The sequence below is a fragment of the Triticum urartu genome, chromosome 5 (genome assembly GCF_003073215.2).
Source record: "Triticum urartu cultivar G1812 chromosome 5, Tu2.1, whole genome shotgun sequence".
NCBI lineage: Eukaryota > Viridiplantae > Streptophyta > Magnoliopsida > Poales > Poaceae > Triticum > Triticum urartu.
The window spans coordinates 661,232,533-661,304,621 of NC_053026.1; the positions used below are offsets into that span (position 1 = coordinate 661,232,533).

General features: G+C 46.6%; 5 pseudogenes; all 5 read right to left on the reverse strand.

Moving 5' to 3' along the window:
- Positions 1–117, reverse strand: part of LOC125507693 — an 835-nt pseudogene extending 718 nt beyond the window's left edge.
- Positions 118–20,878: 20,761 nt separating this feature from the next.
- LOC125507694 lies at positions 20,879–25,595 on the reverse strand (annotated as a pseudogene).
- Positions 25,596–26,150: 555 nt separating this feature from the next.
- LOC125506587 lies at positions 26,151–26,973 on the reverse strand (annotated as a pseudogene).
- Positions 26,974–48,917: 21,944 nt separating this feature from the next.
- On the reverse strand, positions 48,918–49,861 carry LOC125507695 (annotated as a pseudogene).
- A 1,625-nt stretch (positions 49,862–51,486) lies between these two features.
- Positions 51,487–59,104, reverse strand: LOC125507696 (annotated as a pseudogene).
- Positions 59,105–72,089: the final 12,985 nt, after the last annotated feature.

Consider the following 72,089-nt stretch of genomic DNA (forward strand, 5'->3'; position numbering starts at 1 on the left):
TCAGAACCTTGGGGACCAAGTAGAAGATGATGATCTCCATGTTCATCGGGTGAAATCTGAACCTGGCGGCAGATTCAGCTGTTATTTCTGCTGCTGAACTTGAAGGTGGCTTGCCATGGTAAAGGCTCTTTTGGGAAATGTGTGCTAGTTTGGAACAGATGTTGGGGGCAACGATAGAGATATGTCTATCTATGGAAGGAATTCAATGATATATAGAGATATAGGAGGGAGATCCATAAATAGGACCGAATGCATGTACTAGCAAGATACTTTCCAGAGAAGTCTTGACGTTTTCTGGGCTTTGTTTAATTTGTTTTTATTGGCATTGGATGGATGTATGCGAGATAGCTAGATAGATAGACCCGGGTCCCTATCGTTTACAACTGTATGATGCTTGTTGAGGGAATCCTAGATTAGGGGGTGTACCGGATGGCCGGACTATACCTTCGGGGACTCCTGGACTATGAAGATACAAGATTGAAGACTTCATCCCGTGTCCGGAAGGGACTTTCCTTGGCGTGGAAGGCAAGCTTGGCGTTACGGATATGTAGATCTCCTGCCATTGTAACCGACTCTGTGTAACCCTAGCCCTCTCCGGTGTCGATATAAACCGGAGAGTTTTAGTCCGTAGGACGAAGGACAATCATACCATAGGCTAGCTTCTAGGGTTTAGCCTCTCTGATCTCGTGGTAGATCTACTCTTGTACTACCCATATCATCAATATTAATCAAGCAAAGACGTAGGGTTTTACCTCCATCGAGAGGGCCCGAACCTGGGTAAAACATCGTGTCCCCTGCCTCCTGTTACCATCCGGCCTAGACGCACAGTTCGGGACCCCCTACCCGAGATCCGCCGGTTTTGACACCGACATTGGTGCTTTCACTGAGAGTTCCTCTGTGTCGTCACTTTTAGGCCCGATGGCTTCTCCGATCATCAACAGTGATGCGATCCAAGGTGAGACTTTTCTCCCCGGACAGATCTTCATATTCGGTGGCTTTGCACATCGGGCCAATTCGCTTGGTCATCTGGAGCAGATCGAAAGCTACTCCCTTGGCCATCAGGTCAGATTTGGAAGTTTGAACTACACGGCCGACATCCGCGGAGACTTGATCTTCGATGGATTCGAGCCACAGCCGAGCACGCCGCACTGTCACGATGGGCATGATTTAGCTCTGCCACCGAACAGTGCCCTGGAGGCCGCACCTGTGTCCGCTCCGACCCCTAGCTCGGAGCCGATCACTCCAATTGAGGATGGGTGGTTAGACACCGCCTCGAGGACTGCAATCTCTATGGCGATCGAGCCGAACACCAGCCCTATTCTCTGTGAAGCCCGTGACTACAAGGAGCCGGACTCCTCTCCAGACTCCGAGCCCTCCGTGCCCCGACCGATCGATTGGGCGCCGATCATGGAGTTCACCGCCGCAGACATCTTTCAGCACTCGCCCTTCGGCGATATTCTGAATTCACTAAAGTCTCTCTCTTTATCAGGAGAGCCCTGGCCGGACTATGGTCAACAAGGTTGGGATGCGGATGATGAAGAAATTCAAAGCCCACCCACCACCCACTTCGTAGCCACTGTCGATAATTTAAACGACGTGCTCGACTTCGACTTCGAAGACATCGACGGTATGAACGACGATGTAGGAGATGAACACGAACCAACGCCTATAAGGCACTGGACAGCCACCTCATCTCATGATGTATACATGGTGCACACACCCAAAGGAAGTGACGACGAGGAACACAGGGATGCAACGAGGGATCGTTGACTCGAAAAGCAATCAAAGCAGCGACATAAGCGCCGCTCCAAGCCTGCCTCGACAGAGACAACAGCCATACAGACCCAGCCATAGAGCAGGACGAGCCGGCGGACGATGAACATGCCTTCGAGCAAGCGTCCGAACAGGGAAACTTCGATAAACAAACTGAACACCCCGTCCCTGGCGAAAACAACAGTCCGGACAACCTTACGCCAGATAAACTCATGGTGCAGAAGAACCTCCACAAAAGGCTCGTCGCCACTGCGCATAGCCTGAAAAAGCATAAGCGAAAGCTCAAAACTGCGGAAGATACACTCAGAATCAGATGGAGCAAAGTACGCAACACCGCAGAAAAATATGCCGGAAGTCGCCGCACAAAAAGCTATCCAAAGCGAAAGCTACTGCCTAAATTTGACGAGGAGGCCTTAGAGCCCCCGCAGTCAAAAAATAGGAAAGTCATCCGGTCGGATGGACGACCGCATGACCAGCATGGAGCGGCAAGCGGTGCCGCACACAAGCCGGCACGCGATCCACCAAAGGATCCACATCAAAAAGACGGCCTAGCCAGATCAATATACGGGCCAAGAAAGCAAGCTCTAGTAAGCAATGCAACACAACAAATATCCGAACATCACGGCACACCCAAATACAGGGGTGCCGCACACCCCCTATGTTTCACCGATGAGGTGCTGGACCATGAATTTCCAGCGGGATTCAAGCCCGTGAACATAGAGAAGTACGATGGAACAACAGACCCTGGGGTCTGGATCGAGGATTATATCCTCCACATACACATGGCCAGAGGAGATGACATCCACGCCATAAAATACTTACCCCTCAAGCTTAAAGGGCCAGCCCGGCATTGCCTCAAAAGCCTTCCCGAAAACACCATTAGAAGTTGGGAAGAGCTTGAGGATGCTATCCGGGCAAATTTTCAAGGGACCTATGTCCGCCCTCCGGATGCAGACGATCCCAGTCACATAACTCAACAGCCCAAAGAGTCAGCCCGGAAATTCTGGAACCGATTTCTTACTAAAAAGAATCATATAGTCGACTATCCGGACGCTGAAGCCCTAGCAGCTTTTAAGCACAACGTTCGAGATGAATGGCTCGCCAGACACCTCGGCCAAGAAAAGAAAAGAACAATGGCCGCATTAACAAGCCTCATGACCCGCTTTTGCGCAGGAGAGGACAGCTGGTTGGCAAGATGTAGCACCAGCGACCCATGTGCATCCGAAGTTAGGGATGGAAACGGAAAACCCCGGCGCAGCAAGGACCAGCGCCGGAATAAGGGAAACAGCCCAAAGAGCACGGCGGTCAACGCCGGATTCAAAAGCTCGCGGCAGAATCAGAGAAAGTCGTCCCTGAAGGATAACAGGGACGAGCTATCCAACTTAAACAAAATCTTGGACAAGATATGTCAAATACACAGTACTCCCGGGAAGCCTGCGAACCATACCCACAGAGATTGTTGGGTTTTCAAGCAAGCCGGCAAACTCAACGGTGAACACAAGGGGCTCGACACACCAAGTGAGGACGACGACGAACCCCACAAGCAGAGCACCAGAAAACAAAAGGATTTCCCACAAGAAGATAAAACAGTACACTTACTTCACGTGACGAACAGAACGGCACCACCACAGATACGCGCCATACAGCCTATATCCCAAAGGAGTCTCGCCAATGGTTCTTAAAACCGATCACCTTCGACAATCAGGATTACTCTAGAAGTATCCGAAACGCAGGCTGGACTGCCTTGGTATTAGATCCAATAAACGGCGGACTCCATTTTACAAATATCCTGATGGACGGCGGCAGTGGTCTAAACCTGTTATACTAGGACACAATCCGCAACATGGGGATAAACCCAACCAAAATTTGCCATAGCAAAACCTCCTTTCAAGGGGTAACGCCAGGCTCGGATGCCCGTTGCATGGGTTCTCTCCGGCTAGAAGTTATGTTCGGCTCCCTCGATAACTTCCGTTGCGAACAGCTAACTTTCCACGTCGCCCCATTCTCAAGTAGCTATCAAGCACTGCTGGGACGCGAAGCTTTCGCCCGCTTTAACGCAATACCGCATTATGCATCTCTTATGCTTAAGATGCCCGGTCCACGAGGCATCATCTCATTAAAGGGAAAACATTGAGTATTCCTCCCACGCGGAAAATAGTGCGGCTGCCTTGTCAGCCCCACAATAAAGAGGTTTCACCAGCCAAAGCATCGAAACAGGTCGTCAAGACCACGGACACGGCTAGATGAGTCCGGCATAAACATACAATAGATAAAGGCTTAATAACCGTATACCCCTGCACTAGGGGCTCCGTGCATATAAAACAAGAGACAATAAAGCCCAATTTTACCCATTTCGATTTATACTTTGTTTATTTAGTATAACTCATGTTCGGCACGATCTTTCTTTAACTAAGTTCCTCTCTTTTACAGATGAACAACGTGCTACACCCGTCCAGGATACGGCACAACGGAGACACAGGCACAGACGTGCAACAGGGACCCGTTCCAAGGATTCTTTTCAGATTAAGACCATGCATAAATATTTTTTACTGTCTCTTGTTGATACACATCCCCTGGTTTCTTGGTATAACCAAGGAGGAGGCTGGCGTTTTGGCATGTGGCTACGTTAGAGTTTTGCGCGTACCTAGACACTAGGGGCTTATTACTAAGGGCGTTACCCCGTCCGCCCTCATAAAGACCGAATACCTTAGGGAGTGTTCGGCGTCGCGAGTTTGGCCTTATATGCATCAGCTCCGAATCATGTCTTTGGTCAAATGTTGGGTTTGCCCGGCTCCTGTGTTTTGCTGCCTTACGTTCCGCTCTATCGGCTAAGGCGGCACCAGGAGAACTACTGCGATTGTGCCCCGGTTCGGCCAGGCGAGCACCTCAGTAGAGAAAGCCGAAAACTGACTGTCATGATATAGCGCGAGACTGGTCAACCACTCAATGACTTACCGGAATCTTTAGGATTCCTCCGCATTAACGAAGGGCCGTTTCCCGGCCAGGCACATACGCGCCCCGAGTTCGGGCGAGCGCAGGCGCCACCAGGGGCTATATAAGTAGCCTCAATGTCAAACTCCTCTAGCTAAGTGAAAGTGATAAAGCATCATAGTCCGATTGCCTAGTTCTCTGCGCTATCACCTCCTTTGTAGGACCAAGACATTGGATCAAGTGTGAAAATGCGCCTTCTGCGAACACCCCCGCATTATGTGCGTGGGGGCTGAAGCCGACGACTGCCATCTTTCAGATTATATACACGTATATGTTAAACGGCCGCACATGAGGTATTCCAATACTTGCAGGCACAAGTATAAAAAGCTTCTACAATTAACAAAATATTGTTTTACAATAATACATGCTATTCGAATATAGTATCCTTCGAGCACTGCGTCTCTATTAAACGAGCGCCTTGTAGAACTTCCTAAAAAGAGCGCTCGGCGGGTACTCGGCTTCCATCCGAGTCTGGGGATGCAACAGTGGTGGCTTCCATTTCTGCCCAGTAAGTCTTGACACGGGCAAGAGCCATCCGCGCACCCTCTATGCACGCTGACCTCTTCATCGCATTGATATGCGGCGCCGCACCAAGGAACTGCTACACCAAGTTGAAATAACTTTTCGGCTCTGGCCTCTCTGGCCACAGATGATTCATCACATACTTCATGGCAAGTCCGGACAACCTATTTAGCTCGGCCCATTCGGCCAAACGATCGGCTAATGACAGTGGACGCTTTGGATTGTGGAACTGCGACCAGAAGAGCTTTTCCACTTCGCGATCTTCTTGATCTTGGAAGTGTTCGACCGCATCTACGGCACTCGATGCTAAATCCAGATAGGTGTCTGCCGTACTCCACATCTGGTCTAACGGAGCATGTTTAGGATCACAGAACTTCCTCCACGGCATAAAGGGCTTTCCAGCCGCGATCTCGCCGGCCTGACGTAGCTCCTCCTTCATAGCTCTCATCGTAGAGCGAGCATCCTTGGCATCGGCAACGGCCTTCTTCAGGTCCGTCCGTTCCGCCCGATCTTCTTTTTCAACAAGCTTGTAACGGTCAGCAGTGTTCTTCAGCCTCACGGCCATCTCGGCCATTTCCTTCTTGCTTCGGCAGTGAGCAGCCTGTTCGGCTTTCAGCTCTTCAATTGCCTTTCCGACAGCCGCATCACTTTTCCTGGCTTGCTCCTTGGCTCGGGCAAGTTCCGCCCGAAGATTCTCCATGGCAGCAGCACCATCTGCATCAAGCACACACATTGTAAGATACTGGCATAAAGCTCCTCTTACCAGGCGCCGCCGACGGAATTACATACCTTGTGCCTCGTCAAGCCGCTTGTGGACAAGCGCGATGTCGGCATCTGCCACGTCAAGTTGCCGCTTTATCTCGGCAAATCCATCAGTCCGGCTGGCCACCGGACACTTCGCCACCTACGTATAAAGGCGGCATATTAGACCTGGGATTATGATCCTCTGTGCGCCGTCACTTTTGACAACACACAGAGTCTCAGGGGCTACTATCTACACATGGCGCATCTTATTTATGCGCAACTGTCCAAAAGGGTACATTATTTCGCGTACCTCAAAACCTGTCAGTAAACTCCTGATGGCCTCGTACAATCCTCTCTCCGCGGATGAAATCCTCTCAATCACCGTACCCATCAATGCACGGTGCTCCTCTGAGATGGATGCTCGCCCTAGCAGATCCTTCAGCTCCTCCGACCACGCACCAGATGGCGTCGGACTCGTCCGATGGCCCTTTTCGAAGGTCGGACGCGGAGGGCTTTGGGGGCCATATGACTACCTTCCGGCCCCGCCGGATTTGGAGAAACCCTCCGCGACGATACCTCAGGGTCGCCCGCCTCGCAAGGCGGTACGGCAGGGGGAGGCTTTCCGCTCTCCATCATCTCCGGAAGAAGTTCCCCGAAAGACGAGCTCTGCTGAGAAGGGCTAAGGTCCGAGCTACAAGGTAAATTTTCCATTACTTTTCTTAGATATAAAGAAGGGATTTCTCTCGTTTCTTAAAAAGAAAACTCCTCTCTACTTACGGCTCGGTGGAGGGCTGATCCCCTTGAGGGCATAATTCGGACGAAGTATCCCCCAGCAAAGGACCCTCTGGCGAAGATTTCTTCCCCCGCTTTAAGGCCATGGTCTCCGGGTCTTCAGAGGCGGTCCTCTTCTTCCCCTGAGGAGAGGAATTTTCGATTCCTCCCTTCCGAACAACCTCCTTTGAGAAGGCTGTAGCTTCCTTGTCCCCTCCCTCGCTTACCTTTGAAGGCACAACCTCTGACATCCTGACTAGCACGGGACCCGGCGTGGTCTCGGGGAGGGTCCGGACACCTGATTAGCTTTGCTTTCGCTACCCACTCCTGTTTAAAGGACAGCTCTTTTAGGGGCAATTTTATGATAAATATACGGATAGCGGGTCTGGGCACAAGGCTACTTACTTGAGTATCCGGACGATTGCAGCTTAGACCTGCGTCCTCCGTAGAATCCGGACACACTACTTGTGGTCCGAAGAACAATTTGTACATCTCCACGGGCGTCATGCCAAGAAAATGTTGGAGAACTCGTGGTCCCTCCCGGTTGAACTCCCACAGGCGGAGGGGGCGACGTTTGCAGGGCAAAACTCGACGAATTAACATAACCTGCGTCACCATCACCAGACGGATGTCTCTTTCCAGGAGATCTCGGATGTGGCCCTGCAACAGGGGCACGTCCTTTGCCGGCCCCCAGTCCAGCCCCGTATTGACCCATGACGCCAGTCGTGGCGGGGGACCCGAGCGAAAGGCAGGTGGCGCCACCCACTTAGGGTCCCTGGGAGCGGTAATATAAAACCACTCTCGTTGCCATAAGCTGGAGTCCTATTGACAAGAGCCCTTGGGCCATGGAGTACCAGCGTTCTTGCTTATAAAAGCACCTCCGCACTTCGCGTGCCGTCCCTCGATCATCTTCGGCTCTACTTTGAAGGTCTTGAGCCATAGTCCGAAGTGAGGAGTGATACGGAGGAAGGCTTCACACACGACGATGAATGAGGAAATATGGAGGATGGACTCCGGGGCTAAGTCGTGAAATCCCTGCCCATAATAATACATGAGCCCCCTCACAAAGGGATCCGTCGGGAAGCCTAGCCCCCGAAGGAAGTGAGACATGAACACCACACTCTCACCGGGCTTGGGAGTGGGAATGACCTACCCTTGAGCAGGCAGCCTATGCGAGATTTCGCCGGTCAAGAACCTGGCCTCTCTCAACTTCAGCACGTCCTCCTCTGTGACGGAGGAGGGCATCCATCGGCCTCGAAGGTCGGAACCGTACATTGTCGAAGGTCCGAAGCACCTGAAATCTGGAACCTTGGGTGTTGGAACTCGAGGCGAAGGGCGAACTCGTTTGAGATTGAAAGAAAGGAGTAAGGCCTTGGTCTCTTTATAAGGGGTTGAATACCAAGGGCCTTCCCCGTGAACGTTTGGGACTCGCCTTTGATCGAGAAAATATACCAACGGGTACGCACTAGTGCAGAACCGGGCAATAGCACCGGTTCGTAAGGCCCTTTAGTGTCGGTTCCATAACTGGCACTAAAGTGTGGTCACTAAAGGCCCCCCCTCTAGTACCGGTTCAGCACGAACCGGTGCTAAAGGGCAACCACGTGGCACGAGCCAGCTCCGGGGGCCGGGAGCCCTTTAGTACCGGTTGGTAACACCAACCGGTACTAAAATGTTTGGGGTTTTTTTGGTTTTATGATTTCTTTTTCATTTAATTTTGTGTTTTCCATTTTAATTCTTTTTCTTTTGCTGGTATTTTACGATACTACACATTGTACACGTTATGCATATACATATATATATATATATATATAAATAGAATTTCTAGTAGAACCAATCATATATATATCATCAATGTCTCACAAACCACCATATTAATTCACACATACACACATGTATAGCTATATACAATTTCTCCTACATATGCATGTTGCCTTCGGAGCCAGTGGCATTAGCCTAATTGGTGCCTTTGGAGCACGATGACAATTAGAAGTGGTTCATGACCTGGTCGATGGGGGCGGTAGCGGGTAATAGTATTCTCCCTTCGGATTTATGACCTGGCCGAGCAAAAATCCGGCTATTTCCTCTTGTAGTGCTTTTATGCGCTCCGTTCCTAGGAGCTTGTCCCGCACCTCTTTGAACTGTTAAGAAGGAGATCAATATGTATGTGTATTAGTTGTGTGACTACATATCGATAATGGTGTAAAAATTGTGAATAGTGTTCTGACAAGCGTACCCATTCCTATCTTTGACATCTGCTCCTTTCGGACGCCATCATGCGAATGTTCTTGCAAACGCAGAATGCACACAGATTAGTCCCCTGTGCCTGCTTCAGGTCCTTTATTACGAGAATGGAATTTAATTTGATCAGATAATAATTAATCAAGCATGATAATTAAAGAGATGGCAGCTAGCTAGCTAGCTAGTACTACTTAATTACTTACCTTGGGTCAAAACCATTTCAGCTGTCGTTTCCATTCGCCTTCCATGACGCTAATGAACCTTGCCCAAGCCCTGCCCGCCAACAAAGAAAATGAATAAAGGGGTTATTAAATAGTTCATATCATGAAATGACGAACTAAATAGGCCGAGATATATAGTTAATAATGATTGAAATTACCTGTTGACTATCCCAAACAAGATGTTATAGTCACTATTTGCTTTGAGTAGTGAGTCTAGTATTTGAACTGTTCTGGCGTCAACTTTAGTGATACACAAGATCTAGTGAAATCTGCATGCACACACGTTTGCATGTCTTAATTAAGCGGGCATATGTAAGCAAAAACATGTAGCTAGCTAGTAGGCAAAAACAGAGAATTTGTAGTACAAGAAAGTGTGACTCACTGGAAGTTGTAAGGAAGTAGTATATCTTCATTGTATTTGAGGTGCTTCAAGAACTCTAGCATGCTGTCCTCTACCTGCTTTTCATGATGCTTGTTTATTGTCCATGTGTATTCATTAACGGTGTTTGGGTCAATGAACCCAATGCCATAGCGTCCACCTTTTCTCATTTCATACATCTTCATCCTGCATAATACCACAGAAAAGAATATAGTGAGGATAATTATAGGTAATGATTGATCAAAAGGATCACTACAGCTAGCTTGAGACTTAAATTACAGAAAGAAATCACTTACAGACAATAGCAACTGACGATAGATTTGTCAAGTGCGTCTTGATTTTATAACTGAAACAGTTCAGAATACTCAACGGTCACAGGTTTCTCATGGTAGTAATGATCCTTCTTGACTTGCACCATGAGGGACTCTCGATCGGATCTCTTGGTAATGTCCATGTACCATTGATGTAATTCATACATTCTTGTTGGGAGCTTCTTGACCTCTTCTGGCTTGACCAAAGGTTGGCCCCGGGCATATTTCCGTTTTATTTCCTCCTCTGTAAGCACAGGCATGTCCTCGATCTCGAGGAGTTGTCCAACAGTGATTTTGAGAGTTTCAGCCTGCATTATATGCTCCTGGGTTATTACCACATCGCCCACCTCGGGAACGTAAACTGTTTGGCCACAATAATATTGGGCGCGCGTACTGTCACGTGTTGTTGGCGGCACAATAAGCGGGGGGATCGATTGCGCCGCCTGTTCTCCCAGCTGGGCAACGGTTTTCCCGCATTTTTTGACAGCTGCTTGTTGTTTGCTCGAGCTCGAGCTCGCCTCCTTCTGTAGACGTTGTCGATGTAACTTCCTGATGTGGCGCTCATAGTCTGTGTCAACAGGCTTAGGAGCTGGTGGTTGAGCCATGCGAATGAAGTGGTCAACTACTTCCACAGGCACTTTCTCCCTTGGCGGCGGTGGCGGTTTCGGTCCAAAATGGGCGTCGACTTCTGCCCGCACTATGGCATTGGTTTGCTCCTCGGTCCTGTCGTAAGCCCTCTCAGGAAGAGGAGTAGTGAGGTTTGGACCATATTTATATCGCTTGCCTCCGCCTGTACTTCCTGTACTATGACCTCGACTCGTACTGCTACGCACCATAGCTGCGGGGTGTCTCTTCTGCGATTGCTGAGGCGGCGGAGACGGCTGGTGGGGCTGAGTTGGACGAGGAGGAGTGGCCTGAAGCTGTGCCGGACTTGCAGTGGCCTGAGGTTGTGCCAGACTTGGAGGAGGAGTGGATGTCTGACGCTGTGTCGGACTTGGAGGAGGAGTGGCCTCACACTTTGCCAGACTTGGAGGAGGAGGAGTGGCCTCACGCGTTGGTGGACTTGGAGGAGCGGGAGTCTGCTGACTCGGTGGCGGACTTTGACGAGGAGTCGGGTGACGCGGTGTCGGTGGCCTTCGAAAGATGATGCAATCCTATCTCCATAGGATGATACGATGTTTGGCATCTCCGAGTGTGTGCTCCTCATCACCTCCAGGAATGTCAAGCTCTAGCCCCGAATATTGGTCCACCACCTCATCAACCACGACACGAGCATAGCCTGCTGGAATCGGGTTGCAATGGAAGGTTGCATCGGGGGAATTTGTATAAGCAACACCGTCCGCCACCTTCAAGGATATGTTCTTAATTTTGAAGTGTAGCTCGCAGTTAGTGTTCTCCGCGATATCATCCACGGGGTATCTATCCAGCATTGCGTCAAACGGGGCGGAACCCATGGTGCTTCTCAGCATGGATGGGGTGGTGGTATCCAATGCTGGATCATCCGCTAGCTGCTGCAGCTGCTGAGACCCCCTTTGCTGGCTAAGTGAGTCGATCTGCTCCTGCTGCCGCTGGAATTTGATTGCCAAGTCCGCGTGCGCTGATTCTAGGCCTTGAAGGAGTGCATAGTCGAGCTTCCTCTGCTCCTCCTCCATCTTCCTCTTCTTCTCCTCCGCAATCTTCTTTCTCGCACGGGTTCTGTAGTCGGCGTTCCAGTCCAAAAACCCCTCATACCACGGAATAGCGCCCATGCCTCGTGTTCTTCCCGGGTGTTTAGGATTTCCCAAGGCATGCGTAAGCTCGTCGTTCTCTCTGTTGGGCTCGAACAACCCGGATCGAGCCTCTTCTATTGCAACAAGTAGCTTATCTTCGGCTCCGTCCAGACATGCCTTCTTGGAAACTTTGCATGTCTTCGGGTCCAACTCCCCCCCCCCCATGCGCATAGAACCAAGTCCTACACCTAGGGGGCCAGCTCAATGTTTCTGGAGTGACACTTGCATCCAGCATCTCTTTCTCAGACTTATCCCACTTAGGCATTCCCACCGCCTAGCCACCTGGCCCCAGCTTATGGAACTTATCCTTTTTTGCGGCATTGGCCTTGTTTATTCTTGACCGTTCCTTACATAATTCTGAATCCTTGAATTTCACGAAATCATCCCAATGAGCACTTTGATTCTCTAGTGTTCCCTTGAATACTGGAGTCTTCCTTCCTCCCTTGACGTACTTGTCCCATTCACGATTCTTGTGGTTCTTGAATGCAACCGCCATCTTCCTAAGAGCAGCATCCTTGACTTTCTGCACATCTGCTTCTATGAAATGATCTGGTAGGGTGAAATGTTCCATGAGAGTATCCCAAAGCAGACTTTTTTGTCTGTCGTCGACAAAAGTAAGATCTGGACGTGGCTTTGCTGGCTTTCTCCATTCTTGAAGGGAGATCGGGAGTTGGTCCTTCACAAGAACTGCGCACTGACGAACGAACTTGTCCGCAATCTTCTTAGGCGCTAATGGTTCGCCATTACGTTTGATTGCCTCGATATTATACTTTACGCCCTCCTTCAACTTTTTGTTCGGGCCTCATTTCGTCCTTTTGCCTGAAGATTTGCTCGATCCGGATGGCTGAAAGAAGAAAGATCGATTCGTTAATATATCTTCAACTCATTTAAAACATGTGATGATCACCAGATGCCTGCTTATATAAATATATATACCTCTCCGGTGTTGTCATAATCGTAGTTCATGACTTCATCAATTCGGTCGTCGCGATCGAATATCATATCACCCTCTCCGGTGTTGTTTAGAAATTCGGAGCCGTCATAATCTTCTTCATTCTGATCATCATCTGGCCCGCGTATTATATCGAACATGGTCTGTTCTCCCTCTCTGTTGGTATTGTCCACCATAGCTTTTATTTAACTATGCCAAAAGAAATATAAAAAAATTTAGTATTCAAATTACATCGTCTCGAATAATAGATATAATCTAAAATACATCGTCTCGAATAATAGATATAATCTCGAATACATCATCTCGAATAATAGATATAATCTCGAATACATCGTCTCGAATAATAGATATAATCTCGAATACATCGTCTCGAATAATAGATATAATCTCGAATACATCGTCTCGAATAATATATAATCTCGAATACATCGTCTTGAATATTATATATCGAGTACATCACTGGCTAGGTAGCTAATAAAGATCGAATACTACAGAAGAATCTAGGACACTCGCGGTTCCTGCGGCGCGGGCGGTGGACACCCAAAGAGAAGGAACCCTCACAGGATCATAGCTGAAGTGAGATCCCTGAAGAAACTGCCAGGTATTGGAGAACCTGCCGCCCTCTAACGCAACCATGTAGCGATGGACGTGCTCGTTCTCCTCCCTGACACGGCGACGTACCACCTCCGGCGGGGCCGACTCCCTCCGCACCAAAACTGGCCCACGCGAACGCCACCAAATGAGATCAGGGTCGACGACGGGACCCGGGGCCGGGTTCCTCATCAAGCGGCGCGCCCCTCCAGGCAACACCTCCCAGTGCCAGCCCGGCGGAGCCCAGTCCCGGACATGGGTCAGTCGGACGTCGTCGCGGACGGGTCGACGGCGAGGATGCGGGCCAGGCATCGTCGAGAACAAATACTAGCTATATGCTCGCAAAAAGTAGCATTTTTTTAATGATTGGATTTTGATAACTAAAATTTCTAACATTTCTATATAACTAACATTTCTATAACATTTCTAATATTTTAGAACTAAAAAAAAGAAAAATTTCAAACTTTTTTATAACTATTTCTATAACTAAAAAACAGAAAAATTTCTAACAATTCTAACTTTTTTATAACTATTTCTATAACTAAAAACAGAAAAATTTCTAACAATTCTAACATTTCTAACTATTCTAACAATTCTAACATTCCTAACTATTTCTAAAAAACAGAAAAATTTCTAACAATTTCTAAAAAACAGAAAAATTTCTAACAATTCTAACTTTTTATAACTATTTCTATAACTAAAAAACAGAAAATTTTCTAACAATTCTAACATTTCTAACTATTCTAACAATTCTAACATTTCTAACTATTTCTAAAAAATAGAAAAATTTCTAACAATTTCTAAAAACAGAAAAATTTCTAACTATTTGTATAACTAAAAAACAAAAAATGTATGTGTGTGTGTGTGCGCGCGCTCACCGGCGAGGCGAGAGGCGACGGGGGGCGGCGATGGGGACGGCGACGGGTGCGGCGACGACGGGGATGACGACGACGGGGACAGGGACGGGGCAGCGTTGACGGGGACGGGGGCGTACGGGCTGGGGCGGCGACGACGATGGCGACGTACGGGGCGGCGACGACGGGGACGGGGACGACGCGGGACGGGGCGGCGGTGACGACGGGGACGACAGGGACGGGGACGACGGGGCGGCGATGACGGGGACGGGGCGGCGACGGGGGCGGCGACGAGGGATGGAGACGTATGGGGGGCGCGGCGGGCAACGGTGCAGAGGAGAAGAAGCAGATGAGAAACTAAAATTTTCGTAAGTGTTGTTTATATAGGAGGGGCCTTTAGTACCGGTTGGAGCCACCAACTGGAACTAAAGGCCTGTTTTGGCCAGGCCAAGCGGCGGGAAGCGACCCCCTTTAGTACCGGGTGGTGGCTCCAACCGGTACTAAAGGCCCCCCCTTTAGTACCGGTTGGTGCCACGACCCGGCACTAAAGGGGGTGCGTTGGCGCAGGTGCGGTGCGGCAAGTTTAGTCCCACCTCGCTAGCCGAGGGGCGACCGCACTGGTTTATAAACCCCCGTGCGGTAGCTCTCTCGAGCTCCTCTCCAAAGCAGGCCTACTGGGCCTACATGTTCTGTGCTGCCCTGTAGGCCTACTGGGCCTTTGCGGGCCTGCATCCTGGCCCAACAACAGGTTGGGTTTCTAGTCGTATGCCGGCCGCTTTGGCCTAGTAGGCGGGCTTTTTTTATTTTTTTTTGCTTTATTTATTTTTGAGTTGTTTTTTTTGTGTATTTAGAGTTTCTTTGTGAATATTTTTGCTTTAGGTACAAAAAATTACAAACTATCTATTAGTGCCCGTAGTTTTCAAATTTGAATAGTTTAAATTTTGAATTATTTGAAATTAGTATGAATCACTAGTTTGTGAATAACTTAACTTTAAAAATCATTAAAGGCATGAAAGAATTTGTTTGCACATAAAATTTCTTCGCGTTTCAAATGCCAAAACACATAATTAACTACCCTAACTATTACAGAGATTCCCTTCTGGGTGTGAAACACAGAAGAAAGTGATGATAGTGAAGCCGATCACATCCCAGATCTTTGGGTGTGAAACTTTTTCTTCGCGTGTGTCCCTTTGCGCCGTAACCATGGAAAATCTTCAACATTTAACGGGATGCTCGGGTCAATATTCACTGTGAATGGAGCAATTTCATCAAACTTTTCATAATCTTCTGACTTGTCTGTCTTGTCATCCACTCCCACGATGTTTCTCTTCCCAGAAAGAACTATGTGCCGCTTTAGCTCATCTTACGATGCATTCGCTTCCTTATCTTTTCTTTTTCTTGGCTTGGTAGACATGTCCTTCACATAGAAAACCTGTGCCACATCATTGGCTAGGACGAATGGTTCGTCTGCATACGCAAGATTGTTGAGATCCACTGTTGTCATTCCGTACTGCGGGTCTTCCGTTACCCCGCCTCATGTTATATTGACCCATTTGCACCGAAACAAAGGGACCTTCAAACCACGTCAATAGTCAAGTTCCCATATGTCCTGTATATAACCATAATATGTTTCCTTTCCCGTCTTGGTTTCTGCATCAAAGCGGACACCACTGTTTTGGTTGGTGCTCTTATTATCTTGGGCAATCGTGTAAAATGTATTACCATTTACCTCATACCCTTTGAAAGTCATTATATTCAAAGATGGTAACTGGGACAGCAAGTACAGGTCATCTTCAATAGAGGTGTCATGCATGGTACGTGTCTGCAACCAGCTGGCGAAACTCCTAGTTTGTTCACGTGTAATCCAGTCATCAGACCGCTCCGGGTGTTTGGAGCGTAGCAAATTCTTGTGTTCATCCATATACGGAGCCACCAAGGCGGAATGCTGTAGAACTGTGTAGTGTGCTTCAGTGAGAGAATGTCCGTCCATACATATTATTTGTTCCCCTCCTAGCGTGCCTTTTCCATCCAGTCTGCCCTTATGTTGCGATTCAGGAACACCAATCGGCTTAATGTCAGGAATAAAGTCAATACAAAACTCAATGACCTCCTCATTTTGACGGCCCTTGGAGATGCTTCCTTCTGGCCTAGCATGGTTATGAACATATTTCTTTAAGACTCCGTTGAACCTCTCAAAGGGGAACATATTGTGTAGAAATATAGGACCCAAAACGTTAATCTCTTTGCATAGGTGAACTAGGACGTACGTCATGATGTTGAAGAAGGATGGTGGGAACACCAACTCCAAACTGACAAGACATTGCACCAAATCATTCTCTAACCTTGGTATGATTTCTGGATCGATTACCTTCTGAGAGATTGCATTGAGAAATGCACATAGCTTCACAATGGCTCATCGAACGTTTTCCGGTAGAAGCCCCCTCAATGCAACCAGAAGCAGTTGCGTCATAATCACGTGGAAGTCATGAGACTTTAGGTTCTGGAATTTTTTCTCTGCCATGTTTATTATTCCCTTTATATTCGACGAGAAGCCAGACGGTACCTTAATACTGAGCAGGCATTCAAAGAAGATTTCCTTCTCTTCTTTGGTAAGAGCGTAGCTTGCATGACCCTGATGTATGCCGTCTTTTCCATGCATACGTTGCTGGTCCTCTCGTGCCTCAGGTGTATCTTTTGTCTTCCCATACACGCCCAAGAAGCCAAGCAGGGTCACACAAAGATTCTTCGTCACGTGCATCACGTCGATTGCGGAGCGGACCTTTAGGTCTTTCCAATAGGGCAGGTCCCAAAATATAGATTTATTCTTCCACATGGGTGCGCGTCCTTCAGTGTTGGAACAGGTTGTCCACCAGGACCCTTTCCAAGGACCACCTTCAAATCCTTGACCATATCATGTACATTAGCACCAGTATGGTGGCGAGGCTTCGTCCGGTGATCCGCCTCACCTTTGAAATGCTTGCCTTTCTTTCTTACGGGATGACTGCTCGGAAGAAATCGACGATGTCCCAGGTACACATTCTTCTTACAATTAGCCAAATATATACTGTCAGTATCGTCCAAACAGTGCGTGCATGCGCGGTATCCCTTGTTTGTCTGTCCTGAAAGGTTACTGAGAGCAGGCCAATCATTGATGGTCACGAGCAGCAACGCCTTTAGGTCAAATTCTTCCCCCATGTGCTCATCCCACACACGTACACCTGTTCCATTCCACAGTTGTAAGAGTTCTTCAACTAATGGCCTTAGGTACACATCAATGTCGTTGCCGGGTTGCTTAGGGCCTTGGATGAGCACTGGCATCATAATGAACTTCCGCTTCATGCACAACCAAGGAGGAAGGTTATACAAACATAGAGTCACATGCCAGGTGCTATGGTTGCTGCTCTGCTCCCCAAAAGGATTAATGCCATCTGCGCTTAGACCAAACCAAACGCTCCTTGCGTCATCTGCAAACTCCTTCCCGTACTTCCTTTCGATTTTTCTCCACTACGACCCGTCAGCAGGTACTCTCAACTTTCCGTCTTTCTTACGGTCTTCTCTGTGCCATCGCATCGCCTTGGCATGCTCTTTGTTTTGGAACAAACATTTCAACCATGGTATTATAGGAGCATACCACATCACCTTGGCAGGAATCTTCTTCCTGGGGCGCTCGCCCTCGACATCACCAGGGTCATCGCGGCTGATCTTATAGCGCAATGCACCACATACCGGGCAAGCGTTCAAATCCTCGTACTCACCGCAGTAGAGGATGCAATCATTAGGGCATGCATGTATCTTCTGCACCTCTAACCCTAGAGGGCAGACAACCTTCTTTGCTTCGTACATACTCTCGGGCAATTCGTTGTCCTTTGGAAGCATATCCTTTATCATTACCAGCAACTTTCCAAATCCTTTGTCAGATACACCATTCTCTGCCTTCCATTGCAGCAATTCCAGTGTGGTGCCCAGCTTTTTCTTGTCACCTACGCAATTCGGGTACAACAATTTTTTGTGATCCTCTAACATGCGCTGCAACTTCTTCTTCTCCAAATCACTTGCGCAGTTTCTCTTTGCATCGGCAATGGCCCGACCTAGATCATCAACGGGCTCATCTGATGCCTCTTCTTCAGCTTCTTCCCGCATTGCCGGCTCAGCTTCTTCCTGCATTACCAGCTCAGCTTCTTCCCGCATTACCGGCTCAGCTTCTTCCCCCATTGTTGTATCATCGTATTTAGGGAACCCATGGCCAGGATAGCTGTCGTCGTCCTCTTCTTCTTCATTGTCTTCCATCATAACCCCTCTTTCTCCGTGCTTACTCCAAACATTATAGTGGGGCATGAAACCGGACTTAAACAGGTGGACGTGAATGGTTCTTGACGTAGAGTAATTGTGACCATTCTTACAGCGAGCACATGGACAAGGCATAAAACCATCCGCCCGCTTGTTTGCCTCAGCCGCAAGTAGAAAAGTATGCACGCCCTCAACGAGCTGGAGAGAGCATCGGTCATCGTACATCCATTGCCGGCTCATCTTCATTACACAACACCGAATAGACCAAATTAATACAAGTTCATACATAAAGTTCATACAACACTTAAATGCAACAAACAAATAACTCTCTAGCTAAAGCATTTAAATGCAACAACAAATACGATCAAGATCGCAACTAAGGTAACAATGGATCCAACAGCATAATGATACCAAGCCTCACTATCGATGGCATATTTTCTAATCTTTCTAATCTTCAAGCGCATTTTCTCCATATTGATCTTGTGATCATCGACGACATCGGCAACATGCAACTCCAATTCCATCTTCTCCCCCTCAGTTATTTTCAATTTTTCTTTCAAGTACTCGTTTTCTCTTTCAACTAAATTTAACCTCTCGACAATAGGGTCGGTTGGAATTTCCGGTTCACATACCTCCTAGAAGAAATTGCATATAAATCAAATACTAGCACATATATATATATATATCCTCCCAAATTACTAAACTCACAAATTAATCACTATATAAAGCATTGTAAGAGCTAATCTAGCAATGAGAGATGAAAGGACAAAGTTGCTAACCTTTGTGATCCTTTGAATGGATGGGGGCCTTCAAATCTTGACAAATTTTGGGCAAAATGTGTGATGAGCTCGAGAGGAATAGGGGAAGAACAGAGAGGAGAGGGGAAAGGGGAAGAACAGGGCGAGCTCGGGTGGACGAAGGGTTTATGTAGGACGACCTTTAGTACCAGTTCGTGCCAAGAACCGATACTAAAGGGGCTGGAGGGGCCCCAGTCTGACAACATCCTGCCACCACTCTCATTAGTACCAGTTCGTGGCACGAACCGGTGCTAAAGGTTCGCCACGAACCGGTACTAATGAAAGCAGCCCGGCTAGCCATTGGAACCGGCACTAATGTATACATTAGTGCCGGCTCAAATACAAACCGGCACTAATGTGCTTCACGTTTGACCCTATCCGCAAGGATGACGAGGTGCAGGTCGACTGCAACCTTTTCCTTCGGAGCTGCTGCACAAATACAACGTCCACTCCATCCCTACGCGCAAGGACGACGAGGTGCAGGTCGACTGCAACCTTCTCCTTCGGAGCTACGACACAAATACAATGTCCGCTCCATCCTTATCCGCAAGGACGACGAGGTGCAGGTCGACTGCCACCTTCTCTTTCGGAGCCGCAACACAAATACAACGTCCGCTCCATCCCTATCCGCAAGGACGAAGAGGTGCAGCAAGCAAAGTCCATCCAAAGGCAAACACAAGCACATTTGGAGATAAACCAAATTCAGATAAATACTAAAAGGTTCCAAGCAGCAAATCAAAAGTACTCGGGCACCAAGCCCGAAGGAGTTTAACAGTTACAGAAACCACTCGGCATTCCGAGGTATATTTAAAGCGTATCCAAGTTTCATAAGATTGTTCACTCAGCCGGAGGAGGACTGGCAGGCTCCACGAATGAGTCCAGATCGATCCCATCAGCAATCCGTGTAGCGGCAACAATTAAAGTCTCCATGAAGGACTGGAAGTCGTGCTTTTTGGTGTTAGCGACTTTGATCGCAGCCAGCTTGTCTTCACGAACCTCCTTGCAATGGACTCGCACCAGGGACAACGCCACGTCAGCACCACACCAGGCGGAGGATTTCTTCCATTCTTGCACTCGGTCAGGGATCTCGTTCAGTCAAGTCATCAGAGATTCCAGATCATTCTGAAGCGTCGCCTCCGGCCAAAGCGTCGAATCGATTCGACAGACAACCTCCTTCAGCCGTGCGAGGTAGCTTGTGGCGCTGGCGATACGGGACTCCAGTTGGAGCACGTTCATCGCAGTTTCGTCGCAGACCGGGGAAGTGATAGGGTCCAGACCCGTCTCAACCCTTCCAGTTTCTTCGTCAAAGTCTTGACAAAGTTCTGCAGCCGAAAGTCAATTCAATCAACCGAGCAAAATACGATGGCAAGCATCAACACAGTCGGATTAAAAGAAATACCTCCCAGCACGAGATAAAGCTTCTTGGCGAGGGTCCTCAGATAAGCTTCTGTGTCGTTCGTCTTGCGGATCGCAGACTCCAACTTTTTGTTTAGGGCGACCTTATCCTTCTTCAGGCTGCTCACTTTGCGGATAGCTTCATTAAGACAAGATGTCAGTCTAGTCACCTCTCCTTCAAGCGTTCCGACTGAAGCAAGCTTCTTGTCTGCGAGAGCGGTTTGGTCTTGGGCTTCTTTTTGGGTGGCGGCGAGGTTCGAGTCCTTCTTGTCCAGAGCCAACTTCATTTTCTCTGCAAAAGAAATAATCGAATCAAAAAAGAGATCAAAGAGATATATTGAAATTCAGTCGGCAATCAGTTACCTTCCATACCAGCGGCCTCGTCTTGAGCTTTTTTCAGATTTTGCTGAGCCAATTCCAAGTCCAAGTTGAGTTGCCTCTGCTTCTCTTCGAGTTCGGCAAACTTGGAGATAAGAGTACAAGACTTCTGCAGGAGGCAAGAGACAGGTCAATCGATAGGTTCGAAAGCAGTTCATTTTCGAGTGAATAAAACCTAAAGAAGTGGACAACAAGCTGTTCAAACCCCAGTCGACTGCCACCAGTTGACCGCGGTCTCGGGGACTACACCCAGTGGGTGCACTTGGCGTGCCCCCACCGGTTCTGATCCCACTCACCCGGCCCGCCGGAGTCGAGTGCAAGGAGTAAGAAAAAAGAGAAAGAACAATTGCACCGTCAAGAAAAGAAGAACTCAGAGCACAGTCGACTGCCAGCAGTCGACCGCGGTCTCGGGGACTACACCCAGTGGGTGCACTTGGCGTGCCCCCACCGGTTCTGATCCCACTCGCCCAGACAAAGTGGAAGAGCGAGACTACCAAAAACGACAGCAACACCCAGTGGGTGCTCTAATTCAACGCGAACAACAGGAGATTGTGCAGAAGAAGATTTTTCGAGAACAAAAACAATTGGAAAGTCTACTCACCTGGACGTTGGCCCGAAGAGCGGCAATAGCGTCGTAGGCAGCCTGACGGCTATCATGCACTATCTTCACCCGCTCCATCATCATATCAGCCTGTCGGATGGCTTCCGCAGCCGCTTCCAACTGGTTGTCTGGGACGGGGTAGTTGGTGAAAAAATGTGCAGACGACCCAGGTGCAGCTGCTTAAGGCTCCGTGGTGTGGAGTTGGATAGTTGAAGGCACCACAGGCGCGGTCGACCGCGTGGGATGCCCACTCGGCAAGGGTGCAGCGAACGTCAGAGCGGCCCTGCCCGCATCTTCGGCTTGACAGACGGGAGGCGTTGCAGTTGGTTCCTGCCGAGCCACCCTGCCAGCTGTTACCTTCTTTCTCTTCCTAGGCTTAGGAGCCACATCTTCGTCGTCGTCCGGAAGGTCAATGATGTTGGGTGGAGCTGCAAGATAGAACATTCGACCCCGAGTGAACCACTCGACCCTAAAAGGATCAATAGTCGAAATCGCAAGAGTTCATACCTGGGTTAGAGGTTACCGCATCCTCCATTTCCTCGTCCTAGTACTAGTATGAAGATGTCCCTGACGTAGCAGCACTGCAAAGGCCCGCATTCAATCGGTTACACCCAATTAATCGAATCCACATAAAGGACAAGTCAGATGGTTACCCAGAGATAGTAGGAATGGTCACTTTGATCCGAGGCAAAGCTTTGGGCGGTTTGGAAGAGATGGCTTTCGGCACTTTCGGCGCTGGAAGCGGCGCGACCTTGGATTGCTTTGGAGGCTTCTCAGTCGGCATCGGGGAAGACGTCCTGGGGCGCTTTGAGGATTGCCCGATTGGCGCAGCCACCAAGTCCGGAGCGTGTGCCGAGTCATGAGTGTGCTTGAACCTCCTCTCCCTGCGAGGAGGCGAGTCGACTTCTTCCTCATCGGTCGATTCATCGCTCTCCTCGTCCTCCTCGGTTTCCGAATGCTCCTCGCCGCTCTCGCCCCCGCTCCCTTCTTCGTCGGCGCCGGGGTCCTGCACTCCATTGGGCATTGAGTACATTTCAATGAGGGCCTGAAAGGATAACAATCAAAAGACATTCAGTCTACCACAAACGGGACACCATGTGGTGAATCAGAAAGATACTTGATAAAACAAAAATATACCTGCTCCGGCTGGCACGAGTTGTCGAATGGAATCACCCTCCTGGATCCCCGAGGGTTGTCTTGGTTGCCAGTGATTCCCCTCAACCAGTTCTCCAAGATATCCTCGCTGACCTCCTCCGGGTGGATCCGAGTGGTATCCTCGAGCCCAGAGTACATCCACATCGGATGATCACGCGCCTGAAGAGGTTGGATGCGTCGACCGAGAAAGACCTCCAGCAGATCCATCCTGGTCACTCCGTCGCGGACAAGCTGGACGACCCGTTCAACCAGCTCCTTGACCTGCGCTTTCTCTTCTGGAACTACCTTCAGGGGAACAGGCTTCTCCACACGAGCCAAGGAAAAAGGAGGAAATCCAGTCGACTGGCCAGGGTTGACTGATCCTTGCAGTAAAACCAAGTCGACTGCCAGGCCCGGACCGAGTCAGGAAGGATCATTGCTGGGAAAGTACTCTTGCTCCTCATCTGGATCCCCAGACCACCGCACATCTGGATCACCCGCGTCCTCTCGTCACTCGACTTGGCCTTTTTGACCGACTGGGAATGGCAAGTGAAGATGTGTTTGAAAAGCCCCCAGTGCGGTCGACAGCCCAAGAAGTTTTCGCACATGGACACGAAAGCGGCCAGATAGACTATGGTGTTCGGAGTGAAATGGTGGAGTGGAGCCCCAAAGAAGTTCAAAAAACCCCGGAAGAACGGGTGGGGAGGCAGCGAGAATCCGCGGTCTACGTGGGTTGCTAGGAGGACGCACTCACCCTCTCTAGGCTGCGGCTCGGTTTCGTCCCCCGGGAGCAGAGCCGACTTGTGGGGGATCAATCCCCCCTCCACCAGGTCGTCGAGGTCATCCTGCGTGATTGCCGAGCGGATCCGGTCGCCCTGGATCCAGCCCGCCGGCAGGACGGACCTCGACGAGGATCCACCCCGGCTGGTCCGCTTGCCCTTCACCTTCGCGGTCGCCTTCTTCGCGCGTTCCAGCGCCGCCGTCTTATCCTTCCCCATGGTGGCATATCGAGCTCGAACGGAGGTCCGGCGACGAGGCGGAAGCGAGAGTGGCGGAGAGATCGGGAGAAAGAGAAGAGAGAATGTGGGCGTGCGGAGCAGAGGCCTGCCCGAGACCTTTTATAAGACCTCCCGCCAAGTGGCTAACTAGTGGACCCAAGTGATCTAAACAAATCCCGCAACAGTCGCGCGCGCAGTACGTGGCGAAAAAGGTGGCGCGGGGATCGAGGAGACTTACCTAATCCGTCCCGATAACCTCGTTTCCTCCCGTCTGGCGCTCTTCCCAAAATTCGAATCCTGCGAGATCCGCGGAGAGCGGAACAACCTGTCAGACTGAAGACAAACACCCTCTACATCATCATTCGGAATTCAACCATGAAAGTTCACTCGACAACAACCAAGCATGGACCAAGGCGACTGAGAAAGGAGTCGACGTCGTCTCCTCAACTCATTGTTTCAGGACAAGGCATATTCATAGCACAAAGAGTGGGTCGGAAGTGTTCTCAACCCCTTCCTCACTCGAACCCTGATCCATTCGGGGGCTAATGATGAAGCTATGTACCTAGGGTAGGGTCATGGACCTGTCCAGCATACCCTCCCCGAGGACATCTTTACAAAGAATCAGAAGCAGTCGAAGAGAAAACGTCATCCACTCGACCATGAAGATGTGCTCACTCGACTTCCTTGAAGACACTCGACCACCTTGAAGACACTCAACCACCAAAAGACGAGAAGCCCTCCACTCTGCAACGGTCGTGACTTAAACTATAGCATTATGGGCATTTATAACACTATTGTAGACGTTACCAGTAACGCCCCACCTTTATGAACATTGAAACCTGTGTAACGGAGGGGATCTGGGGTCCTGGCGCACTCTATATAAGCCACCCCCTCCTCTGGGACAAGGGTTCGCACTTTTGTAAACACACACACACATATAATCTAGTCGACTGCCTCAGGGCACCGAGACGTAGGGCTGTTACTTCCTCCGAGAAGGGCCTAAACTCGTAAAACTCATGTGTACAACTACTCCATAGCTAGGATCTTGCCTCCTCATACCTACCCCCCATTCTACTGTCAGTCTTAGATCCACGACAGGTGGCACCAGTGAAAAAAACATGTCATAGTCCATGAGATGAGCCAATGTACTGGATTCCAGGAAGCCCCGATACTGCTCTGCCCCAATGGACATAAGACTGGGCGGGGCATATGATGGCATCACCACCTTCTTCAGTCCCATGCTCTTTTGGAAAATTATGCAAACCACATACTCCTCCTACAAACATACGTAAACCAAAATAGTAAAGATCAATAATTGTCACTAGCTAGATATGTATGTACAAGAGAATTCATCAGTCATGAGTACTACTAGTCAAGGACAAAAAATACCTTGGAAGACACATTAATGGTGGTGGCTTCGACTATGTTGGTGGGCAAGTTGGGTGTCGGCTGCTTGTCGATCTCGATTATGTACTCATGCATGATCCATTTTGTCTCCCCCCATAGAGGCCCACCCGTTGTAGAAGGCCAGTGTCTTGTTCATGCCGATGAGACTTTTGGTCGGCAGTATAATAATCTCCTTGTTCTTTGGGTAGCCTTCCAATAGCCAGCATTCATAGCCCGGTTGGTCCGTATCCCGGCGCGGTACTTGAGGTCCTTGAAGGAGAATAAGTATCGCTCCTTCTCCCCCATGTTTACCTCATTTGGGGATTCCATAGCTCGTATTTTTGCATATCCACCTCCCTTACTATCGTCGTGTTGTAGGCTTTCGTCGGAACCTTGGGGGCCAGGTAGAAGATGATGATCTCCATGTTCGTCGGGTGAAACCTGAACCCTGGCGGCAAATTCAACTGTTGTTTCTGTTGCTGAACTTGCAGGTGGCTTGCCATGGTGAAGGCTCTTTGGCAAATGTGTGCTGGTTTGGAACAAATGTTGGGGGCATTGATAGATATGTATCTATCTGTGGAAGGAATTCAATGATATATAGAGATATAGGAGGGAGATGCTTAAATAGGACCGAATGCACATATTGGCAAGATACTTTCTGGAGAAGCTTTGACGTTGCCCGGGCTTTGTTTAATTTGTTTTTATTGGCATTGGACGGATGTATGTGATATAGCTAGATAGATAGACATGCCTGCTTATCGTTTATAACTGTATGTTGCTTGTCTTGTTGTGTTGGCCATGTCAAGGTGGTGAAAAATGTCACTTGTTTTAACAAATGCAAGTGCCATTTTAGGAAGTGTTTTACAGTTTAAGAAAGGTTGGAAAATTTTTAAAAATGTTTCATACATTCAAAAAATGTTCACTAGTCCAAAAAAATGGTGACATTTTGAAAGATTTGGATGCAATGTAAAACAAAATGTTTTTCTAATGTAAAAATATGTACACAGAAGTTGGGAGCGCCACACTACCCATCATGATCCGGCCCCGATGGCAAGCATCTAGTACACGGAAGTTGCAGGCAGCAGCGGCGATGGCGCCATTGACAACAACACGTTGTAGTCCATGAGAGGAGCCAATGTACTGGATTCGAGGAAGCCTCGATACTGCTCTGCCCCAATAGACATAAGAATGGGCGGGGCATATGATGGCATCACCACCTTCTTTCGTCCTATGCTCTTATAGAAAATTTTGCAGACAACATACTCCTCCTACCAACATACAAAATTAGTTAAAATCAACAATTGCCACTAGCTAGATATGTATGTACAAGAGAATTCATCAGTCATGAGTACTACTAGTCAAGGACTAAACATACCTTGGAAGACACATTAATGGTGGCGGCTTCGACGATGTTGGTCGGCAAATTGGGTGTCGGCTGCTTGACGATCTCAATTCTGTACTCATGCATGATCCAGTTTGTCTTCCTCCCCCTAGGGGCCCTGCCCTTGTAGAAGACCAGTGTCTTCTTCATGTTGATGAGACTTTTGGTCAGCGGGGTAGAATGATCTCCTTCTCCTTTGCGGTAGCCTTCCAATAGCCAGCGTTCATGGCCCGGTTGGTCCGTATCCCGGTGAGGTACTTGAGGTCCTTGTAGGAGAAGACGTATCGCTCCTTCTCCCCCATGTTTACCTAATTTTGGAGATTCCATAGCTCGTATTTTTTTCATATCCACCTCCCTTACTATCATTGTGTTGAAGGCTTTCGTCAGAACCTTGGGGACCAAGTAGAAGATGATGATCTCCATGTTCATCGGGTTAAATCTGAACCTGGCGGCAGATTCAGCTATTATTTCTGCTGCTGAACTTGAAGGTGGCTTGCCATGGTAAAGTCTCTTTGGGAAATGTGTGCTAGTTTGGAACAGATGTTGGGGGCAACGATAGAGATATGTCTATCTATGGAAGGAATTCAATGATATATAGAGATATAAGGAGGGAGATCCATAAATAGGACCGAATGCATGTACTAGCAAGATACTTTCCAGAGAAGTCTTGACGTTTTCTGGGCTTTGTTTAATTTGTTTTTATTGGCATTGGATGGATGTATGCGAGATAGCTAGATAGATAGACCCGGGTCCCTATCGTTTACAACTGTATGATGCTTGTTGAGGGAATCCTAGATTAGGGGGTGTTCCGGATGCCGGACTATACCTTCGGCCGGGACTCTTGGGACTATGAGATACAAGATTGAAACTTCGTCCCGTGTCGGAAGGGACTTTCTTGGCGTGGAAGGCAAGCTTGGCGATACGATATGTAGATCTCCTACCATTGTAACCGACTCTGTGTAAACCCTAGCCTCTCCGGTTGTCTATATAAAAGGAGAGTTTTAGTCCGTAGAAAAGACAACAATCATACCATAGGCTAGCTTCTTAGGGGTTAGCCTCTCTGATCTCATGTAGATCTACTCTTGTACTACCCATATCATCAATATCAATCCAAGCAAGACGTAGGTTTTACTCCATCGAAGAGGGCCCGAACCTGGGTAAAACATCGTTGTCCCCTGCCTCCTGTACCATCCGGCCTAGACGCACAGTTCGGGAACCCCCTACCCGATCCGCGGTTTTTACCACCGACATTTGGTGCTTTTCACTGAGGAGTTCCTCTGTGTCGTCACTTTAGCCCGATGGCTTCTCCGATCATCAAACAGTGATGCGATCCCAAGGGTGAGACTTTTCTCCCCGGACAGATCTTCATATTCGGTGGCTTTGAACATCGGGCCAAATTCGCTTGGTCATCTGAGCAGATCGAACTACCTCCCTTGGCCCATCAGGTCAAGATTGGAAAGTTTGAACTTACACGGCCGACATCCGCAGAGACTTGATCTTCGATGGATTCGAGCCACAGCCGAGCACGCCGCACTGTCACGATGGGCATGATTTAGCTCTGCCCACCGAACAGTGCCCTGGAGGCCGCACCTGTGTCCGCTCCGACCCCTAGCTCGGAGCCAAATCACACCAATTTGAAGGATTGGGTGGTTAGACACCGCCTCGAGACTGCAATCTCTACGGCGATCGAGCCAAACAGCAGCCCCTATTCTCTGTGAAGGCCGTGACTACAAGGAGTGGACTCCTCTCCAGGACTCCGAGCCCTCCGCGCCCCTGACTGATCGATTGGGCGCCGATCATGGAGTTCACCGCCGCAGACATCTTTCAGCACTCGCCCTTCGGCGATATTCTGAATTCACTAAAGTCTCTCTCTTTATCAGATAATCCTTCAGGGAGGTGATCCCTTGTCATTTTGGAAGTTTGAACTACACGGCCGACATCCGCAGAGACTTGATCTTCGATGGATTCGAGCCACAGCCGAGCACGCCGCACTGTCACGATGGGCATGATTTAGCTCTGCCACCGAACAGTGCCCTGGAGGCCGCACCTGTGTCCGCTCCGACCCCTAGCTCGGAGCCAATCACACCAATTGAGGATGGGTGGTTAGACACCGCCTCGAGGACTGCAATCTCTACGGCGATCGAGCCAAACAGCAGCCCTATTCTCTGTGAAGCCCGTGACTACAAGGAGTTGGACTCCTCTCCAGACTCCGAGCCCTCCGCGCCCTGACTGATCGATTGGGCGCCGATCATGGAGTTCACCGCCGCAGACATCTTTCAGCACTCGCCCTTCGGCGATATTCTGAATTCACTAAAGTCTCTCTCTTTATCAGGAGAGCCCTGGCCGGACTATGGTCAACAAGGTTGGGATGCGGATGATGAAGAAATTCAAAGCCCACCCACCACCCACTTCGTAGCCACTGTCGATAATTTAAACGACGTGCTCGACTTCGACTTCGAAGACATCGACGGTATGAACGACGATGTAGGAGATGAACATGAACCAACGCCTATAAGGCACTGGACAGCCACCTCATCTCATGATGTATACATGGTGGACACACCCAAAGGATGCGACGACGAGGAACACAGGGATGCAACGAGGGATCGTTCACTCGAAAAGCAATCAAAGCGGCGACGTAAGCGCCACTCCAAGCCTGCCTCGACAGAGACAACAGCCATACAGACCCAGCCATAGAGCAGGACGAGCCGGCGGACGATGAACATGCCTTCGAGCAAGCGTCCGAACAGGGAAACTTCGATAAACAAACTGAACACCCCGTCCCTGGCGAAAACAACAGTCCGGACAACCTTACGCCAGATAAACTCATGGTGCAGAAGAACCTCCACAAAAGGCTCGTCGCCACTGCGCATAGCCTGAAAAAGCATAAGCGAAAGCTCAAAACTGCGGAAGATACACTCAGAATCAGATGGAGCAAAGTACGCAACACCGCAGACAAATATGCCGGAAGTCGCCGCACAAAAAGCTATCCAAAGCGAAAGCTACTGCCTGAATTTGACGAGGAGGCCTTAGAGCCCCCACAGTCAAAAAATAGGAAAGCCATCCGGTCGGATGGACGACCGCATGGCCAGCATGGAGCGGCAAGCGGCCCGCACACAAGCCGGCACGCGATCCACCAAAGGATCCACATCAAAAAGACGGCCTAGCCAGATCAATATACGGGCCAAGAAAGCAAGCTCTAGTAAGCAATGCAACACAACAAATAGCCGAACATCACGGCACACCCAAATACAGGGGTGCCGCACACCCCCTATGTTTCACCCATGAGTTGATGGACCATGAATTTCCAGCGGGATTCAAGCCCGTGAACATAGAGAAGTACGATGGAACAACAGACCCTGGGGTCTGGATCGAGGATTATATCCTCCACATACACATGGCCAGAGGAGATGACATCCACGCCATAAAATACTTACCCCTCAAGCTTAAAGGGCCAGCCCGGCATTGCCTCAAAAGCCTTCCCGAAAACACCATTAGAAGTTGGGAAGAGCTTGAGGATGCTTTCTAGGCAAATTTTCAAGGGACCTATGTCCGCCCTCCGGATGCAGACGATCCCAGTCACATAACTCAACAGCCCAAAGAGTCAGCCCGGAAATTCTGGAACCGATTTCTTACTAAAAAGAATCATATAGTCGACTATCCGGACGCTGAAGCCCTAGCAGCTTTTAAGCACAACGTTCGAGATGAATGGCTCGCCAGACACCTCGGCCAAGAAAAGAAAAGAACAATGGCCGCATTAACAAGCCTCATGACCCGCTTTTGCGCAGGAGAGGACAGCTGGTTGGCAAGATGTAGCACCAGCGACCCATGTGCATCCGAAGTTAGGGATGGAAACGGAAAACCCCGGCGCAGCAAGGACCAGCGCCGGAATAAGGGAAACAGCCCAAAGAGCACGGCGGTCAACGCCGGATTCAAAAGCTCGCGGCAGAATCAGAGAAAGTCGTCCCTGAAGGATAACAGGGACGAGCTATCCAACTTAAACAAAATCTTGGACAAGATATGTCAAATACACAGTACTCCCGGGAAGCCTGCGAACCATACCCACAGAGATTGTTGGGTTTTCAAGCAAGCCGGCAAACTCAACGGTGAACACAAGGGGCTCGACACACCAAGTGAGGACGACGACGAACCCCACAAGCAGAGCACCAGAAAACAAAAGGATTTCCCACAAGAAGATAAAACAGTACACTTACTTCACGTGACGAACAGAACGGCACCACCACAGATACGCGCCATACAGCCTATATCCCAAAGGAGTCTCGCCAATGGTTCTTAAAACCGATCACCTTCGACAATCAGGATTACTCTAGAAGTATCCGAAACGCAGGCTGGACTGCCTTGGTATTAGATCCAATAAACGGCGGACTCCATTTTACAAATATCCTGATGGACGGCGGCAGTGGTCTAAACCTGTTATACTAGGACACAATCCGCAACATGGGGATAAACCCAACCAAAATTTGCCATAGCAAAACCTCCTTTCAAGGGGTAACGCCAGGCCCGGATGCCCGTTGCATGGGTTCTCTCCGGCTAGAAGTTATGTTCGGCTCCCCCGATAACTTCCGTTGCGAACAGCTAACTATCCACATCGCCCCATTCTCAAGTAGCTATCAAGCACTGCTGGGACGCGAAGCTTTCGCCCGCTTTAACGCAATACCGCATTATGAATCTCTTATGCTTAAGATGCCCGGTCCACGAGGCATCATCTCATTAGAGGTAAAACATTGAGTGTTCCTCCCGCGCGGAAAATAGTGCGGCTGCCTTGACAGCCCCACAATAAAGCGGCTTCACCAGCCAAAGCATCTAAACAGGTCGTCAAGACCACGGACACGGCTAGATGAGTCCGGCATAAACATACAATTAATAAAGGCTTAATAACCGTATACCCTGCACTAGGGGCTCCGTGCATATAAAACAAGAGACAATAAAGCCCAATTTTACGCATTTCGATTTATACTTTGTTTATTTAGTATAACTCATGTTCGGCACGATCTTTCTTTAACTAAGTTCCTCTCTTTTACAGATGAACAACGTGCTACACCCGTCCAGGATACGGCACAACGGAGACACAGGCACAGACGTGCAACAGGGACCCGTTCCAAGGATTCTTTTCAGATTAAGACCATGCATAAATATTTTTTACTGTCTCTTGTTGATACACATCCCCTGGTTTCTTGGTATAACCAAGGAGGAGGCTGGCGTTTTGGCATGTGGCTACGTTAGAGTTTTGCGCGTACCTAGACACTAGGGGCTTATTACTAAGGGCGTTACCCCGTCCGCCCTCATAAAGACCGAATACCTTAGGGAGTGTTCGGCGTCGCGAGTTTGGCCTTATATGCATCAGCTCCGAATCATGTCTTTGGTCAAATGTTGGGTTTGCCCGGCTCCTGTGTTTTGCTGCCTTACGTTCCGCTCTATCGGCTAAGGCGGCACTAGGAGAACTACTGCGATTGTGCCCCGGTTCGGCCAGGCGAGCACCTCAGTAGAGAAAGCCGAAAACTGACTGTCATGATATAGCGTGAGACTGGTCAACCACTCAATGACTTAGCGTGAGACTGTCAAGCCGCTTGTGGACAAGCGCGATGTCGGCATCTACCATGTCAAGTTGCCGCTTTAGCTCGGCAAATCCATCAGTCCAGCTGGCCACCGGACACTTCGCCACCTACGTATAAAGGCGGCATATTAGACCTGGGATTATGATCCTCTGTGCGCCGTCACTTTTGACAACACATGGCGCATCTTATTTATGCGCAACTGTCCAAAAGGGTACATTATTTCGCGTACCTCAAAACCTGTCAGTAAACTCCTGACGGCCTCGTACAATCCTCTCTTCGCGGATGAAATCCTCTCAATCACCGTACCCATCAATGCATGGTGCTCCTCTGAGATGGATGCTCGCCCTAGCAGATCCTTCAGCTCCTCCGACCGCGTACCAGACGGCGCCGGACTCGTCCAATGGCCCTTTTCGAAGGTCGGACGCGGAGGGCTTTGGGGGCCATATGACTACCTTCCGGCCCCGCCGGATTTGGAGAAACCCTCCGTGACGATACCTCAGGGTCGCCCGCCTCGCAAGGCGGTACGGCAGGGGGAGGCGTTCCGCTCTCCATCATCTCCGGAAGAAGTTCCCCGAAAGACGAGCTCTGCTGCGAAGGGCTAAGGACCGAGCTACAAGGTAAAGTTTCGATTACTTTTCTCAGATATAAAGCAGGTATTTCTCTCGTTTCTTAAAAAGAAAACTCCTCTCTACTTACGGCTCGGTGGAGGGCTGATCCCCTTGAGGGCATAATTCGGACGAAGTATCCCCCAGCAATGGACCCTCTGGCGAAGATTTCTTCCCCGCTTTAAGGCCACGGTCTCCGGGTCTTCAGAGGCGGTCCTCTTCTTCCCCTGAGGAGAGGAATTTTCGATTCCTCCCTTCCGAACAACCTCCTTTGAGAAGGCTCTAGCTTCCTTGTCCCCTCCCTCGCTTCCCTTTGAAGGCACAACCTCCAACATCCTGACTAGCACGGGACCCGGCGTGGTCTCGGGGAGGGGTCCGGACACCTGATTAGCTTTGCTTTCGCTACCCACTCCTGTTTAAAGGACAGCTCTTTTAGGGGAAATTTTATGATAAATATACGGATAGCGAGTCCGGGCACAAGGCTACTTACTTGAGTATCCGGACGATTGCAGCTCAGACCTGCGTCCTCCGTAGAATCCAGACACACTACTTTTGGTCCGAAGAATAATTTGTACATCTCCACGGGCGTCATGCCAAGAAATGTAGGAGAACTCGTGGTCCCTCCGGGTTGAACTCCCACAGGCGGAGGGGGCGACGTTTGCAGGGCGGAACTCGGCGAATTAACATAACCTGCGTCACCACGACCAGACTGATGTCTCTTTCTAGGAGATCTCGGATGTGGCCCTGCAATAGGGGCACGTCCTTTGCCGGCCCCCAGTCCAGCCCCGTATTGACCCATGACGCCAGTCGTGGCGGGGGACCCGAGTGAAAGGCAGGTGGCGCCACCCACTTAGGGTCCCTGGGAGCGGTAATATAAAACCACTCTCGTTGCCATAAGCTGGACTCCTTTTGACAAGAGCCCTTGGGCCATGGAGTACCAGCGTTCTTGCTTATAAAAGCACCTCCGCACTCCGCGTGCCGTCCCTCGATCATCTTCGGCTCTACTTTGAAGGTCTTGAGCCATAGTCCGAAGTGAGGAGTGATACGGAGGAAGGCTTCACACACGACGATGAATGAGGAAATATGGAGGATGGACTCCGGGGCTAAGTCGTGAAATTCCAACCCATAATAATACATGAGCCCCCTCACGAAGGGATCTGTCGGGAAGCCTAGCCCCCGAAGGAAGTGAGACATGAACACCACACTCTCACCGGGCTTGGGAGTGGGAATGACCTACCCTTGAGCAGGCAGCCTATGCGAGATTTCGCCGATCAAGAACCTGGCCTCTCTCAACTTCAGCACGTCCTCCTCCGTGACGGAGGAGGGCATCCATCGGCCTCGAAGGTCGGAACCGTACATTGTCGAAGGTCCGAAGCACCTGAAATCTGGAACCTTGGGTGTTGGAACTCGAGGCGAAGGGCGAACTCGTTTGAGATTGAAAGAAAGGAGTAAGGCCTTGGTCTCTTTATAAGGGGTTGAATACCAAGGGCCTTCCCCGTGACCGTTTTGGACTCGCCTTTGATCGAGAAAATATACCAACGGGTACGCACTAGTGCAGAACCGGGCAATAGCACCGGTTCGTAAGGCCCTCTAGTGTCGGTTCCATAACCGGAACTAAAGTGTGGTCAGTAAAGCCCCCCCCTTTAGTACCGGTTCAGCACGAACCGGTGCTAAGGGGCAACCACGTGGCACGAGCCAGCTCCGGGGGCCGGGAGCCCTTTAGTACCGGTTGGTAACACCAACCGGTACTAAAATGTTTGGGCGGTTTTTGGTTTTATGATTTCTTTTTCATTTAATTTTGTGTTTTCCATTTTAATTCTTTTTCGTTTGCTGGTATTTTACGATACTACACATTGCACACGTTATGCATATACATACATACATATATATATAAAAATAGAATTTCTAGTAGAACCAATCATATATATATCATCAATGTCTCACAAACCACCATATTAATTCACACATACACACATGTATAGCTATATACAATTTCTCCTACATATGCATGTTGCCTTCGGAGCTAGTGGCATTAGCCTAATTGGTGCCTTCGGAGCACGATGACAATTGGAAGTGGTTCATGACCTGGTCGATGGGGGCGGTAGCGGGTAATAGTATTCTCCCTTCGGATTTATGACCTGGTCGAGCAAAAATCCCGCTATTTCCTCTTGAAGTGCTTCTACGCGCTCCGTTTCTAGGAGCTTGTCCCACACCTCTTTGAACTGTTAAGAAGGAGATCAATATGCATGTGTATTAGTTGTGTGACTAGATATCGATAATGGTGTAAAAATTGTGAATAGTGTTCTGACAAGCGTACCCCCATTCCTGTCTTTGAGATCTGCTCCTTTCGGACGCCCATCATGCGAATGTTCTCGCAAACGCAGTATGCACACAGATTAGTCCCCTGCGCCTGCTTCAGGGCCTTTATTACGAGAATGGAATTTAATTTGATCAGATAATAATTAATCAAGCATGATAATTAAAGAGATGGCAGCTAGCTAGCTAGCTAGTACTACTTAATTACTTACCTTGGGTCGAAACCATTTCAGCTGTCGTTTCCATTCGCCTTCCGTGACGCTGATGAACCTTGCCCAAGCCCTGCCCGCCGACAAAGAAAATGAATAAAGGGGTTATTAAATAGTTCATATCATGAAATGACGAACTAAATAGGCCGAGATATATAGTTAATAATGATTGAAATTACCTGTTGACTATCCCAAACAAGATGTTATAGTCACTATTTGCTTTGAGTAGTGAGTCCAGTATTTGAACTGTTCTGGCGTCAACTTTAATGATACACAAGATCCGAGTGAAATCTGCATGCACACACGTTTGCATGTCTTAATTAAGCGGGCATATGTAAGCAAAAACATGTAGCTAGCTAGTAGGCAAAAACAGAGAATTTGTAGTACAAGAAAGTGTGACTCACTGGAAGTTGTAAGGAAGTAGTATATCTTCATTGTATTTGAGGTGCTTCAAGAACTCTTAGCATGCTGTCCTCTACCTGATTTTCATAATGCTTGTTTATTTTCCATGTGTATTCATTAACGGTGTTTGGGTCAATGAGCCTAATGCCATAGCGTCCACCTTTTCTCATTTCATACATCTTCATCCTGCATAATACCACAGAAAAGAATATAGTGAGGATAATTACAGTAATGATTGATCAAAAAGGATCACTACAGCTAGCTTGAGACATAAATTACAGAAAGAAATCACTTACAGACAATAGCAACTGACGATAGATTTGTCAAGTGCGTCTTGATTTTATAACTGAAACAGTTCAGAATACTCAACGGTCACAGGTTTCTCATGGTAGTAATGATCCTTCTTGACTTGCACCATGAGGGACTCTCGATCGGATCTCTTGGTAATGTCCATGTACCATTGATGTAATTCATACATTCTTGTTGGGAGCTTCTTGACCTCTTCTGGCTTGACCAAAGGTTGGCCCCGGGCATATTTCCGTTTTATTTCCTCCTCTGTAAGCACAGGCATGTCCTCGATCTCGAGGAGTTGTCCAACAGTGATTTTGAGAGTTTCAGCCTGCATTATATGCTCCTGGGTTATTACCACATCGCCCACCTCGGGAACGTAAACTGTTTGGCCACAATAGTATTGGGCGCGCGTACTGTCACGTGTTGTTGGCGGCACAATAAGCGGGGGGATCGATTGCGCCGCCTGTTCTCCCAGCTAGGCAACGGTTTTCCCGCATTTTTTGACAGCTGCTTGTTGTTTGCTCGAGCTCGAGCTCGCCTCCTTCTGTAGACGTTGTCGATGTAACTTCCTAATGTGGCGCTCATAGTCTGTGTCAACAGGCTTAGGAGCTGGTGGTTGAGCCATGCGAATGAAGTGGTCAACTACTTCCACAGGCACTTTCTCCCTTGGCGGCGGTGGCGGTTTCGGTCCAAAATGGGCGTCGACTTCTGCCCGCACTATGGCATTGGTTTGCTCCTCGGTCCTGTCGTAAGCCCTCTCAGGAAGAGGAGTAGTGAGGTTTGGACCATATTTATATCGCTTGCCTCCGCCTGTACTTCCTGTACTATGACCTCGACTCGTACTGCTACGCACCATAGCTGCGGGGTGTCTCTTCTGCGATTGCTGAGGCGGCGGAGACGGCTGGTGGGGCTGAGTTGGACGAGGAGGAGTGGCCTGAAGCTGTGCCGGACTTGCAGTGGCCTGAGGTTGTGCCAGACTTGGAGGAGGAGTGGATGTCTGACGCTGTGTCGGACTTGGAGGAGGAGTGGCCTCACACTTTGCCAGACTTGGAGGAGGAGGAGTGGCCTCACGCGTTGGTGGACTTGGAGGAGCGGGAGTCTGCTGACTCGGTGGCGGACTTTGACGAGGAGTCGGGTGACGCGGTGTCGGTGGCCTTCGAAAGATGATGCAATCCTATCTCCATAGGATGATACGATGTTTGGCATCTCCGAGTGTGTGCTCCTCATCACCTCCAGGAATGTCAAGCTCTAGCCCCGAATATTGGTCCACCACCTCATCAACCACGACACGAGCATAGCCTGCTGGAATCGGGTTGCAATGGAAGGTTGCATCGGGGGAATTTGAATAAGCAACACCGTCCGCCACCTTCAAGGATATGTTCTTAATTTTGAAGTGTAGCTCGCAGTTAGTGTTCTCCGCGATATCATCCACGGGGTATCTATCCAGCATTGCGTCAAACGGGGCGGAACCCACGGTGCTTCTCAGCATGGATGGGGTGGTGGTATCCAATGCTGGATCATCCGCTAGCTGCTGCAGCTGCTGAGACCCCCTTTGCTGGCTAAGTGAGTCGATCTGCTCCTGCTGCCGCTGGAATTTGATTGCCAAGTCCGCGTGCGCTGATTCTAGGCCTTGAAGGAGTGCATAGTCGAGCTTCCTCTGCTCCTCCTCCATCTTCCTCTTCTTCTCCTCCGCAATCTTCTTTCTCGCACGGGTTCTGTAGTCGGCGTTCCAGTCCAAAAACCCCTCATACCACGGAATAGCGCCCATGCCTCGTGTTCTTCCCGGGTGTTTAGGATTTCCCAAGGCATGCGTAAGCTCGTCGTTCTCTCTGTTGGGCTCGAACAACCCGGATCGAGCCTCTTCTATTGCAACAAGTAGCTTATCTTCGGCTCCGTCCAGACATGCCTTCTTGGAAACTTTGCATGTCTTCGGGTCCAACTCCCCCCCCCCCATGCGCATAGAACCAAGTCCTACACCTAGGGGGCCAGCTCAATGTTTCTGGAGTGACACTTGCATCCAGCATCTCTTTCTCAGACTTATCCCACTTAGGCATTCCCACCGCCTAGCCACCTGGCCCCAGCTTATGGAACTTATCCTTTTTTGCGGCATTGGCCTTGTTTATTCTTGACCGTTCCTTACATAATTCTGAATCCTTGAATTTCACGAAATCATCCCAATGAGCACTTTGATTCTCTAGTGTTCCCTTGAATACTGGAGTCTTCCTTCCTCCCTTGACGTACTTGTCCCATTCACGATTCTTGTGGTTCTTGAATGCAACCGCCATCTTCCTAAGAGCAGCATTCTTGACTTTCTGCACATCTGCTTCTATGAAATGATCTGGTAGGGTGAAATGTTCCATGAGAGTATCCCAAAGCAGACTTTTTTGTCTGTCGTCGACAAAAGTAAGATCTGGACGTGGCTTTGCTGGCTTTCTCCATTCTTGAAGGGAGATCGGGAGTTGGTCCTTCACAAGAACTGCGCACTGACGAACGAACTTGTCCGCAATCTTCTTAGGCGCTAATGGTTCGCCATTACGTTTGATTGCCTCGATATAATATACTTTACGCCCTCCTTCAACTTTTTGTTCGGGCCTCGTTTCGTCCTTTTGCCTGAAGGTTTGCTCGATCCGGATGGCTGAAAGAAGAAAGATCGATTCGTTAATATATCTTCAACTCATTTAAAACATGTGATGATCACTAGATGCCTGCTTATATAAATATATATACCTCTCCGGTGTTGTCATAATCGTAGTTCATGACTTCATCAATTCGGTCGTCGCGATCGAATATCATATCACCCTCTCCGGTGTTGTTTAGAAATTCGGAGCCGTCATAATCTTCTTCATTCTGATCATCATCTGGCCTGCGTATTATATCGAACATGGTCTGTTCTCCCTCTCTGTTGGTATTGTCCACCATAGCTTTTATTTAACTATGCCAAAAGAAATATAAAAAAATTTAGTATTCAAATTACATCGTCTCGAATAATAGATATAATCTAAAATACATCGTCTCGAATAATAGATATAATCTCGAATACATCATCTCGAATAATAGATATAATCTCGAATACATCGTCTCGAATAATAGATATAATCTCGAATACATCGTCTCGAATAATAGATATAATCTCGAATACATCGTCTCGAATAATATATAATCTCGAATACATCGTCTTGAATATTATATATCGAGTACATCACTGGCTAGGTAGCTAATAAAGATCGAATACTACAGAAGAATCTAGGACACTCGCGGTTCCTGCGGCGCGGGCGGTGGACACCCAAAGAGAAGGAACCCTCACAGGATCATAGCTGAAGTGAGATCCCTGAAGAAACTGCCAGGTATTGGAGAACCTGCCGCCCTCTAACGCAACCATGTAGCGATGGACGTGCTCGTTCTCCTCCCTGACACGGCGACGTACCACCTCCGGCGGGGCCGACTCCCTCCGCACCAAAACTGGCCCACGCGAACGCCACCAAATGAGATCAGGGTCGACGACGGGACCCGGGGCCGGGTTCCTCATCAAGCGGCGCGCCCCTCCAGGCAACACCTCCCAGTGCCAGCCCGGCGGAGCCCAGTCCCGGACATGGGTCAGTCGGACGTCGTCGCGGACGGGTCGACGGCGAGGATGCGGGCCAGGCATCGTCGAGAACAAATACTAGCTATATGCTCGCAAAAAGTAGCATTTTTTTAATGATTGGATTTTGATAACTAAAATTTCTAACATTTCTATATAACTAACATTTCTATAACATTTCTAATATTTTAGAACTAAAAAAAAGAAAAATTTCAAACTTTTTTATAACTATTTCTATAACTAAAAAACAGAAAAATTTCTAACAATTCTAACTTTTTTATAACTATTTCTATAACTAAAAACAGAAAAATTTCTAACAATTCTAACATTTCTAACTATTCTAACAATTCTAACATTCCTAACTATTTCTAAAAAACAGAAAAATTTCTAACAATTTCTAAAAAACAGAAAAATTTCTAACAATTCTAACTTTTTATAACTATTTCTATAACTAAAAAACAGAAAATTTTCTAACAATTCTAACATTTCTAACTATTCTAACAATTCTAACATTTCTAACTATTTCTAAAAAATAGAAAAATTTCTAACAATTTCTAAAAACAGAAAAATTTCTAACTATTTGTATAACTAAAAAACAAAAAATGTATGTGTGTGTGTGTGTGCGCGCGCTCACCGGCGAGGCGAGAGGCGACGGGGGGCCGCGATGGGGACGGCGACGGGCGCGGCGACGACGGGGATGACGACGACGGGGACAGGGACGGGGCGGCGTTGACGGGGACGGGGGCGTACGGGCTGGGGCGGCGACGACGATGGCGACGTACGGGGCGGCGACGACGGGGACGGGGACGACGCGGGACGGGGCGGCGGTGACGACGGGGACGACAGGGACGGGGACGACGGGGCGGCGATGACGGGGACGGGGCGGCGACGGGGGCGGCGACGAGGGATGGAGATGTACGGGGGGCGCGGCGGGCGACGGTGCAGAGGAGAAGAAGCAGATGAGAAACTGAAATTTTTGTAAGTGTTGTTTATATAGGAGGGGCCTTTAGTACCGGTTGGAGCCACCAACTGGAACTAAAGGCCTGTTTTGGCCAGGCCAAGCGGCGGGAAGCGACCCCCTTTAGTACCGGGTGGTGGCTCCAACCGGTACTAAAGGCCCCCCCTTTAGTACCGGTTGGTGCCACGACCCGGCACTAAAGGGGGTGCGTTGGCGCAGGTGCGGTGCGGCAAGTTTAGTCCCACCTCGCTAGCCTAGGGGCGACCGCACTGGTTTATAAACCCCCGTGCGGTAGCTCTCTCGAGCTCCTCTCCAAAGCAGGCCTACTGGGCCTACATGTTCTGTGCTGCCCTGTAGGCCTACTGGGCCTTTGCGGGCCTGCATCCTGGCCCAACAACAGGTTGGGTTTCTAGTCGTATGCCGGCCGCTTTGGCCTAGTAGGCGGGCTTTTTTTATTTTTTTTTGCTTTATTTATTTTTGAGTTGTTTTTTTTGTGTATTTAGAGTTTCTTTGTGAATATTTTTGCTTTAGGTACAAAAAATTACAAACTTTCTGTTAGTGCCCGTAGTTTTCAAATTTGAATAGTTTAAATTTTGAATTATTTGAAATTAGTGTGAATCACTAGTTTGTGAATAACTTAACTTTAAAAATCAGTAAAGGCATGAAAGAATTTGTTTGCACATAAAATTTCTTCGCGTTTCAAATGCCAAAACACATAATTAACTACCCTAACTATTACAGAGATTCCCTTCTGGGTGTGAAACACAGAAGAAAGTGATGATAGTGAAGCCGATCACATCCCAGATCTTTGGGTGTGAAACTTTTTCTTCGCGTGTGTCCCTTTGCGCCGTAACCATGGAAAATCTTCAACATTTAACGGGATGCTCGGGTCAATATTCACTGTGAATGGAGCAATTTCATCAAACTTTTCATAATCTTCTGACTTGTCTGTCTTGTCATCCACTCCCACGATGTTTCTCTTCCTAGAAAGAACTATGTGCCGCTTTGGCTCATCGTACGATGCATTCGCTTCCTTATCTTTTCTTTTTCTTGGCTTGGTAGACATGTCCTTCACATAGAAAACCTGTGCCACATCATTGGCTAGGACGAATGGTTCGTCTGCATACGCAAGATTGTTGAGATCCACTGTTGTCATTCCGTACTACGGGTCTTCCGTTACCCCGCCTCGTGTCATATTGACCCATTTGCACCGAAACAAAGGGACCTTCAAACCACGTCGATAGTCAAGTTCCCATATGTCCTGTATATAACCATAATATGTTTCCTTTCCCGTCTTGGTTTCTGCATCAAAGCGGACACCACTGTTTTGGTTGGTGCTCTCCTTATCTTGGGCAATCATGTAAAATGTATTACCATTTATCTCGTACCCTTTGAAAGTCATTATATTCGAAGATGGTAACTGGGACAGCAAGTACAGGTCATCTTCAATAGAGGTGTCATGCATGGTACGTGTCTGCAACCAGCTGGCGAAACTCCTAGTTTGTTCACGTGTAATCCAGTCATCAGACCGCTCCGGGTGTTTGGAGCGTAGCAAATTCTTGTGTTCATCCATATACGGAGCCACCAAGGCGGAATTCTGTAGAACTGTGTAGTGTGCTTCAGTGAGAGAATGTCGGTCCATACATATTATTTGTTCCCCTCCTAGCGTGCCTTTTCCATCCAGTCTGCCCTTATGTTGCGATTCAGGAACACCAATCGGCTTAAGGTCAGGAATAAAGTCAATACAAAACTCAATGACCTCCTCATTTTGACGGCCCTTGGAGATGCTTCCTTCTGGCCTAGCACGGTTATGAACATATTTCTTTAAGACTCCCATGAACCTCTCAAAGGGGAACATATTATGTACAAATACAGGACCCAAAACGTTAATCTCTTCGCATAGGTGAACTAGGACGTGCGTCATGATGTTGAAGAAGGATGGTGGGAACACCAACTCGAAACTGACAAGACATTGCACCAAATCATTCTCTATCCTTGGTATGATTTCTGGATCGATTACCTTCTGAGAGATTGCATTGAGAAATGCACATAGCTTCACAATGGCTAATCGAACGTTTTCCGATAGAAGCCCCCTCAATGCAACCGGAAGCAGTTGCGTCATAATCACGTGGCAGTCATGAGACTTTAGGTTCTGGAATTTTTTTCTCTGCCATGTTTATTATTCCCTTTATATTCGACGAGAAGCCAGACGGTACCTTAATACTGAGCAGGCATTCAAAGAAGATTTCCTTCTCTTCTTTGGTAAGAGCGTAGCTTGCATGACCCTGATGTATGCCGTCTTTTCCGTGCATACGTTGCTGGTCCTCTCGTGCCTCGGGTGTATCTTTTGTGTTCCCATACACGCCCAAGAAGCCAAGCAGGGTCACACAAAGATTCTTCGTCACGTGCATCACGTCGATTGCGGAGCGGACCTCTAGGTCTTTCCAATAGGGCAGGTCCCAAAATATAGATTTCTTCTTCCACATGGGTGCGCGTCCGTTAGCGTCATTCGGAGCAGATTGTCCACCAGGACCCTTTCCAAAGACCACCTTCAAATCCTTGACCATATCATGTACATCAGCACCAGTACGGTGGCGAGGCTTCGTCCGGTGATCCGCCTCACCTTTGAAATGCTTGCCTTTCTTTCTTACGGGATGCCTGCTCGGAAGAAATCGACGATGTCCCAGGTACACATTCTTCTTACAATTAGCCAAATATATACTGTCGGTATCGTCCAAACAGTGCATGCATGCGCGGTATCCCTTGTTTGTCTGTCCTGAAAGGTTACTGAGAGCAGGCCAACCATTGATGGTCACGAACAGCAACGCCTTTAGGTCAAATTCTTCCCCCATGTGCTCATCCCACGCACGTACACCTGTTCCATTCCACAGTTGTAAGAGTTCTTCAACTAATGGCCTTAGGTACACATCAATGTCGTTGCCGGGTTGCTTAGGGCCTTGGATGAGCACTGGCATCATAATGATCTTCCGCTTCATGCACAACCAAGGAGGAAGGTTATACAAACATAGAGTCACAGGCCAGGTGCTATGGTTGCTGCTCTGCTCCCCAAAAGGATTAATGCCATCTGCGCTTAGACCAAACCATACGCTCCTTGCGTCATCTGCAAACTCCTTCCCGTACTTTCTTTTGATTTTTCTCCACTACGACCCGTCAGCGGGTACTCTCAACTTTCCGTCTTTCTTATGGTCTTTTCTGTGCCATCGCATCGCCTTGGCATGCTCTTTGTTTTGGAACAAACGTTTCAACCGTGGTATTATAGGAGCATACTACATCACCTTGGCAGGAATCATCTTCCTGGGGCGCTCGCCCTCGACATCACCAGGGTCATCGCGGCTGATCTTATAGCGCAATGCACCACATACCGGGCAAGCCTTCAAATCCTCGTACTCACCGCAGTAGAGGATGCAATCATTAGGGCATGCATGTATCTTCTGCACCTCTAACCCTAGAGGGCAGACAGCCTTCTTTGCTTCGTAAGTACTCTCGGGCAATTCGTTGTCCTCTGGAAGCATATCCTTTATCATTACCAGCAACTTTCCAAATCCCTTGTCAGATACACCATTCTCTGCCTTCCATTGCAGCAATTCCAGTGTGGTGCCCAGCTTTTTCTTGTCACCTACGCAATTCGGGTACAACAATTTTTTGTGATCCTCTAACATGCGCTGCAACTTCTTCTTCTCCAAATCACTTGCGCAGTTTCTCTTTGCATCGGCAATGGCCCGACCTAGATCATCAACGGGCTCATCTGATGCCTCTTCTTCCGCTTCTTCCCACATTGCCGGCTCAGCTTCTTCCCGCATTACCGGCTCAGCTTCTTCCCCCATTGTTGTATCATCGTATTCAGGGAACCCATGGCCAGGATAGCTGTCGTCGTCCTCTTCTTGTTCATTGTCTTCCATCATAACCCCTCTTTCTCCGTGCTTGCTCCAAACATTATAGTGGGGCATGAAACCGGACTTAAACAGGTGGACGTGGTTCTTGACATAGAGTAATTGTGACCATTCTTACAGCGAGCACATGGACAAGGCATAAAACCATCTGCCCGCTTGTTTGCCTCAGCCGCAAGCAGAAAAGTATGCACGCCCTCAACGAACTGGGGAGAGCATCGGTCATCGTACATCCATTGCCGGCTCATCTTCATTACACAACACCGAATAGACCAAATTAATACAAGTTCATACATAAAGTTCATACAACACTTAAATGCAACAAACAAATAACTCTCTAGCTAAAGCATTTAAATGCAACAACAAATACGATCAAGATCGCAACTAAGGTAACAATGGATCCAACAGCATAATGATACCAAGCCTCACTATCGATGGCATATTTTCTAATCTTTCTAATCTTCAAGCGCATTTTCTCCATCTTGATCTTGTGATCATCGACGACATCGACAACATGAAACTCCAATTCCATCTTCTCCCCCTCAATTATTTTCAATTTTTCTTTCAAGTACTCGTTTTCTCTTTCAACTAAATTTAACCTCTCGACAATAGGGTCGGTTGGAATTTCCAGTTCACATACCTCCTAGTAGAAATTGCATATAAATCAAATACTAGCACATATATATGTCCTCCCAAATTACTAAACTCACATATTAATCACTATATAAAGCATTGCAAGAGCTAATCTAGCAATGAGAGATGAAAGGACAAAGTTGCTAACCTTTGTGATCATTTGAATAGATGGGGGCCTTCAAATCTTGACAAATTTTGGGCAAAATGTGTGATGAGCTCGAGAGGAAGAGGGGAAGAACAGAGAGGAGAGGGGAAAGGGAAGAACAGAGCGAGCTCGGGTGGACGAAGGGTTTATGTAGGACGACCTTTAGTACCGGTTCGTGCCAAGAACCGGTACTAAAGGGGCTGGAGGGGCCCCAGTCTGACAACATCCTGCCACCACTCTCATTAGTACCGGTTCGTGGCACGAACCGGTGCTAAAGGTTCGCCACGAACCGGTACTAATGAAAGCGGCCCGGCTAGCCGTTGAAACCGGCACTAATGTATACATTAGTGCCGGCTCAAATACAAACTGGCACTAATATGCTTCACATTTGACCCTTTTTCTACTAGTGACGGTTGTGTTACCCACGCCCATATTGATGAGAATCCCGGAATAAGGGGACATGATCTCTGCTTTAACAAGACGTGCCAAGGAAACCGCCTCGCTATATGCGCTGAGGTGGGACAATAAAATGATTCGAATAAAGACTTGGTCGTGGTGTGATGTCACGCTACGGAATACGTCAGCAGATTAGAGTTGTGTAAATATGATTCTCTCTATGGAAATATGTGGAAACTTATTTTGCAGAGCCGTACACTACCTTTGTGTTCAAAATCTTCTATGAAGTACTTGGAGGAGGAACCCGCCTTGCAATGCCGAAGACAATCTGCGCGCCGGACTCGTCTTCATTGAAGCCTGGTTCCGGGGCTACTGAGGGAGTCCTGGATTAGGGGGTGTCCGGATGGCCGGACTATACCTTCGGCCGGACTCCTGGACTATGAGGATACAAGATTGAAGACTTCGTCCCGTGTCCGGAAGGGACTTTCCTTGGCGTGGAAGGCAAGCTTGGCGATACGGATATGTAGATCTCCTACCATTGTAACCGACTCTGTGTAACCCTAGCCCTCTCCGGTGTCTATATAAACCGGAGAGTTTTAGTCCGTAGAAAAGACAACAATCATACCATAGGCTAGCTTCTAGGGTTTAGCCTCTCTGATCTTGTGGTAGATCTACTCTTGTACTACACATATCATGAATATCAATCAAGAAGGACGTAGGGTTTTACCTCCATCAAGAGGGCCCGAACCTGGGTAAAACATCGTGTCCCCTGCCTCTTGTTACCATCCGGCCTAGACGCACAGTTCGGGAACCCCTACCCGAGATCCGCCGGTTTTGACACCGACATTGGTGCTTTCATTGAGAGTTCCTCTGTGTCGTCACTTTTAGGCCCGATGGCTTCTCCGATCATCAACAACGATGCGATCCAGGGTGAGACTTTTCTCCCCGGACAGATCTTCGTATTCGGCGGCTTTGCACTGCGGGCCAATTCGCTTGGTCATTTGGAGCAGATCGAAAGCTACGCCCCTGGCCATTAGGTCAGATTTGGAAGTTTGAACTACACGGCCGACATCCGCGGAGACTTGATCTTCGACGGATTTGAGCCACAGCCGAGCGCGCCGCACTGTCACGATGGGCATGATTTAGCTCTCCCGCCGAACAGTGCCCTGGAGGCCGCACCTGTGTCTGCTCCGACCCCTAGCTCGGAGCCGATCACACCAATCGGGGATGGGTAGTTAGACACCGCCTCGAGGGCTGCAATCTCTACGGCGATCGAGCCGAACACCAGCCCTATTCTCTGCGAAGCCCATGACTCCAAGGAGCCGGACTCCTCTCCAGACTCCGAGCCCTCCGCGCCCCGACCGATCGATTGGGCGCCGATCATGGAGTTCACCGCCGCGGACATCTTTCAGCACTCGCCCTTCGGCGATATTCTGAATTCACTAAAGTCTCTCTCTTTATCTGGAGAGCCCTGGCCGGACTATGGTCAACAAGGTTGGGATGTGGATGATGAAGAAATTCAAAGCCCACCCACCACCCACTTTGTAGCCACTTTCGATAATTTAAACGACGTGCTCGACTTCAACTCCGAAGACATCGACGGTATGAACGATGATGTAGGAAATGAACACGAACCAACGCCTATAAGGCACTGGACAGCCACCTCATCTCATGATGTATACATGGTGGACACACCCAAAGGAAGCGACGACGAGGCACACAGGGATGCAATGAGGGATCGTTCACTCGAAAAGCAATCAAGGCGGCGACGTAAGCGCCGCTCCAAGCCCGCCTCGACAGAGACAACAGCCATACAGACCCAGCCATAGAGCAGGACGAGCCGGCGAACGACGAACATGCCTTCGAGCAAGCGTCCGAACAGGGAAACTTGGATAAACAAACCGAACACCCCGTCCCCGGCGAAAACAACAGTCCGGACGACCTTACGCCGGATAAACTCATGGAACAGAAGAACCTCCACAAAAGGCTCATCGCCACTGCGCATAGCCTGAAAAAGCAGAAGCGAAAGCTCAAAACTGCAGAAGACGCACTCAGAATCAGATGGAGCAAAGTACGCAACACCGCTGACAAATATGCCGGCAGTCGCCGCACAAAAAGCTATCCAAAGCGAAAGCTACTGCCTGAATTTGACGAGGAGGCCTGAGATCCCCTGTGGTCAAAAAATAGGAAAGCCATCCGGTCGGATGGACGACCGCATGGCCAGCATGGAGCGGCAAGCGGCGCTGCACACAAGCCGTCACACGATCCACCAAAGGATCCGCATCAAAAAGATGGCCCAGCCAGATCTATATACGGGCCAAGAAAGCAAGCTCTAGTAAGCAATGCAACACAACAAATATCCGAACATCACGGCACACCCAAATACAAGGATGTCGCACACCCCCTACGTTTCACCGATGAGGTGCTGGACCATCAATTTCCAGCGGGATTCAAGCCCGTAAACATAGAGGCGTATGACGGAACAACAGACCCTGGGAAATGTGTGCTAGTTTGGAACAGATGTTGGGGGCAACGATAGAGATATGTCTATCTATGGAAGGAATTCAATGATATATAGAGATATAGGAGGGAGATCCATAAATAGGACCGAATGCATGTACTAGCAAGATACTTTCCAGAGAAGTCTTGACGTTTTCTGGGCTTTGTTTAATTTGTTTTTATTGGCATTGGATGGATGTATGCGAGATAGCTAGATAGATAGACATGGGTCCCTATCGTTTACAACTGTATGATGCTTGTTGAGGGAGTCCTGGATTAGGGGGTGTACGGATGACCGGACTATACCTTCGGCCGAACTCCTGGACTATGAGGATACAAGATTGAAGACTTCGTCCCGTGTCCGGAAGGGACTTTCCTTGGCGTGGAAGGCAAGCTTGGCGATACGGATATGTAGATCTCCTACCATTGTAACCGACTCTGTGTAACCCTAGCCCTCTCCGGTGTCTATATAAACCGGAGAGTTTTAGTCCGTAGAAAAGACAACAATCATACCATAGGCTAGCTTCTAGGGTTTAGCCTCTCTGATCTCGTGGTAGATCTACTCTTGTACTACCCATATCATCAATATCAATCAAGCAGGACGTAGGGTTTTACCTCCATCAAGAGGGCCCGAACCTGGGTAAAACATCGTGTCCCCTGCCTCCTGTTACCATCCGGCCTAGACGCACAGTTCGGGACCCCCTACCCGAGATCCGTCGGTTTTGACACCGACACTTGTCTTGTTGTGGTGGCCATGTCCAGGTGGTCAAAAATGACACGTGTTTTAAAAAATGTAATTGGCATTTTAAAAAGTGTTTATACAATTTAGGAAAGGTTTTCGCAATTTAAAAAATATGGCATACATTCAGAAAATGTATGTTACATTTAAAAAAATGTTCACTGGTCCAAAAATGTTTTTGTGACATTTAAAAAAAATTGGATGCAATGTAAAACAAAATGTTTGCCTCATGTAAAAATATGTAGAATAAAATAGGGAGCGCCACGCTAACCATCATTGATGATCCGGTCCCGATGGCAAGCATCTGGTACATAGACGTTGCAGGCAGCAGCGGCGGTGGCGCTAGTGACAACAACACGTCGTAGTCCATGACATAAGGCAATGAACTTGATTCGAGGAAGCCTCGATGCTGCTCTGCCGCAATTGACATAAGACTAGGCGGGGCATATGACGGCGTCACCACCTTCTTCAGTCATGTGGTCTTATGGAAAATTCTGCATACCACATACTCCTCCTACTAACATACATAAACTAAATTAGCTAAAATCAATAATTGCCACTAGCTGGATATGTATGTACAAGAGAATTCATCAGTCATGAGTACAACTAATCAAGGACTAAAAATACCTTGGAAGACACATTAATGGTGGCGGCCTCGACGATGTTGGTGGGCAAGTCGGGTGTCAGCTGCTTGTCGATCTCGATTTTGTACTCATGCATGATCTAGTTTGTCTTCTTCCCCCTAGGGGCCCTGCCATTGTAGAAGACCAGTGTCTTCTTCATACCGATGAGACTTTTGGTCGGCGGTAGAATGATCTCCTTGTCCTTTCCGGTAGCCTTCCAATAGCCAGCATTCATGGCCCGATTTGTCTGTATCCCGGTGGGGTACATGAGGTCCTTGTAGGAGAAGAAATATCGCTCCTTCTCCCCCATGTTTACCTCATATGGGAGATTCCATTGCTCGTATTTTTTCATATCCACCTCCCTTACCATCGTCGTGTCAAAGGATTTCTTCATAACTTTGGGGACCAGGTAGAAGATGATGATCTCCATGTTCATCATGTGAAACCTGAACCCTGGAGGCAGATTCAGCTGTTGTTTCTGCTGCTGAACTTGATGGTGGCTTGGCATGGCGAAGGCTCTTTGGGAAATGTGTGCTGGGTTGGAACAAATGTTGGGGGAAATGATATAGATGTGTCTATCTATGGAAGGAATTCAATGATATAGAGAGATATAGGAGGAAGATGCTTAAGTAGGACCAAATGCATGTACTGGCAAGATACTTTCCAGAGAAGCTTTGACATTGTCCGGGCTTTGTATAATTTGTTTTTATTGGCATTGGATGGATGTCTGCAAGCTAGCTAGATAGATAGACATGCCTCCCTATCCTTTACAACTGTATGCTGCTTGTCCTGCTTTGGTAGCCAAGTCCAGGTGGTGAAAAATGTCATGTGTTTTAAACTTAATAATTGTCACTAGCAAGATATGTATGTACAAGAGAATTCATCATTCATGAGTACTACTAGTCAAGGACTAAAAATACCTTGGAAGACACATTAATGATGGTGGCTTCCCTAATGTTGGTGGGCAAGTCGGGTGTCGGCTGCTTGTCAATCTCGATTCTGTACTCAGGCATGATCCAGTTTGTCTTCTTCCCCCTAGGGGCCCTGCCCTTGTAGAAGACCGGTTTCTTATTCATGCCGATGAGACTTTTGGTCGGTGGTAGAATGATATCCTTCTCCTTTCCAGTAGCCTTCCAATACCAGCGTTCATGGCTCGGTTGGTCCGTATCCCGTTGGGGTATTTGAGATCCTTCTAGGATAAGAAGTATCGCTTCTTCTCCCCCATGTTTACCTCATTTGGGAGATTCCGTAGCTTGTATTTTTTTTCATATCCACCTCCCTTACCATCGTCGTGTCGAAGGCTTTCTTCGGAACCTTGAGGACCAAGTAGAAGGTGATGACCTCCATGTTTGTCGGGTGAAACCTGAACCCTGGCGGCAGATTTAGCTATTGTTTCGCTGCTGAACTTGATGGTGGCTTGCCATGGCGAAGGCTCTTTGGGAAATGTGTGCTGGGTTGGAACAAATGTTGGGGGAAATGATATAGATGTGTCTATCTATGGAAGGAATTCAATGATATAGAGAGATATAGGAGGAAGATGCTTAAGTAGGACCAAATGCATGTACTGGCAAGATACTTTCCAGAGAAGCTTTGACATTGTCCGGGCTTTGTATAATTTGTTTTTATTGGCATTGGAAGGATATTTCGGAAATGTGTGCTGGGGTGGAAGAAATGTTGGGGGCAATGATAGAGATGTGTCTATCTATGGAAGGAATTCAATGATATATAGAGATATAGGAGGGAGATGATTAAATAGGACTGAATGCATGGACTAGCAAAATTCTTTCTAGAGAAGCATTGACGTTTTCTGGGCTTTGTTTACTTTGTTATTATTGGCAGTGGATGGATGTATGCGAGCTAGCTAGATATATAGACATGCCTCCCTATCCTTTACAACTGTCTGTTGCTTGTCTTGCTGTGGGTGCCATGTCCAGGTGGTGAAAAATGTCACGTGTTTAAAAATTTATATGTGCCACTTTAAGAAAAATTATACAATTTACGAAAGGCTCATGCAATTTAAAAAATGTTTCATACATTCAAAAAATGTATGTTACATTTTAAAAAAAGTTCACTAGTCCAAAATGTTTTTGTGATATTTAAAAAAATGGATGAAATGTAAAACAAAATGTTTGTCTAATGTAAAAATATGTACACAGAAGTTTGGAGCGCCACACTACCCATCATGGATGATTCTGCCCCGATGGCAAACATCTGGTACGCAGAAGTTGCAGGCAGCAGTGGCGGTGGCGCTAGTGACAACAACACATCATAGTCCATGAGAGGAGCCAATGTATTGGATTGGAGGAAGCCCCGATGCTCCTCTGCCCCAATGGACATAAGACTGGGCGGCGCATATGACGACATCACCATGTGTTTCAGTCCTGTGCTCTTATGGAAAATTCTACAGACCACATACTCCTCCTATCAACGCACATAAACTAAATTAGTAAAAATCAATAATTCTCACTAGCTAGATATGTTTGTACAAGAGAATTCATCAGTAATGAGTAGTACTAGTTAAGGACTAAAAATACCTTGGAAGATACATAAATGGTGGCGGCTTCGACGAATTCGGTGGGCAAGTCGGGTGCCGACTACTTGCCGATCTCGATTCTATACTCGTAGATGATCGAGTTTATTTTCTCCCTCCTCCCCCCTAGGGGCCCTGCCCTTGTAGAAGACTAGTATCTTCTTCATCCCGATGAGACTTTTGGTCGGGGTTGAATGATCTCATTTTCCTTTCTGGTAGCCTTCCAATAGCCAGCGTTCATGGCCCAGTTGGTCCGTATCCCGGTGGGGGTTCTTGAGGTCATTCTGGGAGAAGAAGTGTTGCTCCTTCTCCCCATGTTTACCTCATTTGGGAGATTCCATAGCTCGTATTTTTTCATATCCACCTCCCTTACCATCCTCGTGTCAAAGGTTTCTTCAACACATTGGGGATCAGGTAGGAGATGGTGATATTCATGTCCGTCGGGTGATACCTGAAACCCGGAGGCATATTCAGCTGTTGTTTCTGCTACTGAACTTGAAGGTGGCTTGCCATGGCGGAGGCTCTTCTGGAAATGTGTGCTAGCATGGAATAAATGTTGGGGGCAACGATAGATATGTGTCTATCTATGGAAGGAATTCAATGATATATAGAGACTAGCACAATGCCCATGTGTTGCTACTAAACCATAAAAAGACAATGAGATACTGCTGCCTTAAGAGATCAACGAAAGATGATGATGCCGTACAACTATTGCATGGTTTATATAATTGAAAAGAGATTGTAAATATAACAAAAGTTATTTTGTACTCATTGATGATTTTTAAACGATAATTGTGGGTCATTCGCGAGATTTACACTGAGATAACATTTTAAATATTAAAACTTAGGTGAATGGTCGTGAGTAATTCGAATGCACAAGATCATGGATCTCCACTAGTAGAAAACAGGGCTATGGTCCAGGCCGGCTCAGCCCATTAGTCCCGGTTCAGTCTAGAACCGGGACTAATGTGAGCATTGGTCCCGGTTCGTGCGGCTAAGGCATTAGTCCCGGTTCACTCGGGCCCTTTAGTCCCGGTTTAAGACATGAACCGGGACTAAAGGGTGCGATGACCTTTAGTCCCGGTTCGTGCCTCAAACCGGGACTAAAGATTAGACCTTTAGTCCCGGTTTGAGGCACGAACAGGGACTAATGGGGTTGAGACCTTTAGTCCCGGTTCGTGCCACGAACCGGTACTAAAGGTCCCATTTTCAAACTCTACCCCCCCCCCGGTGGATCGCCTTTTCAGTTTTAAAAAAAATAAAAGAAAATAATGGAAATGTCAAAAAAATAAAAGAAAATAAGTTCTCATGTGATATGTGGTCTAGTGTTGGGAAAATTTGCAAATGTGAATTTTGACTTTATTTGAAAATTTGCATAACTTTTGCTTACTAACTCGGATGAAAAAGTTTTTTATATGAAAAATCATCTACTCGAAAAGTTACATCCAAATTTAACGGGGGAACCCCGTTAAACATTTTCAAAATCCTCAAACACCTAATAGAAAAAAAGTTACGGGGCTTTTAAGATCTAGAGTGGAAAAAATTGAAAAATATTCAAACAGTGGGCAAACAGTGGGCAAACTGTGGTCAAACAATGGTCAAACTAATTATTCTAGAATATTAGTGTTACTAAATAATTATTTTAGTTATTTCAATTTTGGTCAAACTATGGTCAAACTGTGGTCAAACAATGGTCAAACTAATTATTCAAGAAATATTAGTGTTACTAAATAATTGTTGTTTTTTAAAACTATAGTTTCAAACTCAAACAGTGAAATGTGTCACTTCATGCTCAAGCAAAATTCCTGAAGGTTAATAGGATTGACATCTTACTATTGTCAGGAAAACAATAAGTGCAGACTTGGAGCGAGGGAGAATAGAACCCGGAAGTTAAGCGTGCTTAGACTGGGGGAGTGGGAGGATGGGTGACCGTTCGGGAAGTTAGATGATTTGGAATGATGAGGGGTGATTAGAGGATAAATTGAGAAGTGATGAGGGGTGGTGATTACAGACTAGAGGTTAAAATAATTCAGAAGTTTGAAAATAAAAAAAATTCAAAAAAAAATTTCAAAAAAAAATCATAAAATTTCCTTTAGTCCCGGTTGGTGTTACCAACCGGGACTAAAGGTGGAGCTCCACGTGGCCGCACCCTTTAGTCCCGGTTCTGGATTGAACCGGGACTAAAGGGTCAGGGCATTAGTACCGACACTTTAGTCCCGGTTCAGGAACCGGGACTAAAGGCCCTTACGAACCGGGACTATAGGCCCTTTTTCTACCAGTGCTCGTAGGAGGACAACGTGTATGACCACGTTGAAATTGCAATGTGTTCACTCTCTCCCCTGCAAAAAAATGTGTTCACTCACTTCTGTGATGCTATAGAACTGGAAGAATTGGTTGGGCAGAGAAATTAATATAAATGCCATGATTTTGAACTGGATTCGTATGCATTTATAATCTGTGTTTTTATAAGTGTTATTCTCATATTAGGGTAGTAGTGTATTTGTTTATTCAGGTAGGTCTCACGAAAATAACATTTGTTTATTCTATCTTTTGGAAAGTTGCTAGTCTCACATGTGGATAGAAGAGCATTTGTTTATTTGCATGGTCCCGCATGTGAACTCACGACCAACTCCAACCTTTATAAGTTGGAAATAAATGAGAGGGGGATGCTTAAATATGACCGAATGTGTGTTCTAGCAAGACATTTTCCAGAGAAGCTATGACGTTTACTGGGCTTTGTTTAACTTTTTTATATTGGCAGTGGATGGATGTATGCGAGCTAGCTAGATAAATAAAGATACCTCCCTATCCTTTACAACCGTGTGTTGCTTCTCTTGCCGTGGGGGGCATGCCCAGTTGGTGAATAGTGCTAGGTTTCTCGAATCTATCGAAGCCATGTCATGCCAGATTGAACTCTTTTGGTTTCTTTTCATTCTCATTAATGTATGCATATGTACTCCTCATGATATGCCCTTCCTTGTTGTTGATGCCTAGCTTTGCACGGCAAAGCAACCATGTGTTGTTTACTATGTACCCTATGTATGCATTCCACCCTATATACAAGACCTGGAGGTGAAATCTGCGAGTTTATATATTCCATTCTATGCATTAATATACTATATATAGCCTATTGTAGGATTACACGATAACCGTGTGCCTTCTCTAGACAATGTATGACAAGGAGAGGAGCTTCGATGGATTATTTATTATGTTGGGTACAAGGTGGTGCCTACGAGTGTCAGTAGCATTCACATCGATCTCTCTCATGCCCCCCCCCCCCACCCCCCCCCCCCCACACACACACACACACCTTGTGAAAACAACACCCTTGGCTCACTTACCATCGGGCAAAAGGGCCAGGCGCGACCCGATGCTGAATTCTCGCATACATAAGAGGGACCGGTATAATTCATGCTCTGCGTGCGCACGCGCGCACACACACACACATGCATGGATGTACACAAACGCACGTCACTGTCATGTGCCTAGAGATATACATCAGTTGCTTGGTTTACTCACTTTTCGGATCGTCCTGTACCGTTGTAGGTAAGTCTGTGTGCCATGATCTTCTGGCATGTTTTCTTTTACTCAAAAATCTAGCAGAAGATATATGGATCTACCCACGCCTCCAGGTGTGCATGGCTTTGTGCTTATCCTGTGGACTAAAAGGGGGCGTTATATGTGCTACTTGCCTTCCACAAGGTTAGTCATTTAATATATCATTTTGTAGATCGACGATGATAAGATTGGTTTTAGGATACAACTTAAATGAAAACCAAATTCCGGCAAGAAAATTATAATAGCTAGTCAACCAAATACAGAAATATATATTACATATAACAATCTCTACTTCTCAATCCTTCCCCTTTTTTTGATCATAAAATGTACATATACGAGCAGAAAAGGAATATTACATTCGTGATCAAAAGAAGATAGGCATTGATACATGTAGTTACCTTAGTTTGGGAAAAAGAATATATGGAAACAGTACTAACAATCTATTGTCGTCGCAACAGACACATGCCATCTTCACATTATATTCACTACTCATTAACCTGCGCGCCATCACTCGGTAGTAATTTGGAAAACAGATAAATAGTAAAAGTGCCTCTTTAGACAAATGCAAAAATTATTTTAGTAGCATTTACCATATTTTTAACTATAGCACTAAACGGAAAGACAATGAGATAACCTTTTGTGAGACTACTAAACAAATAAGGAAAAACCTTGTCATATTGTTTGTATGATAATTTTGGAGCAGAAACAAAATATATTCTTGGGTAATTTAAAACATGCACTTCGCATATATGCCCTTCAACAAGTATGTGTTTTTTTTCATTCGGGGCCATTCATTATTGTTTTAAGTATTCAGATTCGAACATTTGTTGTAGTTCACATAATTATTGCCGGGGGGGGGGGGGGGGGGGGTGGGGGGGCTCGCTGTACCGCAAAACCATTTTCGGGGGAACCTTCAAATAAATTTGCACGGGGGGTGAGGATCTGCTAGATATGCTCTAAGGCAGTGCAGGCGGTGGAAAAAACAAGCACCTTTTGTGGGCTAGGTAACAAATGCGCTTGGCCCGAGGACTTCACCCTATCACTTCGCCAGTCTACAAAATTGTTGCACAAACCGTGGTGTGTGGTTCAGTTTATCTATATGAGTAAGTACTAAGTGATCATCTAATATAGAGGAAATGAAAAGGAGGGAAGAGGAAAGACCAAATCCCAACACACAACGTGCGTCCTTGATGCCACCGCATGAGCTATAATGATTCCTACCACCCGGTGGTAGTTATTCTCACGTGAGTTCTATATGTTGTAGTAGTATCTGTCAGAACCGAGAGTGTGTACGTGAGGTATGTAGTACTCCCTCCGTTTTTAAATATTTGTCTTTTTAGAGATTTCAAATGGACTACCACATACGGATGTATATAGACATATTTTAGAGTGTAGATTCATTCGTTTTTCTCCGTATGTAGTCACTTGTTGAAATCTTTACAAAGACAATTATTTAGGAACGGAGGGAGTATATAAGACTAGTTGGGTAGTATATATCCCACTATTTAGGTGCTATATAGTAGTTTTCAAGTATATTATTTTATGCGTACAAATATGAAGGTAGTTTCAAAATACACAAAAATGTTTGGAGTCACATGCAACTTTTTCATATAGCTCACTTTCAGAAATCTTAGATATAGTATACGTACATAGAATGATAAAGCGGTACATATATACTACCACATGGTAGTATATGAGACATGTGGATAACTACCATCGGGTGGTATGATGTATTTTCCCCACATATATTACATAAAACACTTTACATCATTTTCTAAAATGTTAAATATGCATTTGAGTAATGCTAATCATGTGTGCGAACAATGTTTATGACATTGAAAAAAATGTCACGTGTTTAAAAAATGTGCGTGCCATTATAGAAAGTGTTTATACATTGTACAAAAGGTTTGCACAATTCAAAAAATGTTTCATAGATTCAAAAAATGTATGTTACATTTAAAAAATATTCACTAGTCCAAAAATGTTTTGTGACATTTTATAAAAATTGCATACAATGTAAAACAAAATGTCCATGTAATGTAAAAATATGTCTAGTACTATTATAAAATGTACGTGACATTTTATAGAAAAATTCTGACAATTCAAAAAAATTCCGGCACTTAAAAAAATATTTATACAATGTAAAACTAATTTTCCATAGGTCAAAAATGTTTATCCCATTAAAAAATGGAAGCGACATTTTAAGAAATATTCAAGTGTTTCCAAAAAATGACCGTTGAAAATTAGAAGATACATGTACAATGTAAAAAAATGTTTGTGTGCTTAAACAATGATTATTTCCATTAAAACAATGTACACAGTGTATTTGGAAAATGTTACTACATATTCAAAAAAGTGTTCATAATTGTCGAGACGCGAGTGCAGAACAAACGTGTGACACTGTGGACAGGCGACATCCTTCTGGTAGTTCGAGATTGAGGCACGAAGGCATGGATCTGCGCACGAAAATATACACAATCGACACGATGATTTACCCAGATTCGGGACGGATGGTGCGTAATACCCTACTCTTGCATTTTGTGTGTGTTTACGGCTGGATTAGAGCTACAAATCTTTTCGGGAACGAACAAGCCAGTGTGCTCCTACTGACGATCTAACAAGTACCAACATTGTTCTACTTGCTCTCTTTCTTTTCATTTCCTTCCTCCTTCCTTTCCTATGGCCCGGCCCTCCTTTTATATCCAAGGGGTACCACAGTTGGCTTCGTGGCTAAGAAAGTGGTCTCGATCCGACCAGGTAGGTGGATTCATTAAATGAGTGATGATGTGTCATCATCGTCCGTCTTCCGGGAACGGACCCCTGTCTTATCAACAACGACCTTGGTGACACCTGCTTTAGGCGCGACATGTCTCCGCATAGGCATGCACCATGCGGCAGCGTGGGTGAGTGAGTCACCCCTTACATCTTCACCATCGTGTGGCATGAATGCCCGCTTGTCCCATGGTGCAAGACCGCTGCGAGCCTAAAACTACTGCGCCACACATAAGTGAGGCAGTAGCTTATTATCGATGTCTGGCTAAGTGTGCCCAAGCTATGGACAGCTGTTGTCGGGTGGCATCTTTCCCGAGTGACTAGATAGATACGTATGTACAAGAGACTTCATCAGTCATGAGTACTGCTAATCAAGGACTAAAAATACCTTGGAAGACACATTAATGGTGGCGGCTTCGACGATGTTGGTGGGCAAGTTGGGTGTCGGCTGCTGGTCGATCTCGATTCTGTACTCATGCATGATCCAGTTTGTCTTCCTCCCCCTTAGGGCCCTGCCCTTGTAGAATACCACTATCTTCTTCATGCCGATGAGACTTTTGGTGGGCCGTAGAATGATCTCCTTGTCCTTTGCGGTAGCCTTCCAATAGCCAACATTCATGGCCCAGTTGGTCCGTATCCCGGTGGGGTACTTGACGTCCTTGTAGGAGAAGAAGTATCGCTCCTTCTCCCCCATGTTTACCTCATTTGGGAGATTTCATAGCTCATATTTTTTCATATCCACCTCCCTTACTATCTCGTGTCGAAGGCTTTCACCGGAACCTTGGGGACCAGGTAGAAGATGATGATCTCCATGTTCGTTGAGTGAAACCTGAACCCTGGTGGCAAATTCAGTTGTTGTTTTTGCTGATGAACTTGAAGGTGGCTTGCCATGGCGGAGGCTCTTTGGGAAATGTGTGCTGGTTTGGAACAAATGTTGGGGGCAATGATAGATATGTGTCTATCTATGGAAGGAATTCAATGATATATAGAGATATAGGAGGGAGATGCTTAAATAGGACCGAAATGCATGTATTAGCAAGATACTTTCCAGAGAAGCTTTGACGTTGTCCGGGCTTTGTTTTTATTGGCATTGGACGGATGAATGCGATATAGCTAGATAGATAGACATGCCTCACTAGTAGAAAACAGGGCTTTGGTTCAGGCCAGAATAGGGCATTAATCCCGGTTCTCCTATGAATCGGGACCAATGGGTGCATTAGTCCCGGTTTGTGAGGCCAGGGCACCGGACGGGCCTCGTAGGCCATTGGTCCCGGTTCGCCTGACCCCTTTGGTCCCGGTTCCAGACGCAAACCTGGACTAAAGGGCCTTGCTCCTAGCATTTCCCTTTAGTCCCGGTTGGTGGCTGGAACCAGGACTAAAGAGCAGGCTTCTATCCCGGTTCTTACCCACCAACCAGGACTAAAGAGATGCCTATATATATGCTCGCCCCTGACCGCTCACTCCTCTGTTTTTTGGCCGGCCGGCGTGTGCGGGTGTGTGTTGCTCTGCTCTCACCTCCTATGCACATGAGGTATTCGATGAAATGCCCGAGCCACACTTAAGCTTTCTTCTCTCCAAGCTCGACCTCCAAGCTCCATTTTCCTCAAGATTTGTCTAGGTTTGGTGGTCCGCCCCGTCCCGTCCCCATCCTCACCGCCGTCAATCGCCCACGCCGATCTTGTCGCCGGCACCACCGTGGTGAGCCTCTTGTTCTTATCTTCTTTCTAAAAAAATCTTACTTGTATGATTTACATAGATACTTGTATAATTTTCTTACTTTTATTATTGTTTGTTATTATATAGTGCCATTGTTTTGGTATCCGCCCCCGTCGGCCCTCGTCCTTTCTATGATTCGGGTGTGGTATATTATCTTTTATTATGATTTGTTTCATTTAGTGTTTATGAAAATTATCCCGACCAACATGACATAGATGTTTTTATCTAGGAGGTATGTGAACCGAAAATTTCAACCGACCCTCTTGTCGAGAGGTTAAATTTAGTTGAAAAAGAAAACAATTACTTGAAGAAAAAATTGAAAAGAATTGAGGAGGAGAAGATGGAATTGGAGTTGCATGTTGTGGATGTCGTCCATGATCACAAGATCAAGATGGATGCAATGCGCTTGAAGATTACAAAGATTAAAAAATATGCCATTCATACCGAGGCTTGGTATCATTATGCCATTGGATCAAATGTTACCTTAGTTGCGATTATGATCGCATTTGTTGTTGCATTGAAATGTTTTATAGAGTTTCAATGTATGTTTTAATTAGATGCTCTAAAGAGCTACATGTTGTTCTATGAGAACTATGTATGAACTTTATGTATTTATTTTTTCAGTAATAACACTTGATCACTAATGTACTTTGGTTTTAATGTGATGATGAACTTGTATTAATTTGGTCACTTCTCTATTCATGATGTTCTGTAATGGTTTTTGACACACTTAATTATATATAATGCACGCAGATGAACCAACAATGGATGTACGGTGACAGACACACCTCCGAGTACATTGAGGGCTGCATAATTTTCTCGAATTGGCTGAGGCAAACAAGCAAAATGGTTTTATGTGTTGTCCATGCCCTAGATGTGAGAATACGAAGGATTACTTTGACTCGAAAATCCTTCACACCCACCTGCTTGAGAAGGGTTTCCTGCCATATTATAATGTTTGGACCAAGCACGGAGAAAGAGGGGTTATGATGGAAGACAACGAAGAAGAAGATGATGACAACTATGTGCCCCCCGAATACGGTGATGCTGCAACGAGGGAAGCTGAAGATCAAGAGGAACCAGACGATGTGCCCGATGATGATCTTCGTCGGGGCATTGTTGATGCAAAGAGACAATGCCAAAGTGAAAGGGAGAAATTGAAGTTCGGTCACATGTTAGAGGATCACAAAAAAGGGTTGTAACCAAATTGCGAAAATAACAACACAAATCTCGGTACCACACTGGAATTGTTGCAATGGAAGGCAGACAATGGTGTATCTGACAACAGATTTGGGAGGCTACTGAAAATATTGAAGAAGAAGAAGCTTCCAAAGGATAACGAATTGCCCAATAGTACGTATGAAGCAAAGAAGGTTCTGTGCCCTCTAGGATTGGAGGTGCAGTAGATACATGCATGCCCTAATGACTGCATCCTCTGCCGCGGTGAGTATGAGGAATTGAATGCATGCCCGGTATGCGGTGCATTGCAGTATAAGATCAGACGAGATGACCCTTGTGATGTTGAGGGCAAGCGCCCCAGGAAGGGTTCCTGCCAAGGTGATGGTATGCTCCTATATACCACGGTTGAAACGTCTATTCGGAAACAAAGAGCATGACAAGTTGATGCGCTGGCACAAAGAGGACCGTAAGAAAGACGGGAAGTTGAAAGCACCCGCTGACGGGTCGCAGTGTAGAAACATCGAGAGAATGTGGGGGACTTTGCAGGTGTCGCAAGGAACATATGGTTTGGTTTCAAGTGCAGATGGCATTAATACTTTTGGGGAGCAGAGCAGCAATCATAGCACCTGGCCCGTGACTCTATGTATCTATAACCTTCCTCCTTGGTTGTGCATGAAGCGGAAGTTCATTATGATGCCAGTGCTCATCCAAGGCCCTAAGCAACCCGGCAACGACATTGATGTGTACCTAAAGCCACTAGTTGAAGAACTTTTATAGCTGTGGAATGGAAAAGTTGTACGTGTGTCGGATGGGCACAAACAGTAGGAATTTGACCTACATGTGTTGTTGTTTGTAACCATCAATGATTAGCCTGCTCGCAGTAACCTTTCAGGACAGACAAACAAGGGATACCATGCATGCACACACTGTTTAGATGACACCAAAAGTATATATTTGGAGAAATGCAGGAAGAATGTGTACCTGGGGCATCGTCGATTTCTTCCGACCAACCATCAATTTCAAAAGAAAGGCAAGCATTTCAAAGGCGAGGAATATCACCGGAAGAAGCCCGCCCTCCGTACTAGTGATCACATACTTGCTATGGTCAATGATTTACAAGTAATCTTTGGAAAGGGTCCCAGCGGACTATCTTTTCCGAATGACGCTGAGGGATGCACCCATGTGGAAGAAGAAATCTATATTTTGGGACCCTACCCTATTGGAAGACCTAGAGGTCCGCTCTGCAATCGACGTGAATGCACGTGACAAAGATTCTTTGCGTGAACCTGCTAGGCTTCTTGGGCGTGTATGGGAAAACAAAAGATACACCGGAGGCACGGGAGGACCAGCAACGTGTGCACAAAAAAAGACGGCATGCCTCCAAAGCAGTATGAAAGGTCCTGCCAGCTACGCTCTTACCAAAGAAGAGAAGGAAATCTTCTTTGAATGCCTGCTCCAGTATGAAGGTCCCGTCTGGCTTCTCATCCAATATAAAGGGAATAATAAAAATCCCAGAGAAAAAGTTCCAGAACCTAAAGTCTCATGAATGCCACGTGATTATGATGCAACTGCTTCTGGTTGCATTGAGGGGGCTTCTACCGGAACATTCGGTTAGCATTGTGAAGCTATGTGCATTCCTCAATGCAATCTCTCAGAAGGTAATCGCGTCCAGAAATCCTACCAAGGTTAAGAATGATTTGGTGCAATGTCTTGTCAGTTTCGAGCTGGTGTTCCCACCATCCTTCTTCAATATCATGACGCACGTCCTAGTTCATCTAGTCGACGAGTATTCCATTCTGGGCCCTGTATTTCTACACAATATGTTCCCCTTTGAGAGGTTCATGGGAGACTTCAAGAAATATGGTTCATAACCATTGGTCAGAAGGAAGCATCTCCATGGGCCATCAAACAGAGGGTCATTGGGTTTTGTGTTGACTTCATTCCTGGCCATAAGACGATGGTCTCCCTCAATCGTGGTATGAGGGGGACTGACTGGAAAAGGCACTATAGGAGATGGACTCAATAATATGTGGACGAGCATTCTTGGTCTCAAGCACACTACACAGTTCTACAGAATTCTACCTTGGTGACCCCGTATGTCGATGAACACAAGAATATTCTGCGCTCCGAACACCCGGAGCAGTGTGACGACTGGATTACATGTGAAGACATCGGGACTTTCGGCAGGGTTGCAAACACATCTCATGGGTGACAACATTGTTGCGGATGAGTTGTACTCGTTGGCCAGGGGACCATCTTCGACCGTATTGACTTACAAAGGGTACGGGATAAATGGGAATACATTTTACACGATCGCCCAAGATCAAAAGAGCACAACCAAAACAGTGGTGTCCGCTTTGATGCAGCAACCAAGAGGGGAAAGGACACATATTATGGTTACATAGTGGAAATATGGAACTTGACTATGGACATGATTTTAAGGTCCCTTTATTTCGGTGCGAATGGGTCAATCTGTTAGGAGGCGGGGTACAGGTAGACCCACAGTACGGAATGACAACAGTGGATCTGAACAATCTTGGGTACACAGACGAACCATTCGTCCCAGCCAATGATGTGGCGCAGGTTTTCTATGTGAAGGACATGTCTACCAAACCGAGAAGAAGAAAAGATAAGGAAGCGAATACATCATACGATGAGCCAAAGTGCCACATAGTTCTTTCAGGGAAAAGAGACATCGTGGGAGTGGAGGGCAAGACTAGACATGCCTGAAGATTATGAAAAGTTTCATGAAATTTCTCCCTTCAAAGTCAAGGCTGACCCAAGCACCCTGTTAAACGATGAAGATTATCCATGGTTACGGCGCAATAAGCAAAGGACAACGCGAATAAAAAGTGAAGACTTTCTCTCCACAACTATTCTGATGATGGCTTTGATTACGCGAAAAAAATGAAATCTCTTGTAGTAGATGAGTTTTCGTCCGAAACCCTAATACTTCGAAAGAGATTGTCCATTTTGTACATGAAGTGCATCCAGTTTTTGCTGTAACCCTCTCAACTTTTTTACCACATGCTATGTGGGTGAAATGATGATACCATGCCAACTTTCAACCTTTTTAGAGTTCATTTGTAGCTCTTTTCAATTTTACGGTCATTTAGCTAAAAAATCAACAAATGCATGAAAAATACCAAATAAAGTCAGAAAGGGTTGAAAATTGATAATGTGGCTTTTAATTGTGCATTTTGAACACACAAAAAGTCTGGAGTTCAAATAAGTTCAAAAAATGAAACCCTTTGTAACAGATGAGTTTTCGTCCAAAACCGTGATACTTCGAAAGAGATTGTCCATTTTGTACACGAAGTGCATCCAGTTTTTGTTGTAACCCTCTCAACTTTGTAGCACATGCTATGTGGGTGAAATGATGATACCATGCCAATTTCAACCTTTTCAGAGTTCATTTGTAGTGCTTTTTAATTTCAGGGTCATTTAGCTCAAAGAATGAACTAATAGAAAAAAGAATGGACTAAAAAGAATCAAAATAATATTAACTACAATCATCAAAGTATTTATTTGTTAAAAAGAATAGACTAAAAATAATCAAAAAATATTAACTAAAATTATCAAAGTATTTATTTGTTAAAAAGAATGAACTAAAAAGAATCAACTGAATTATTAACTAAAAAGAATGAACTAAAAAAGAAACAACTAAAACATTAACTAAAAAGAATGAAATAAAAGAATCAACTAAAATATTAACTAAAATTATCAACGTATTTATTTGTTAAAAAGAATCAACTAAAACATTAACTAAAAAGTATGAACTAAAATATTAACTAAAATTATCAAAGTATTTATTTGTTAAAAAGAATGAACTAAAATAACTGAAAAAATTGCTCGCCTACTAGGGCAACATGGACTGCATACGACTAGAAACCCATCTGTACATGGGCCAGGATGCAGGCCCATGGGCCCAGCAGGCCCAATAGGGCATTAGATAGGCAAGTACTACCTGCATCAGAGAGGAGCTCGAGAGGGCAGCGGAAGTGGCGCTTATAAACCACTTCGAGCCCCTCTTAACTAGCGAGGTGGGACTAAACTTTTGGTCGTGGCAGCACCCACCTTTCGTCCCGGTTGGTGGCGCCAACCAGGACCAATGCCCACCTTTCGTCTCAGTTGGTGGCAACAACTGGGACCAATGCCCTCCTTTCGTCCCAGTTGGTGCCACCAACTGGGACTAAAGGTCTCTGCTTCCTGCCCTTTGGACTGCTGAAATTGACCTTTAGTCCCGGTTGGTACCACCAACCGGGACGAGGGGGGGCATTGGTCCCGGTTGATGCCACCAACCGAGACCAATGCTTTGTGTATATAAGCAGCACTTAGGAATTTTTCAGAGTTTCATCTCCGCAGTTGCCCCCGATGACATCGAGCACATCGACGACGCTAGGCTGCCCGAGCTCGCCGTCGACGCCCTCGCCGTTAGGCTGCTCCACCTCCCCACCGAGGCCCTCGTCGACCCCCTCACCACACCCTGCCCCGACGCCAACCCTTAGTGAGCTTGATCCCCCGACCCCTGCGCTCTGCTCGCCGCCGCCGCCCCTGCTCTGCTTAGCCGACGCCGCTACTCTGCTAGTCGTCGATGCCCCTGCGCTGATCTGCTTAGCCGCCGCCTTGTTCATATAGAATTTTTTCCATGTATGTATGTATGTATGTTGGCTGGATGGATGTATATATATAGAGACTGTTCATATGATGATTTTTTTGTTCATAGAATATTTTTTGTTCATAGCATTTTTTGGTCCATGTATATATGTATGTGTATGTATGGACGGATGAATATATATATAGAAAATGTTCATATGATGTTATTTGTTCATAGAATATATTTTTTGTTCATAGAAATTAGTTAAAATTTACCAAGTTCTGAAGTTAAAATGTTCATATATTCAAAATGAGTTAAAAGACTCACTAAGTTAAAATTTACTCCTGGTCTGCTCGCCCGACCAACTCTCGAGGCCACCCAAACCCTAGAAGAAAGAGCGTTGTCGATCTACCCCCTCCCGCCCCTACCCGTAATTGTTATTTATAATACTATATATTGACGTCTAATTCACCGGTCTTACCTCAGTGAACTGAAGGGACTTTATTTAGTCGGTAGGCGTCCGGCATGGGTCAATGGGCTAGAATGGATAGTTTGATCTCGTGCATAGCAATTATGTTTTGCAAAGTGTCCTCTCGAGAAAGTATAACCCCGATAACTTTGACATGAGGGTGGACATCGGACATGCATGAGAGAGGCGGTCTGGAACTAATCCATTGCTCATATATGCATATGATTCCTTGTTATGATTAGCTAGGTCTATGTTTGCCACTAATCCATCTCTCATGTTTGTATATTGCCATGTTGTAATATTTGCAGAAACTATATGGACAGAGACTTGGAACAAGAAGAGTTGTTGGGGGTCATAATCCTTCAGGGAGGTGATCCCTTGTCATTTCTCAACGACACCGATGGTCAGGAAGCAGAGGATGACGGCTCTGGTGATCCAACAATGGAGGAGGAAGGAGGTCACGATGGCTCCAGTGACCGAACGACGGAGGAAGGAGATCATGATCACGGCTCCGGTGACCGAACGGAGGAGGGAGCCTTAACTGTTGCAAAGTCTGGCAAGATATATATATATATATATATATATATATATTAATTAAGACGGTGCTGACTTGATCATTAATTGTTTTGGTATGTACATATATTAATGCTTATGTCTTCTTTTAGCCCTCCGGATCAAGCCAAACTTCCGTAAGGAGACAAGGCCCGAAGAAAAGGTTGCGCCAGGATGAAAGGTTCACTATCATAGAAGTCGCGAAAGATGGTCAACTGATTGCTCCCAAGCGGACCAAGGACGCATTTGTACATCAGTGCGGAGTTGTTGTTAGGGACAGCGTCCCGATCAGCATCGAACAATGGAATAAGAAGAAGGACCCTGAAGTTTCTTATGTCCAGGATAGACTGAAAGATGATCTTTGGATCTCGCCGATGACAAATTTCATCCTACCGCCAGAGGGGGATCTGACTAACCCAATTATAGATTGAAAGGTCAAGGTGTTTGCTCTTAAGAAGATGGCAGCACTAATCAACAACTCGAAGAAAGAGTTGAACAAAATATTTGTCAAGAAAAACAGGACTCCAGAATTCATCGGTCCATATGAGAAGATAAGAGATCACTGGCCCGCATTTGTGGCCTACAAGACATCGGAGAAGGGTAAGCAAAGGTCACTGACAAACAAGCAAAGTGCTGCAAAGAAGAAGTATCACCATCACACGGGGTCAGGTGGCTACTACAAAGCCCGACCGTCGTGGGACAAAGCTGAGCAAGACCTGCTTGCTAAAGGGGTCCAACCAGCGACATTGCACTGGCCAGATCGGTCAAGGACTTGGTTCTTCGGGGTTGGGGGAACTTTGGACCCAGAAATAGGGAAGTGTGTTTGGATGAATGAGCAACTTGCAATACCCATCCAGAAGCTTGAGAAAGCAATCAAGGCAGAGCAGGAAAGGACGTTCATTCCCGATAGAGAGAAGGACAAGCTGACAGAGGCCCTCGGGAATCCTGAACACCCTGGACGAACAAGAGGCACTTCAGGCTCCGTTCTATGGGCGTGTGGGTTTCCCGATAGCGGTGGTTATAGAAGCCGAGAGAGAAAGAAGAAATAGGAAGCAACCGAAATGCAGAAGCTCAGTGCAAGATTAGCGAAAGTAGAGGAACTTAAGAGCCAGCAAGCTACCGGCCAAACATCTCAGCGGCACGAAGATCCTTCCTTGGACGCTGCCCCAGAAGCTACCCCACCATCTCAGCAGAGAAGCAGCGTGGCTTCCACGGACCTTGTTCAACCTGATTTCATGGCTCCTCGCTACCCCGTGGATAGTATCACGGGGGCTGAACATTGTGTGCTAATGGCGAAATTCCAGAACCTGACCTTGAAGGCAGCGCTCGGCTTTGTTGTACCTCCTCAAGCTGAGGGAACATTCCATTGTCGTCCAATTCCACATGGCTATGCTATTTTGACGGTGGATGAAATAATGGAGGGATTTGAGGAGCTAGAGCTTGACTACCCTACAGGTGAAGGAGAGATATATAGAAAATGCTTTAAGGAGTACCTATCTATGGAGAAAGGAGTAACTCAAGCTTCCAAACTAGATGCCTCAGCAGACTCACCTGGATGAGGCCCCTCAACAGAGTCCTCTTCCGCCTCAGCTGTCTTTGGCGCATCAGCGGACTCCGCCTCCTCCAGCGTATTAGCGCACTCCACCTCCTCCTCCGCCTCGTCAGCGGACTCCGCCGCCTCAGCAACGGCAGAAGAGAGAGGTCGCCGCTCCGGCGTCTAGGAGTACAAGAGGCGGGAAGGAATTCAAATTTGGTCCAAGCCTCAAGGCTCCGGAAAAGTTACCATGTGAGAGGCCCATTTTTAACGGAGGAAACGTCCACCTCCAAAGGAAATAGTAGATCCGGTGAAAGCGAAGCGCACTCTAGATGCCCTTAAGCGACCACCACCGTCTCCGCCGCAATCCAACTATGATTGAGTTATTGCAAAGACATTTGAGGAAGCACAGCGGTCGGAAGTACTACCAGTAGTGTTGCAAGAGAAGCAAAACGAAGAAGTGGGAAAACAATTCCCCAGCTCCGCGAATAAGAGAAGCAATCGTGCCCCCCACTCAAGGTGTCTAGTGATATTGCTAATCATCCGGGGCTACTGCCCGGTACCACTCTTGGTGATTATGTGGGTGATGATGTATAGTTTGAAATGTTAGAGGTAGTAGATATCTTTAGGTACGAGCACGTGAAGCCTCTCGTCAAACCTGATCATCCTCCTCTAACAACGATGATGTGAAGATTACACGAGTGGTACTTGGATAGCTGCAGGAAGAATGGGACTGATAGTTTGATGCTAAGAATTAAGGATGAGCACGACCTCATTGGAGTTGAGCTGATGCCTGTTGAATTTGTGGAATTATTTTATTTATTCAATCAACAGGACCTCGACAAACAACTCATGACTTGCTACTGTCTGTAAGTATTACTTTTGTAATTAAGTCTCTAGCTCAGCTCGTTCATTGCATGTATATATAATTATCCTCACTATATTATGCAGATTGAATATCATCTAATGCAAGAAAAGACAAATCTATGACATTGGGTTCATTAGCCCAAATACCGTAAATGAATGGTAAAAAACAGAGTCAAAGATACTGAGGAAAACTTGCTACAATCGTTCCTTCGACATAAAAACAAGGGGGAAATACTCTTTCCTTACAACTTCAAGTGAGTGTTACTATCTTGTGCATATTCGGTTTCGCTTACTCACGGTTAAGTATGTAATTGATGATTTATGCGTGTGTAGGTTCCACTTTATTCTGCTATCCATTAAGCTTGACGAGGCAGTAGTAACTGTCTTAGACTCGAGACGTAAAGATCCCAAGGATTATGAGGACATGACTGCAATGCTCCAGAAGTAAGTTCAATCATTATTGCACCATATCGGCAACTTTTGTTCACTTCCTGATATCAAGTAATCATTTTATTTGCCTGGCAGGGATTGGAAGAAGTTTACCGGAATGGTTCCAGGTCTGAGGAACGAGCTGTGATTTACATACCCCAAAGTAAGTAGTACTAGCTAGTTCCGCGCATTTCTCATTGATTCTAGTTTCATCAATACCATTGTCATGCTTGATTATCAGTTTGATTGAACTCTATTCTTGTAAAGTGCTTGTGGCAGGCACCCGGGACTGATTTATGTGGATACTACGTTTGCGAGTTCATGCACCACTCGACCTTTGAGCGGGGCTACTCTGACAAACAATTTGAAGTACGTAAATAATATTCACAATTTTATTTTATTACCATCAATTGTGTTGAGTTTCATTCATATATATGTATTGACCCCCTTCTTTAAATTAGATGTGGGAGAAGGGGAATGAACTCCTACCACATGATCGCGTACTAGCTATTCAAGAGGAATTGGCGGGATTCTTTCTTAACCACGTCATAAATGAGAAGGGAAAATACCATACGGAAATTCAAGCTAATTTTCGATAGATGATGTCAGGGATCGTAAGAGTTGTTATGTTGTATATATGTAGTAGTATCGGATAGATATACGAAAACTTGTTGTTCGACCAAGCACGGAGAAAGAGAGGTCACTTCTCTCTATATATATTCATGATCATGATGTTGAGTAATTAATGGTTCCTTCATTTTTTTACTAGCTAGCGTTGAGTTCTCTCTATATATGTAGTAGCTACCGTCGACCAAGCACGGAGAAAGATAGGTCACTTCTCTCTATATGTAGTAGCTATAGCTAACACAATATGAAACCCCTAAACCCTCCAAAACCCCTAAACCTCCCCCCTTTCAATAAAAACAAAAACCCTAGCGCCTAGGAGCTGATGACGCGTGGCTACCTTTTAGTCTCGGTCGGTGTTACCAACCTAGACTAAAGGTCCTCCCCCTGGGTAACCCACAGTGGCCACGTGGAGCTCCTTTAGTCCTGGTTCGTAAGCAAACCGAGACTAAAGGTTTTGGGCATTAGTCCCGATAGTTTTGTCCGAGTTCCAGAACCACGACTGGTACCATGTTTTCTACTAGTGCCTCCCTATCATTTACAACTATATGCTACTTATCTTGCTGTGTTGGCGACGTCTAGGTGGTGAAAAATGTCACGTGTTTTAAAAAAATGTAAGTGCCATTTTAAGAAGTGTTTATACAGTCTAAGAAAGGTTAGCAGAATTTAAAAAATGTTTCATACATTCAAAAACTGTTCACTAGAGCAAAAATGTTTTTGTGACATTTTAAAAACTTTGGATGCAATGTAAAACAAAATGTTTGTCTAATGTAAAAATATGTACACAGAAGTTGGGAGCGCCACACTACCCATCGTGGATGATTGATACGTCCATTTTGCATCATGCTTTGATATTGATATTTATCGCATTATGGGCTGTTATTACACATTATGACACAATACTTATGCCTTTTATCTCTTATTTTACAAGGTTTACATGAACAGGAACAGATCCTATGCAAGTGTCACTCCGAGGCTTATGGAGGACACCACGCTGGAGATAGAACTGCACATAAGGTATTGCAATCTGATTTTTATTGGCCTACTCTCTTCAAGGATGCTCGTAAGTTTGTCTTGTCTTGTGATGAATGTCGAAGAATTGGTAATATTAGTAGACGTCAAGAAATGCCTATGAATTACTCACTTGTTATTGAACCATTTGATGTTTGGGGCTTTGATTATATGGTACTGTTTCCTGCCTCTAATGGATATACACATATTTTAGTTGCTGTTGATTATGTTACTAAGTGGGTAGAAGCTATTCCAACTAGTAGTGATGATCATAACACTTCTATTAAGATGCTTAAAGAAGTTATTTTTCCAAGGTTTGGAGTCCCTAGATACTTAATGACTGATGGTGGTTCACACTTTATTCATGGTGCTTTCCATAAAATGCTTGCTAAGTATGACGTTAATCATAGAATTGCATCTCCATACCATCCACAGTCTAGTGGTCAAGTAGAATTGAGTAATAGAGAGCTCAAATTAATTTTGCAAAAGACTGTTAAAAGATCTAGAAAGAATTGGTCTAAGAAACTTGATGATGCATTATGGGCTTATAGAACTGCATATAAAAATCCTATGGGTATTTCTCCATATAAAATGGTTTATGGAAAAGCATGTCACTTACCTCTCGAACTTGAACATAAGGCATATTGGGCTATTAAAGAGCTCAATTATGATTTCAAACTTGCCGGTGAGAAAAGGTTATTTGACATTAGCTCACTTGATGAATGGAGAACCTAGGCTTATAAAAATGACAAGTTGTTTAAAGAAAAAGTTAAAAGATGGCATGACAAAAGGATACAAAAGCGTGAGTTTAATGTAGGTGATTATGTTTTACTATTCAACTCTCGTTTAAGATTTTTTGCAGGAAAACTTCGCTCTAAATGGGAAGGTCCTTACGTTA